This window comes from Triturus cristatus, chromosome 5_2 (assembly GCF_964204655.1).
Source record: "Triturus cristatus chromosome 5_2, aTriCri1.1, whole genome shotgun sequence".
NCBI classification, from domain to species: domain Eukaryota; kingdom Metazoa; phylum Chordata; class Amphibia; order Caudata; family Salamandridae; genus Triturus; species Triturus cristatus.
Window position 1 is genome coordinate 906858002 of NC_140588.1, and position 72089 is coordinate 906930090.

Below are 72089 nucleotides of genomic sequence, written 5' to 3' on the forward strand. Positions count from 1 at the left end.
GGAGGGATGGCCATTTTGCTTGATCTGTTTTGCAAGATTTTTTGGTCTAGTCAGGTGGACACCCTCCTCCGGGTCAGGTACGGTTTGGGTATGCTATTCAAAAGGTGAGGAATCCAGAGGCAGAAGTATCCATCAGAAGAAACAGTTACTTACCTTCGGCAACGCTTTTTCTGGTGGGTACAGTATCTGCCTGTGGATTCCTCACTGTCCCACCCGCCTCCCCGTTGTCCACCTGTTTCTACCAAAAAGATGCTATTACTGTTTGGCATGACTGTTTTTAATATATCTTAATCATGCGTATGTTTTAATAGTGAGAAATGCTTGATCTGTTGCCTTTATTGGTTATGCATTTGTATATATATATATTCACTGAAAAAACCATAGGTTTCACACACATTATAGTTAGGAATTAGCATTTAAAAAACCTTGCAAATTCACTGAAAAAACCATAGGTTTCACACACGTTATAGTTAGCTGGACATTTCACTCGTAAAAAAACAATGAAATTCCCCCGTTATAGTTAGTACAGCTAACTATAATTTGCGCGACCGCAATCCACTGCTGATGACGTCACATATTACATCACTCATGACATGGTCAGTGACATCACTCATGACATCACTGATGACATCTCAAATGACATCACTGATGACGTCACTGATGATGTCATCCAGTGAACGTTTAATTTGCAAACATTTTTATAAATATAGGGAAAGGCCTGCTAAAGAATGAGTGGGTGTACAAGTGTGTAAAGGGATGATTTTCTGTGTTGTGTAACTGACTCGACAAGTGAGTCCCTTAACTGCATCTTACTTCAGACTAGTGCATAAACTGTATAAATGTTTTGTATGTGTCTGTGTGTTGGTGTATAAGTGGTGGCATGGTTTTGTGAATAGCTATATAAGTGTCTAGATGGGTTATTGATTGCTTGTCTCAGTATCTGTATGAATTCCTGCGTGTTTGTGTGGGTAAAGTGTGTGTGAGTGTGCATAGATGAGTGAGTGTGTGATTCTATGACTGGATGTTATTAAAAGTGCATCTCTGAAGGACTGTATGGTTGAGTGAGTGTATGTATGTCGGTGTTTTATGGTTTGAATGTATATCTCAGTGGTACATTTGTGACTAACTAAATATGTAAAATACATTATATGTGTGTAAGAGTATATAAGTGGCTAGATGTGAGAGTGTGTGATTGTGACAGTGACTGTATGGATGAATGTGTGCTTGTGTCAATGATTCTAATTGAGCATAAGAATATGATACTATTTTTGTGAGTGAGTGAACTTGAGTGTGTATAACTGCATAGATGAGTAAATGGCAGTGTGATTATTTGTATGAATGACTAGGTGTGAGAGTACCTCTATGGATGATTGTTAGTGTGTGTGTGTGTATATAGATGTATGTATAAATTCATATGATACTTTTTTATGGACTGAATGTAACTATGAGTGACTGTACAGGTGAGTGTGTGGAGGTGAATGAAGACCTTAAAGTTATTTTTTGGGTATGCAGTTATTAGTATTGCATTTTTTATGGATTTGAGAATGGTACTGTGTAATTTTCAGTTAGTATATCAAATGTTTTATAAGGGTGTGAGAAGATGTGGTAATTTATCACATTGATGTCTTCAACAGTGACATCATCAGTGATGTCATTTGAGATGTCATCAGTGATGTCATGAGTGATGTCACTGACCATGTCATGAGTGATGTAATATGTGACGTCATCAGCAGTGGATTGCGTTCGCGCAAGTTATAGTTAGCTGTACTAACTATAACGGGGGAATTTCATTGGTTTTTTACGAGTGAAATGTCCAGCTAACTATAACGTGTGTGAAACCTATGGTTTTTTCAGTGAATTTGCAAGGTTTTTTAAATGCTAATTCCTAACTATAACGTGTGAGAAACCTATCGTTTTTTCAGTGAATTTGTATGGTTTTTTAAATGCTAATTTTTTAATTATTAAATTATATATTTAAAAAAAAAAAAAAAAATCCTATGTATTCATTTATATATTATCTGTATCCTTTTATTTGTTTTGGCTCTTTTTTTTTTACTTTCAATTAGGATAAAGTTGAACAGTTTATTTAATTTTTGCAATTTATTTTTCTCCATTTTTTTTTTTTATATATAAATTCTTGGGGTGCGCGCTCAGAGCGCGCACCTAGTACGTTGTCGTAAGTTTTTTATGAATACCGTCGTACGTTATTTACGTACGCATACATACGTATTAGTGCGCGCTGGGAGCGCGCACCCAGTACGCATGCGTACGTACGTACGCATGCGTGTGTCGTACGCGCTCCACGCGGTTCACTTCCGCATACGCTTAAATTATGCGCTTTTTCGTTCGCGTATACGCGTGTGCAACGTATGCGCGTTACGTACGCGCATATGACGTATGCACATGCGCTGCTACGCGTTCGCACATGCGTATTCACAAGGTGCGCGCTCGGAGCTTGCGCAGTGCGCGCACCTCGGGTTATGTGCTTAATAAAACAACACTTCTAATTGGTTATCATTACTTTCAGTTTCTGATTGTTTCAACACCACACCCAATCCCCTCATGGCAAGTCATGTGATCAAGAATCATCACTTTTGATTGGTTTGAAGTACTTTCAGTTCCAGATTCTTCCCAAACCACACCTACTCCCCTCATTATTAGTTCTGATTCACTTGGAGAAGGAGCTATTCTGTTGTTGAGAGACATTGGCTGAACAGCAACCATCTTCAGACAGTGACCAGGACAATCTTGAGAGACAGAGGAACAGGAAGCAGAAAGACAGCTTTATATGGCAGTTTTTCACTTTTCCAGAGGGACAAAAAAAGGTAAATGCACCTAAAGTTACTTGTGTACTTTGTCAAAAAGTCTTGTCACGTGGGAATCCTAACAAGAAGTATTCTTTTAGCATTCACACTATGTTAAGGCATGTTGACAAAAAGCAATCCAGTGACTTTTCGTCGAGCTTCTAGAGCAAACCCTCCACCTGCTCAGCCGACGACATCTGCAGCAGCTCAGCCGAGCACATCTTCGGCAGCTCAGGCTAGCACTTCTACTGCAATGGTGCCTTCACCTTTTTCTACACCTCTTGTTGGACCACCTTGTTTGGCGAGGTTGTCCACACGCTGCACTGATTGCGGTCGACTTATTTCTGTGGGTGAGACCAGTCTTGATCTCATTCAGAGAAAATTTGATGTGCATGAGTGCAGTAGGCCATAGATGTTTTTTCTTTTTTTTCGTTTTTCTCTTCCTCTTTCCCTACATTAACTCAAGGGCTCTTTTAAGAGCCACTTAAAAACTAAACCCCCAAAAATTTTTGGGGGATTTATTTATTTTATTTTTTTTGGGGGGTGCGCGCACCCTGCGCGCACCCTAGGATGTTTTTAAATAAATTTAATGTACAAAGAGAGGTGAAGAAATGGAAGCAGGAAAAGGGAGGATTGAGAAATACAAATATTTTTCACTTATTTTTATAAAAAAATAACTTAAGAAAATGAAAATTTTTAGTAATTTGCAAGGGAACACAATTTCATTTTTTAATTTTTCTTTCTAGTTCTGCAAAAAAAGAAAAAAAGTATTACTATACAATCAAACATTTTAAAAAGCATTACATGTTTTTACATATTTAACAAAGCAATTTTTTGCCCTTTTTTTGCTGTTTTCAGAATTTTTTAATTTTCACTTAAAATAGTGAAAACAATTGTATTCATCATTTAACAGCGGGCAAACAAAAAACAATCTGAAAGATTGTTTAAAAAAAGCCCCAAAACTATCCTCACTAAAATATACCTTGTTAGAAATATTACATATATATTACAAATACTTTTCTAGATGAATAAAATTTTTCTAGATAAACCGTCTTTAAACCTTGTTGCAAAAGCACACATGCCAAAATAATTTCTGTCAAAGGAGTCCACAATTGTTTTTATTACTTTTCCTTTAGGCCAAATAGTAATTTCAAAATCCTTTTTAAGTGATATCTTCAATTATAATCCTTTTAAATTACAAAAAATGCTTTCTTCAGATGCAGTTTTTACTTTTCAAAATTTAGGTTTCAGAAAAATTAAGTAAGAATTGGGTAAATCATAAGGCAAACGTTGCTTGAAAATCAATTGGGAATCATTACACAGTGTCCAGCCTTTTTCACATTTAAGATAAACTGTGTAATGTCCAGAAGTTACAGTAGGTCCTTCATGAAAAATGATTGCAACTGTAACGAAAGTTTTTCCAGAAATTGATAATTGTTGTCCTATAAACTTCTTTATTAAAGTATCCAATTTTGAACCATCAGCTCTACAACGTTGCATCATTAAAATTACATACTGACCATATTTCTGTAAAAATAACGTGGAAAACATGTCAGATTAACATTCAGAACATTCCATGTTGTGATTGGCATCTTTAACTAATTTACTAAAAGTCACTGATTTACTTTGTGGTAATGGTAAAAATATGAACCTTTCTGATTCAACATTACTACTGCATGTGTTCATACAGTTTTCACAGCAATGTTCCCATTTGTAAGAGACACCAAATAAGTTTTCTACTTCTACTCCTTCATCTTCAAGTACGCTCAGTACATATATTAAGAATTCCTGTGCATCTTGCTGGACATTTTCTTTAAACTGTGTAGATCCAGAACATACATCTAAAAGATTTCTAACATCAGAAGCACTTTCTATTTTAGTTTTATCATTACTTAGCTTCTCATAAAGGAGACTCACCAGAGAACCTTTTTCCATGATTTACTATTATCTGTTCTTGCAACTTTTCAAGATAAAATACAACATTCAGCACTACATTTGCATAGCAGTTGACACCAGAGCTATTTTCAAAATGGCAACCAACAACCTCTTCAACACTGTCTTTTTTCTTTTTCCTTGCTATCACATCACTGTCCTTTTTTTTTTGTTCTGTTCATCCACATTACAGATATTTTCAATTCTCCTTTTCCGAGAAACAACATGTTTTTCAATCACAGGATACTGACCTAAATGAGGAGCATAGGTTCTTCTTAATCTATTATACTCCTTTACACAGTTTGTATCAGCACTAACTTTTGAGTCATCAAAGTCTATCATAAATAAACCAAATAATGTTTTTACTCGTGACAGAGCAACATATGCCATACCTTCTTTGAACACAGTAGAACCAATGTTTACAAAAGCACTATCTACAGTCAATCCTTGAGACTTGTGAATAGTTACAGCATATGCTAGAGAAAATGGAAACTGCTTTCTACGCACATATAAGTCTTTCACAAGCATGAAACGAACTGAACAACGACAAATGTCTTTAACTTCTTCTATCTGATCAAATTTTATTTTTAAACATTCAATTCCAACTTTTTTCTGGTAATTAATAAAACCCACAACTCTTCCCATAGCTCCATTCACTAAACCTTTTTCTACATCCAAATTTCTCCTTAAAATCACTCGACAATTCATGCAAACATATAGATTTTTTCTAATCCAGCTGTTTTGGAAATGTTCTTCTCTAGTGAATCCAATTTATTTTTCAGTTTGCCTGTTAATGTAATACTAATTCTTTCATGCTGAATTTTGTCCTCTGCTTCCATTTTCTTAATCTCTTCCTTTTCCAATTTCAAAAGTTCCTCATTGAATATTGAGCACTCACGTAGTGTTGGCATTAAGCAGATTACAGTATTTTTTTCAGCAATGTTCTTGTATATTTTCTCTGCAACTATTTCTTCATTTGGAAATAAATTATGTAGCATCCTACTCTGTAATGCTTTTTTGCCAACTTCTGTGAGTAGTCCAATTCTGATATCTTTCAGAATACTTGCATAATCTTCATCGTTTGCTTGCCTCATATTGGTAGTGAGTTCTTTGTACTCAAAGAACGACCAAATATTCGCATTACCAATGCTTCCTAATGACTTCTTCGTGTCTTCATGTGTGACAGTATTAAACACGGGTTGTCCTTTAACTGGAGTGAGCTGTAAAAGATCTCCAAAAACTATGACGTGTTTACCTCCAAATAACACGTCATAGTCTCTCTTAAGAATTTGTTGCATTCTTAAATGCACAAAGGCAAGCATTAAGTTTGATACCATGCTCACCTCATCAATAATGAGAACTTGCATCTTCTTCAACACTCTTGAAACTTCGAAGCATGCTTCTCCAGTTAGCTTGTGGTATTCTATTTTGTTCTCATGCTCCACTGGTAACATTAGCAAGCGATGTAAGGTAATTCCTTTTATGTTATAGGCTGCTAACCCAGTTGGAGCAGTTACCACACAAGACAAATTTGAAGCTGTTTTTTGCTGTAGGTAGCTTCTGATGACTTTTATTAAGAAACTTTTACCAGTTCCAGCTTGTCCACTCACATACATCCTGATTGGTTCAAATGATGTGCATGAGCACTGGTTTTTTTCATGTAGTAATCCATGATCAATTTTTTTGGTGACTTCTTCATAAATTTGTTTTTGTTCTTCATTCAGTTGTTGTTCCAGATTTAGTAAGTCTATTGAATCTTCCTGTGCTTGATTCATAGCCGTTTCTACTTCAGTCATGGCTACTGCAGCTTCATTTTCTACGATTGGTTGTCCTAGGGGATCTTGACTAAGTATTCCAGAACTTTGGCTGTCTTGAGAAGTGTCTCTAGCTACTTCAGCTGCAATTTTTGCTTCCTGTTCATTTTCTTCATTTAACATTTGGACATAAGTTGTGAAAGTACTGCATTCTATGCTGTCTTTACATGCATTAAATGAATCCTCATAGCTTTGAAATTCTCCCAGTAGTTCGTCCTCTGAACGCCATGGTTTAAACAGCTGTAAAAGTGCCAAGTAGTAAAATTCCTTTTTGTCAGTAGTGTCGCAACTCAGCTTCCTGTGATTTATCAAACTTCCTTTTGTTTGCTTCACCAAACATCCTTCCTCACCAATGACTTTATATTTTCCATTGTTGATGTCTTCTGTGGCTTTCCGTGAAAAAATGTAGTTCTGCAGCACTTCATAGAGACACATGTTCTCAAGATGATGACTTCTTTTTGGGTAATATGTGTCCAACATGTTTGTTTTCAAAATATCTGTACTTTCTGGGTCATTCTCGGCCAAATATTCAATTTCTCCAACAGATTTCAGTACCCGATTTTGCATTCCTGCAAGGCCTAAACTGACCCAAATTATTCTTCTGGATTTCGAGTAAAGACTTGCAGATGATAACCTATCTGAGCATTCGTAGGATCCAATTTCTCGATGCGATAACATCTTTAAACTGAAACTGTACAGCTTCTTACTGACAGTCTTCTCGTGAGAAATCTCTTCCCACATTTCCTTCAATTCTGTTTTCTCAGATTTAGTGATGTAAGATGTGACATACCGAGCAACAGCAATAGAATTGTCTGCCACATACTGAATATCCATGTTAGCATTCCACATGGTTAAAATGACTGGGTTGTAGTCATTTATAAATTTTGACTCTTCTTTTCTTCTTAGGTTGTATGTATTTTTGGGAGATTTTCTGGTTATAGTATGTCGCACAGCTGACATAAAACTGTTGACTCTTCCTTTTGAAAGAACAGGTCTAGGAAATCCAAATCGACACTTTGTGTAGAATTTATCTTTGGTCTTGTACTTCCGTCGACAGTATTTTCCACACCGATGACTTTGGAAACGTAAAACTTGCTCTTTTAACTTTTTCTCTTCTGTGCTTTTAGGTATAGCACATTCTTCAATGAAAGATAACACTGCTTCATCAGCATCTGTTCCAAATTTTGGGGCATCCTTGATCCACAACAGCATATGAATATGAGGAGCACCTCTTGCTTGGTACTCTTTTCTCCAAAAGAAATCCACTACTTCTCCAAGAGGTGAATTTTTTTTATTGCAGATGAAGGACATCATGGCCTCAAATCTATGATTGAAATATCTGCAAACATTAACCGGATCCAATGAGCACAGTTCTCCTGCTGTCTTGTATTCAATGTTTTTAATGTTTGAATTTGCCTCTCGTAGAAAATCCAGTAAATCATCCCAAGCGTACTCGGCACAGCTTAGGGTTACGAACCATGTAGGAGTTCCTAAATTCCGTAACATGCATTTTAATTCTCCATGGCGTCGGTACCAATATTCATTTGTCCCACGCTGACAAGCCATCAGATTGATCAATTGTGTTTCCAAATGATCATCTCGGTGCTGCACTTTCTCCATAAAATCCTTAGCAGACACATTTTGTAGATGTACTCCACTTTTTAAAATGTGATTTACTGCATAAGATAATGCAGACAAGTCGCTTTCAAATAAAAGATTAAACAAATAAGGAATACTTTGACGAAATCTTGAATCTTCAGCATATAGTCTCGTAGTCCGATACTCAGAAGCTGGAATCTGTTCTGGGCGTTCATCGTATCGTCCACCTTTTCCTGTAGGAAACAGCTGAGGAAAACATCGAGCTTCCAAGCTCTTCTCCCATACACTCACGGGAGTTCCTTTTGCTTTCTTCATCTGAAACAGATCAATAGTGTCTCCCATAACTTCTTTTGAATGAAGAGGATGTATGCTAAAATGTTCATAAATTTCTTCTTCTTTTGACTTGTCCACTTTTTCAATTTGTCCAGTTGGTGTTTCTGTGTCTTCTTGTAAATCTTCTTCTTCTTCATCTATATAAATTGATTCATACCATTTATTATTCCTTTTCAAATATAAATTTGCTCTTTGTACTTTCCGTACATCTACCAGCTCCTGCCAAATCTTCTTATTCTTTGTAGGTACACCATTAACCAGAATAACTAATGGTTCAGTTTCCAAAGTATCTGCATCAATAGTTTCCATATTTTTTTTCAAATCCAATGGCAAATACACCACTCTTACTTTTAAACTTCTCAGTAAATCTGAAGGAGGTAATTTACCAGTTTTGGCCTCCATACGTACTATGGTCTGGAACGGATAAACACATTGAATGAGTATAGACTCATATGTATTTAAATCAGAAAGTTCGGCAGGAATAGCATCCAATTCTAAATTATTATGTACAGCTCTGGTAGGCATTCTATTTTCTTCTAACTTATTATAACAGTATTTACAAATACGCTGATCTTCACCCAATTCAAAACAATTTTCCAGAAATATATATGTTGCAAAATCCTTCCACTTATAATTATCTTCATTTTCACTTTTTTTATACAGATCAACATTCCTGGTTTGAATTTTATAATGGCTTCTGCGGCAACAAATACAAGTAATATTTGGTCTTTCATTAGAGATGATAGTAAATTTTGTCATTTCATCCTCAAAATATTTAGTAATAATGAGTTCTACATTCTGTTCCTCATTTTCCTCATTAACTGTGCCCTTTTCTGCACTTTCTTGTTCTGGACCAAAGTAACGAAACTGAATCTCATCGCTAATCTTCACTACATCTGATACAGATCCACGGAACAGAGCATTATTTAACTCATTTAACTTTACTGCTGGACTTTTAGCAAAATACAATGTTCTCACAAACTTTCTCATTTCAGTATGATGAACAGCCAGCATCCTAACATGATGAAAAACACTTTTACACACTTTTCTAGAAAGACAAGCCAGAGAATGTCCTTGCAAACCAGTATTCTCTCTCACTCTGCATGGATCTAGTGTTTGAAGCACCTTCATCTTCTGTTTTACACTCTTTTTACTATATTCTCTTAGAAAGTCACGTAATTTATCAACAGATTCCTGACGCACAGTACAAATACTACTACAGTTCCAAGTGTACACTGGGGCTTTTGGACGTCTCCCCATAGCCTCTGCAGCCATTACTTCTTCCTCATTTCTTGGGACCATTTTCTCTTTTTCCATCACACAACCATCCTTAACTTCATATGCTCTACCATTGGTGTCAACTGCATGCAACAAACTATTACTTTGAAGATAACTCTCTTCATTAAAAAATGGTTCAGTACTTGAACTGTGCTTCCATTCTCCCAAGAACACTTTACAAAAGTTACTTTTTCACTTATCTTTTCCTTTTGCTTTGTGACTTCATTGCATTGACTAATTTATCTAATCTACGCATCCTATTCAAAATTAGAATAAAAAGTTTTCTTTTTATTTCCAAAGCCTTACTTACAATATTTTCTATAAAAAAAAATTCTTAATAAATTTTGATTTTTTCTTATATTTTTTCACATCCTTTAGCAAATTTAACATCACTCTTCTCTGAAACATTTTTCGACGAATGTTTTTAAAATCTAATTTTCGTGTTAAATCAGTTTTACTTACTTCTGATTGTACATTAGCTTTTGTTTTTTGCTGTTGACTCTGTTGTTGCTTTGTACATAAAACACTGTTGTTTTACATTTATTTTTGCCATTTTCTGTTTTTTTTAAGATATTTTTAAAGAAAACTTTAGTTTTCTTACCAGTAGAGTTTTTCTTTTTTCCATCACAAGCTTTTCCTCCTATTTTTTTTCCCCAGTTTTGTCCAGATATACTTGTTGTTGCTTTTCTTTCCTCTTTCTTGTCCTTAAAGGCATTTTTTTATTTGTTCACTGTTGCTCAGCAATACCTGCAAGAAACTTAAAAAAAATTCCTTTTTGTAATTATAATTCATTAAAATATTTTTTAAGCTTTTCATTAATTTCAAATGTTTTATCATTTGCCTCTCATTTGTGATTTACTGATTTGTGCAGAGTGCTAACCACCACAGTTGAAAAAAACAAGCTGACCCTTTCCTGCAAGTGCAAGTCTTTCAGAACAACTGCAACACACTTTAAATCTCTGCCCACAATTCCTGTGCGCACACAGCCTCCTGGTGTGATTCTAGGCAGAAAACAATATTTGATTGGCAATTTAAATGCACATTTACTACTGTGGTAGAGCAAGTGATAATTGCTGTTACAGCCTGAAACATTTTCCTTATAGATTACAGAGACAGAAAAGAGCACATTTCCTAACAGTTTCTTCATACCATGAGCATGTGTAACCTGGGTGAGTTATTAGACTAGAGCAAAGAACATGAGGCCTTGATGATGTTTTTATGTGTTTGCGTTACACGGTGCTATCTGAAACATCACACAGAGCTGAGTACTACGCATGGGAGTGTTGGAGAAGCTGCTGCATATGTGCCAAGAGTGTGTTTCTGGAGACTGTGTATTCTCTGGTGCAAGAGAGATGAGCAAGGAGACTTCCAGAACTGCATGAAGACTGCAGGGATGTATGTAACAGTGCATGTGTGCTAAGGGATAATTTGAGTTTAGAAAACAGGCTGCCCCTTTCCTGGGACTGCAATTCTTTCAGAACAACAACTTCACAAATTAAATCTCTGCCCACAATTCCTGTGCGCACACAGACTCATGCCGTCATTTTAGGCACATAACACAGGCTGCCCCTTTCCTGGGACTGCAATTCTTTCAGAACAACAACTTCACAAATTAAATCTCTGCCCACAATTCCTGTATACACACAGACTCATGCTGTGATTTTAGGCACAAAACAGTGTTCCTGGATAGTACCAAATTACTGTTACAGCCTGACACATTTTCCTTATCATTTAGAGACACAGAAAAGAGCACATTTCCTAACAGCTACTTCATACCATGAGCATCTGCAATCTGGGTGAGTGACTACACTAGAGCAAAGGAAATGAGCCTTGGTGACGTTGAATGTGTTTGCGTTACACAGTGCTATCTGAAACATCACACAGAGCTGAGTACTACGCATGGGAGTGTTGGAGAAGCTGCTGTGTGTGTACCAAGAGTGTGTTTCTAGAGACTGTGTATTGGCTGGTGCAAGACAGATGAGCAAAGAGACTTCCAAAACTGCATGAAGACTGCTAGGATGTATGTAACAGTGCATGTGTGCTAAGGGTTATTTTCAGTTTTGAACATATGGCAACTAACAGTGCCTTTGCTATTTTGAAAGGAAAATCTACCCTGTTGGTTTCAAATGTTTTAGCTTTTGCCTCTCATTTGCGATATAGTGATTTCTGCTGACTGCTAACCACCACATTTGAAGAAAAAAAGCTGTCCCTTTCCTGCAAGTGCATGTTTTACAGAACAACTGCAACACAAATTACATCTCTGGCCACAATTCCTGTGCGCACACAGCCTCATGGTGTGCTTCTAAGCAGAAAACAGAATTTGATTGGCAATTTCAAAGCACATTTACTACTGTGGTAGAGCAAGTGATAATTACTGTTACAGCCTGACACATTTTCCTTGTAGATCACAGAGGCAGAAAAGAGCACATGTCCTAACAGCTACTTCATACCATGAGCATGTGCAATCTGGGTGAGTGACTACACTAGAGCAAAGGAAATGTGCCTTGGTGACGTTGAATGTGTTTGCGTTACACAGTGCTATCTGAAACAGCACACAGAGCTGAGTACTACACATGGGAGTGTTGGAGAAGCTGCTGCGTGTGTGCCAAGAGTGTGTTTCTGGAGACTGTGTATTGTCTGGTGCAAGACAGATGAGCAAAGAGACTTCCAAAACTGCATGAAGACTGCTGGGATGTATGTAACAGTGCATGTGTGCTAAGGGTTATTTTCAGTTTTGAACATATGGCAACTACCTGTGCCTTTGCTATTTTGAAAGGAAAATCTACCCTGTTGGTTTCAAATGTTTTAGCTTTTGCCTCTCATTTGCGATTTAGTGATTTCTGCTGACTGCTAACCACCACATTTGAAGAAAACAAGCTGTCCCTTTCCTGCAAGTGCATGTTTTACAGAACAACTGCAACACAAATTACATCTCTGGCCACAATTCCTGTGCGCACACAGCCTCATGGTGTGCTTCTAAGCAGAAAAAAAATTTGATTGGCAATTTCAAAGCACATTTACTACTGTGTTAGAGCAAGTGATAATTACTGTTACTGCCTGACACATTTTCCTTGTAGATCACAGAGGCAGAAAAGAGCACATGTCCTATCAGCTACTTCATACCATGAGCATGTGCAATCTGGGTGAGTGACTACACTAGAGCAAAGGAAATGTGCCTTGGTGACGTTGAATGTGTTTGCGTTACACAGTGCTATCTGAAACAGCACACAGAGCTGAGTACTACACATGGGAGTGTTGGAGAAGCTGCTGCGTGTGTGCCAAGAGTGTGTTTCTGGAGACTGTGTATTGTCTGGTGCAAGACAGATGAGCAAAGAGACTTCCAAAACTGCATGAAGACTGCTGGGATGTATGTAACAGTGCATGTGTGCTAAGGGTTATTTTCAGTTTTGAACATATGGCAACTACCTGTGCCTTTGATATTTTGAAAGGAAAATCTACCCTGTTGGTTTCAAATGTTTTAGCTTTTGCCTCTCATTTGCGATTTAGTGATTTCTGCTGACTGCTAACCACCACATTTGAAGAAAACAAGCTGTCCCTTTCCTGCAAGTGCATGTTTTACAGAACAACTGCAACACAAATTACATCTCTGGCCACATTTCCTGTGCGCACACAGCCTCATGGTGTGCTTCTAAGCAGAAAACAGAATTTGATTGGCAATTTCAAAGCACATTTACTACTGTGGTAGAGCAAGTGATAATTACTATTACTGCCTGACACATTTTCCTTGTAGATCACAGAGGCAGAAAAGAGCACATGTCCTAACAGCTACTTCATACCATGAGCATGTGCAATCTGGGTGAGTGACTACACTAGAGCAAAGGAAATGTGCCTTGGTGACGTTGAATGTGTTTGCATTACACAGTGCTATCTGAAACAGCACACAGAGACTGTTTATTGTCTGGTGCAAGAGAAATGCATGAAGACTGCTGGGATGTATGTAACAGTGCATAGTTTCAGCACACCTTTGATTCTGGGGAAGACATACTCCAAAATAGCTAACATGTTCAAGACAGATACATATCTTCCACAACATAAAATGTAATTCACAACTTTTAATGTAGAACGAAAATCTACCATGCTAATTTCAAATGTGTTGGCATTTGCCTCTTATTTCTTTCAAAGTGATTTCTGCTAAATCCTAACCATCACAGTTAAAAAAAAGCTTTCCTTTTCTTTCAGGTGCAAGTCTTACTTTTCAACAGCAACACAAATCAAATCTCTGTCAACAATTCCTCTCTGCACACAAACTCATGGTTTGATAGTAGGCACACAATATTATTCCTCATTGTTACCAGTACACCTTAACTTATAGTGAAAACATGCTCCATAATATTTTACATATTCAAGACAGTTAATTATCTCCCAAAACACAAAATGTAAATCAGAACTTTAAACAAATAATCACAATTTTTTTTTATATCTAAATTATCCACAAACACTCCCTCTCAAACTCATAACTCACCTTTAAAATTAGTTAGTTGTGAAAGAAATGTGGCAGTCACACAGCAGTTTATCAGACCAGAATCCCTGAGCTGAACACCTCTCTCCTCTCAGCAGAACCAGTTAATGGCACAGTTTCCCTCTCTTTTTTCACACATATACATGTTAACTCCAAATCACATTCCTTCCCACATTTTTACAAATGGAATCACACTTTTTTATTGGTTGTCATTTTCAACCCTTTTCCAACTGAACCCTTCCCCCAACATGACTTCTGCCTGCTGCCATAGCAACAGGTCATGGAACACTGGTGTGTGCAGAGAGGTCAAAAGTTCAGCACACAATGTTTCAAAACCAAAGAGCAAGAGTGCTTGACCTGTCAAACCTCTCAGCAAATCCAAAGTAATGTTCAGTTGCAACACATTTTTCATAACCAATACAAAACATGCTTCTAAAAATGTATACAGACAGCCTAGGTTTAACTGTAAAATAGTTTGAATCAGCCAATCAGTTCTTTTTATTAAAAAAAGTATGTTAGCCTCCATTTTACAACTGTCTTTCATTTCATATTGCCTTTCTACTGAAAGACACCTCCCGAGTGCATCCAGATCTCCTTGAAAGATGTTCACAGTGTGGATTGTAGGTCACAGCTATGTCTTCTGGAGTGAAAAGTATGCAGTAAAAAGAGGTATGATGAGAGACCTTGCTTTGCCAAATGTAGACATTAAATGGATTGGTCAGAGAGGGTTAAAGTGACACCAATTAATGCCTTTGGTGAAAACCTTTCTACATCTCCCACAGCCTAACCTTATTATTGTGCACTGTGGTGGAAATGACCTAGGCACTTTAACTGGGGTAGGTCTGGAAATGCTTGTTAAGTACACCTTTGTGCAATTGATGTCACTTTTTCCACAAACTGCCTTTGTATATTCTAATATATGCCAAAGGCAAAAGTGGAACTGGTCCAACCAACATTGTCCGCAGATTGACAAAGCAAGGAAGCACGTCAACAAATCTATTTCTGCTTTCCTCAGAGACTATGGTATGGGTTCTATATACCACAACAACTTGCGTTACAACATGCAAGACATTTATAGAGGAGATGGTGTACACTTCACTGATGAAGGCAACAGAGTCTTCCTCTTGAACTTAAGACTCTGCATCGGTACTTACTTGTAGGTACTACCAAAAAAAGCACTCAATGAACACAAGGGCTCTTTTTAGAGCCACCTAATATCTAAACACTTTACTGTGATTTTTTTTTCTTTTTTTTGTGAAAAGTTTTTTTCGGGTGCGCGCTGGGTGCGCGCACTCGGCGATATTTTTAAAAAAAATATAATTCTTTTTTTTTGCCCTACAAGGTCCTACTGTGACCCCCTGCCAATGCCTAGTGGGTCAATATCTCCCCACTCTGTCCCCTTTACACGTTCTCCCCCTTTGTTTTTTACTGCCTCAGACTGCGAGAGACAAAACGGCGGCCGCCGCTTCCTGATTTCCACCGATTCGAATGTTTACTGACATGTAACAACCAATCAGAAGTGCGCTCGTGCACGGCAAGGTGCGCGCACAGGGCTTGCTCAGTGCGCGCACGCTGCGCGCGTATAGATATATATATTGATTTAAATGCTATTTTCTCATGAAATACTGAACAGATTTACACCAAACCTGCAAAAGGCACTTCATGGACCTTATGGCTACCTCTCTGCCAAATTTCACATAATTCTGTTCAGCCGTTCGGGCTGTAGCTGCGACTAAAGTCCCTATGGAAAAATCCATGGGGAAAACGTGTTTTGGGACCCCCCCTTTTTCTCAGCCCCCACTTGACGAATCACCCCGAGACTTTCAGGGTAGGAGCTGAGCGGAGCGCCCCATTAGTTTTGAAAATTTTGCGAGGATTCGTCAACCGGCGCCAAAGTTATTCAAAATAGAATTTTGAGATTTCCTATGGAAACACGGTCCTAACTATAACTACCTACTGGCGACCGCCAGTAGGTAATATATATATATACATATATATATATATATATATATGTATATATATAGTATACTATGTATACATGTGAAAATGTCTTGGTCCGCCTGTTTGCCTCGGTGGCACGTAAAAAATGGGTGGAACTGATGTCAGCACGCCGATGAGGTCCTGTTATGGCCAGGGGCGGTGCCTCGGGGGCGTTGCCCCACTTCTATTTTGGCCCCCAAATTCAATTAAGTGTAATACTGCAAAAACCGCTTTGAATTACATTGAAGACCTGCTGGCCCATGGCCGGTTACAGCATCGAGGGCTGAGGCAGGGCCTGGAGAAGCCAGTGTAAATCTCAGGAGGGGGCGGGGCTTAACACTATTAACAGACTGACTAGCAGAGACCAAGTGTGTATGTGGGATTGGACTGCTGCAGCTCTCCGGCCTACCTGACATTCCCACTAGAAGCCTCTCAGTGTCTCTTAACCAGTGTATTCTGGAGCCGGGGGTGACTCACAGCGCCGCAGCCCCGGGCTCAGTATGAGCGGTGAGGTTGTCTGCCCCAGCCAATCCAGGCTCTCCTGTAACAGGAGGAGGAGTGTCTGGATAGGCTGAGAGATGCGGTACAAGTGTGTGCATGTGACGTCACACAGCGGTGGGAGAAGGCTGTGTTTCTGTCTCCTCGGTGCGGCATGAGATAGACAGGCAGCACGTAGGCATTGCTTGCTTTGAAAAAGAACGCGTACTTTGATCGTCATCGTGCTTCCACTCCAAACACAGGTAAGTCAGTGAGCTGTTTGGTGACCATCTTCACATTTATGATTTACGTAACTGTTTGGCTTTTAAATATGGGATGTGGGAACAGCTCTGGCTCAAAGGACTGAATAACATGCTGGTATGGTGGTGCTTGGGCATTCCGGAGTCCGTCTGCTTCGGCCGAGTCAAATTAGCGGGCGGACTTGTTAGTGCCTGTTATCACATTAAGGGCTTGGCTTTGGCTTGTAAATCTGTGATGTGGGTCCGGGTTGCTGAGCAGACCGTATAACACCCTAGTGCCTGCCTGGGCATTCCGGAGTGCAGGCATCTGCTTCGGCCGAGTCATACGTAAACAGTAATAATTCACCAAAGTACGTGAGAACCAGAAGATGAACAAAAAAGCAATAGGAGCTGCGTCATGTTGAGGCCACACTCCATAACATCACACATCTCAATTTCCCTGGGGTTTTCTGTCCTTCTTCCGGTGCGTGAACTACACAGGGCCAATCTAGTGCTCTGGGAATGAATGGAGGGCTGAAGCGAAGCCATGTGGTGTGAGAGAAGTAGGCCCCACAGACACACTCCCTCAAAAGAACGTGAGGAACTTTGCTATTCCACTGCCTAAAATTGTATTAATACTTAGCTGCGGTTAGGCCGTGAAATAGCAAAGCTGCTCACAGTCCTTTAGTGAATAATTACATTTGACTCACCCAAACCATAGGGCTTATTTAGTGCCTGTCTTCACATTTACGATTTGGCTTTGGCTTGTAAATCTGGGATGTGCGCCCAGGTGGCTCAGTGTGGGCATCTGTTTCGACCGACTTGACAATAAACGTCGGAAAATTTAGTTCTGGGGGCATCTGGAAGATGACGGGGTTGATCTTGATGCTTAACGTTAAACTATGCAATCTCTCAGTAGTGGAAAACGAGCAGAGCAGAGAAAAAAATGAAATGAGGGAAAACTGCAGGGAGGAGGCAGGGCCGACTTCAGAGCAGGTGTTTTCAGAGGGAGCAGTGGCTGTCAACAACCAGCATAAGCCCTCACAAGTCATTTAGCAGACGGCCTTGCTTTCTCCAAAGATGCATTTTATCTGCAGTTTCTCCCCTTGCTGGCTGCCCCCTCCAAAACAGCTTATATTTGTGTACTACTTGCTCTGTGTGTATTAAATGGTTGCTTTTCTACCAACGTGATTAAAGGCTTTCTTGCATTTTGACACAACAGCTACATGTAAAAAGTTATAAAGCATAGTTACACAAGGACACACGAATAACACAGCCTTATTTTAATTTGCAAGTGTTTCTTACGCCTAAGTCAGGAGTAAACATATACTTTCACTATATACATTTATCATGCACCAGACCACATATTTTCATGGTCACCACTGCCTTGAGCTTATCCATTTCAATTGTACATCAGGACATGATACTGGCTCAGCCTTTTTCAGGACGACACCTTGACTGGCTGTCACAAAAGGTCTTGGCAGGGTGCTTTGTTTTTTGATGTTGCTGACTTGTGTTTATTTGTTATATTGTTGAAGTATTATTTCCTGTTGCCTCCAAGTGTCCTGATTTGTATGCAATAATGTCTTGCTATTAGTATTTACTTTCTATTACAGTCGCGCCTGCCATTCAGGAACAGTGCCTGTCCCTATTACTCCCCGACCGCTCTCTATTGTTCTTTTCTTACTTATCCTAAGTCTGAAATTCTCCAATCTGTATGTTTCTTGGTGTCATGTTTGTCACCGCGAGATCAGGTTAACCCAAGGCATCAGCCAAGACAGTTTTCTGTTGCCAATGGCCCGAGCTGATCCTAACATTTCTTCATCCCCTGAGTGAGACTTACAGTGCCTTGTAGGGTGCCCTACTGCCTTTTTATATTTATTCCTTCCTGTCTCTTTGTGTGCAGTCCGACAAAGCACAATAACTTGTATTTCCTCAGTAGGTTTCATTTGTAAAGGTATATCAATAACCACATAAATCTGTGAGATACTCAGCGTAGTTATCTCAAAGTCTGTTTTGAAGTTCTGTGGTTATACTGAATAAGCAGCTACACTTTTACAATTGCCTTATTAACCTTCTTGCTTTCTCAGCTTTGCTTGAAAATGCACCATTTGCCCACTCTTTTTTTCAAAATGTACTTGGGTGGAGAACCCCTCTTATAATGGTTAGGCTCGCTTTGGTGGGCTAGTTGGCCCCTAGGGGACCTCTGGATTGAAGAGGAATTAATTCCCCAACTTAAAACGCGCCACAGGGCGTGTTTGCACACATATCACCTCAGGCCCCGCCCCCTACCTTCACCACTGTGCAAACGCGCGCCGTGGCGTGTTTTAAGTTGGGGGATTAAGTCCCCTTGAATCCTGAGTTCCCCTGGCGGCCAACTTGCCCACCAGGTACCTCCAGTATGCGCCAGGGAGCTGCGTTGCAGAGAGCTGTTCAGAGGCCACACCCCTTTTTACAACACTCTGCAACGCAGCTCCGTGGCGCTTACTGCAGGTACCTGGTGGGCTATTTGGCCCCTAGGGGACCTCTCGATTGAAGAGGAATGAATTCCCCAACTTAAAACGCACCACAGTGCGTGTTTGCACAGTATCACCTCAGGCCCCGCCCCCTACCTTCACCACTGTGCAAACGCGCCCCGTGGCGCGTTTTAAGTTGGGGGATTAAGTCCCCTTGAATCCTAAGGTTCCCTAGCGGCCAACTAGGCCACCAGGTACCTCCAGTAAGCGCCACGGAGCTGCGTTGCAGAGAGGTGTAAAAAGGGGCGTGGCCTCATTACACCTCTCTGCAACGCAGCCCTCTGGCGCATACTGGAGGTTCCTGGTGGGCTAGTTGGCCCCCAGGGACCCCCAGTATTCAAGGGGAATTAGTTCCCCCTCTCCAAACGCGCCAGGGGGTGCGTTTGCAGAGTGGTGTAAGGAGGGGGTGAGGCCTCCATTTTTTTTTTCTTCATTTTTTTAGAAGGGGGGCCTGTGTAGCCCCCCTTCTTTTTCTATTTTTTTGGCCCTGGGGACCCCATCTCTCAGGGCCTGACCCTAATTTTTATATATGAAAAAAAAAATCGGGAAGGGGGCCGTGTGGCCCCCCCTTCCGAGGCCATAATTTGCCCCGGGGACCCCATCCCCCGCAGCATGGGCCTTTTTAAAAAAAAAAAATTATGGAGGGGGCTGCGTAGCCCCCCTCATCTGGCCACTTTAAGGCCCCGGGGACCCCATCCCCCGGGGCCGGCCATTGTTTTTTTAATGTATTTATTTATTTTTTATTTAATGGGGGCCTGGCCTCTCGTTGGAGACCGTGGGGGCGTCCGCAATCCCCCCACTGTCCCAGCCGGCTCCTCGCATCCTGCGGGAGCCGGCATTGCTTTTCCACATGGGGAGCAGCTAACATGCTGCTCCCCATGTGGAAAAGCAATCTGCTTTGCTTCATTGAAGCGAGAGCAGGTTTCCCTGCTCTCGCTTCAATGAAGCAAAGCAGTTTGCAATGGCAGGGTGGGAGCCGCGAGGCTCCCGCCCTGCCATTGCAAACAGCAGTGTCCCGGGGGTGGGCAGCCCGGGACACTGCAGGAGCCGGCCCTGGGGGGTGGCAGTCCCCAGGGCCAATACAAGGCTCCAGGAGGGGGGCCGCATGGCCCCCCTCCCACACGTACAAGTTGCCCCGGGGGTGGCGGTCCCCAGGGCTGGGGGGGCCTGAGAGCCCCCCCACATCAAATTGTTTTAAGCCCCGGGGGGTGGCGGTCCCCGGGGCTGGGGGTGCTGCGAGCCCCCCCACCTATGTTAACGAAGCCCCGGGGGGTGGAGGACCCCGGGGCTGCAGGTGGCAGTGAGCCCCCCGCATATACAATCTTCGAGCCCCGTGGGGTGGCGGTCCCCGGGGCAGTGTGGGGGGGGATTGGGACCCCCCCACACTTTTTTTTTTTATTATGCCCCCGGGATTTGGGATAATGGGGGCCTGGCCTCTCGTTGGAGACCGTGGGGGTGTCCGCAATCCCCCCACGGTCCCAGCCGGCTCCTCGCATCCTGCGGGAGCCGGCATTGCTTTTCCACATGGGGAGCAGCTAACATGCTGCTCCCCATGTGGAAAAGCAATCTGCTTTGCTTCATTGAAGCGAGAGCAGGTTTCCCTGCTCTCGCTTCAATGAAGCAAAGCAGTTTGCAATGGCAGGGTGGGAGCCGCGAGGCTCCCGCCCTGCCATTGCAAACAGCAGTGTCCCGGGGGTGGGCAGCCCGGGACACTGCAGGAGCCGGCCCTGGGGGGTGGCAGTCCCCAGGGCCAATACAAGGCTCCAGGAGGGGGGCCGCATGGCCCCCCTCCCACACGTACAAGTTGCCCCGGGGGTGGCGGTCCCCAGGGCTGGGGGGGCCTGAGAGCCCCCCCACATCAAATTGTTTTAAGCCCCGGGGGGTGGCGGTCCCCGGGGCTGGGGGTGCTGCGAGCTCCCCCACCTATGTTAACGAAGCCCCGGGGGGTGGAGGACCCCGGGGCTGCGGGTGGCAGTGAGCCCCCCGCATATACAATCTTCGAGCCCCGTGGGGTGGCGGTCCCCGGGGCAGTGTGGGGGGGGATTGGGACCCCCCCACACTTTTTTTTTTTATTATGCCCCCGGGATTTGGCCCCGGGGGCAAATTAGAATATTCAGCACAGAAGTCCGCGCTGAATTATTTTTTTTTTATTTCGGCCGAAATTCGTGTTGGGTGATCGAATCTCGACGATTTTTCTTTTTTTTTTAAATGCTTTTTTTGGCCTTGGGGGTCCTTGTGGGACCCCCCGAGCAGGCCTAGGGGGTCAGCGTGTTTCTACCCTGCCCCCTTTTTGTGTTTTTCGCAATTTTTGAAAGTTTCTTGTGCCTCGGTAGAACTTTGGGGCTGCAGTGCACGCAACGAAATTCGTTTTATTAATTTATATGTTAACTTACCTGTAAACCTCCGTAATCCATAGTTTACTACGCCCCACCCTGCCCCTCCCCCTCCCCACGTCACCGCCCTGCAGTTACTCCTACTACCGACCGCGGCTGCTGAGGACTACCTCTTTGCCAAATTTGGTGTAATTCCGTTCAGCAGTTCGGGCTGTAGCTGCGTCAACAGGTCCTATGGGAAAATGCATGGGGAAAACGTGTTTTGGGACCCCCTTTTTTCTTGGCCCTCGCTTGACGAATCACCGTAAAATTTTCAGGATAGGAGCGGACCGGAGCTGGCCAAAAGTTTGGAAAATTTCACGAAGATTCGTCAATCGGCGCCAACGTTATTCCAAATAGAATGTTGCGGATTTCCTATGGAAAATAGGTCCTAACTATATCTACCTACTGGCTACTGCCAGTAGGTAATATATATAAATATACACACACACATGACTGATGAATTATTAATAATGCACTTGAAACAAAATGATTGTTTGATTTAGGAGTGTCATTAACAATGGTATATAGCTATGTCACATGTTCGCATGAGACACCATTTATTTTAAAATGGATGCCATTTGTGATCTTGCTCCTTTCTCTTCCCTACCCAATCAGTGACCCACTGCAATTCACCTCTGCCCACAGTTTCAGCAAAGCATAGAAATGTTGTGATGCAAAAGAGGACAATTGAATAGCAAGCATGAATGGTGAATGAAGATTCCCATCCTGTACAAAGTATATAATTTTGAAGGGTTTCCGCTGGAAGCTCTGATGAAGGTGTGCAAAAGAACATAACTCTTTGGGCTATTGTTTGAGAAATGTTTCAGATTATGTTGTACATCTCTGGAGTGCAGTTGCTGAGGAAGCAAGTGGAAGATTTTTTTTACATTAAGAAAAGCATTATTGTTAAGAACTTTATTATTTATGTAGTTGTTTTTGTTTTGCCAATGCGACCTAACCAGGATCATGCCATGCTGAATTTGGGGTTAAATTACTATGCATAAATTGTGCATTAAACCCCCTGGTTTTGAGAGTTCGTGGGTGATTTTCCATTTTCCTTCGGAGACTCTGTCTAATTATTTGATATTTTTTTCCTCTCTTAGGCTGTTGTCAGTACTCTTCATGAGTTTGACAATTAGAATCTTTTTAGATTCACTTGCCTAAACATGGATTATTGTTATGCTTTGTGATTCTGTATTTTCTGTCTCGGAGCCTTGAGGGCAGTCTTTTGCAATATTTTCTATCATTGCTATTAATAATTCTGTAATAAATGTATTTTCCCCAATTCTGATCTAGAACGGAGTTATTTAGAAATCTAAGTTTTATTTTGACTTTAGCTCTGCTAAATTAATGCTTCATTGATCAGGAATGCAGTCCCACACTGTTAAATCAATGAGAGAACTGGAACCAAATTGCCCTAGGTAAAGAGTGGGGTACATAAATTATTGGGTTTCAGTTTATTATTGGGATTTGGCTGCCACACATTTTGGTAGCATATGATGTTTAGCATAGAGCAGGGAGGAGTGTGTATGTTTTGAGCCCTAAATGCTGAAAACAAAGGAGAAGAGAGTTTTTCAGAATTTGCCAACATTCCTGTGCCTCCAGAGAAGTGACTGGCTGTACTAGATGTGCGTTTCTGAATTTGGAGTACAAGTATGAATAGGGAGAAAGTGATCTTGTGAATGTGAAGTATGGCCTTGTGTCAGTGGATTTCTGTTTCTGTGTGGAGTTACTTGGGTATGTGATGATCACGAGTTCCATTGGTGGATTAACTACGGTTGTGTTGATGTATTATTCAGATTTGTAAACCCATTTGTCCTTGAATTTGAGTTGGTTATTGGATTCGTCGAGCATCCAAGATCTTGAGATATTAATTATTTGTCTATATTGTGGTATGTAGAGCAAAGTGCAGCTGACACATCTATAGGGAGTCCCGATTTGGAAGCTTAATCTGAGTTCATGAAGTCGAGTACATTGTCTTAGAGGTAGATATTTGCTGGTCAGAGTTTGCCTATCATGAGTTTTGTATTTCTGTCTTTCGTTTCCGTTCCAATTTTTGATTTCTTAACTCATTTGTATTTTAATTTCTATGATTTGCAGGTTGAGAATTCTACTTGAAATACTGACCTTTATTTCCTTTCTAGGGTAAGCAGACAAAATATTTTATTGAATGAAGTAGTTAATGTGGTTTTGTGATTTTCCTGTTCATGTAGAAATCGTGCAGCGATTGGTTGCTTAGTCAGGGACCAGTACTAGGATTGGTGAGACGTCACCAGGAAGATGCCGACGACCGCGGCCCCCGCAGGGGGCCACTAGGCGGTCGGCGCCCTAGTGCCGCCGGGGCACAGGTCACCCCTCCCCGCCCCCCTCCCAGGGGGCGGGGACGCCGGCCGGTGTCTCCCTCCCCTCTCTCTCGCCTGGAAGTGACGCACAAGCGCGTCACTTCCGGGCTCCTGTGGAGAAGGGGAGGCTATTTAGCCTTCCCCCACCCTCCTGGCGACCTCTTTGTTCGCCTAGACGCCGCAGACGCCGCATAAAGGGTCGTCGGGCCCACGCGCCGAGGGTCGTTTCGTGTGATTTAGCCGGAAGCTACGGTGAGTTTCGATGCACCCCACCCCCGCCCCGGCCCTGTCCCTGGGCAGTACCAGGTGGACGGGGCCCTGTGGCACGGATGGCCACGGGCGGGGGGGGGGGCTCGAGCGTCATGGACCCGTGGGAGGCAAACGCGCGAATGGTGCCCGGGCTAGCTGGCCCGTCCGGCTGCCCAGGGTGGAACCCGCATGAGAGTCAGGGCGTGAGGTGGTCGGTCGGGCTGGGGAGAGGCTGCGGTGGGCGGCAACACGGCTGCCAACTGTTGTAGCCGCGGTCCCCCCGACTCCCCCCCTCGTTATGCGAAAGCAGCACAAGCTTGTGCTGCGTGAGAGGCGAAGGGGCGATCTAACAGCCAGAGCGGCCGAGTCTGAGCAAGGGTTCGGTCCCGGCTTCGGCTCAACGGCCTGTTACTCCTAGCAAGTCGCGTAATGACCCGGCGGGTAACTAAGTGTTCCTCACCTGGCCTGCTCGGCCACGCTGTCGAGAGAGCCTCATGGTCGCATCCAAGGGGGACGATCGCGCTCCCCCCCCCAAACAAGGTGTGGGGTGCTCACGGGCCAAGCACCGCGGCTCCTACACCTCCGGGTCGAGCTTGCGTGCCAGGCATGGGGGTAAAATCATTGGCGGTTCCGGGGAGCCATTTGAATAAGAAAAGGAGCCCACTGCTCAGCCGCACCAACTCCTTCGGGCCGAGCGTGCGCAGGGGGTGGGGTAGTTTGTAATTAACACGAGGAAGCGAAGTGGGCTGCAAGTAGGCACGCATCTGGGCGGGGAGGGGCTGCGGTCTGTAGACTGCATCCCCCCGTTTAAATGGTGGTAAACACGGTGTCCGTGCAAAGGGCGGAAACACCTCAGCCTGCTCGCGCCATGTAAATATTATATGCTTCATCTCCCGGTTTAAATTGTGGTAAATACGGTGTCGGTGCAAAGGGTGGGAACACCTGCGGCTTGCTTCGCGCCGTGTAAATATTAAGCACACGAGTCCCCTGCCAGAAGTAGTGAATTCGCCCCGATCGGCCTTGCGAGGGTACAGATCCGGGGATTCTGGGCAGAATACGGCACCCCCCCAGTAATTATAATGTGAGGGGGATGCGGTGCCGATGGGCCACGCCTGGAGCTGAGTTCGCGTTTGCAATAGGCGAAGGATTATGCACAAGGGATAGCCTCTTCGCGAGGGTGTTGCGTGCACTGTCAGCGTGGTGCAGTACCTTGTCGCAGGGGGGACTGCGGTTGCTACCGATAAATTTCCGACTGTCGTGCAGGAATTCAGGGTTCGAGCTTTGAGGCGCGCTTCATCTCCAAGTCGCGCGATATATAAATATGTAAAAGTGTAAGCACACGTCTCTCTGGCCAAAAGTATTGAAAGCGCCCAGACCGGCCTTGTGAGGGGCCACCGCCGGCGCAGTAGGTCTACAAGGGTGAGCTTTACGGTGGCAGACATGGCGGTCCGGAGTAAACACGCCCCCTCCCACAACCCCCCCCGCGTGACTGAGCTCGTAAATGCCAATGACACCGATGCGCAGCTGCCCCAACACCTTCGGCGGGCGCGCGCAAGTGAATTGGAAGGGGGGGTGGTGTAAATGTCCCGTGGGAGGCGTTCTGCAAAGTAGACATTTTGGGGAAAAGTGTAGCGGTGCGGCCAGGGCGACTTGAGGCCGCTAGGGCTCACGGTTCGATCCCCGGCACTGGTGGCAGGTCAGCCCAGCACCACGTGCCTCTGGGCAATAGATTGTGGAATCTTCTTGAGAAGCTGCCAGCGTGGGATGCCTTCGTGAACTGTGGTCGCTTTACAATACTAGATTTACTCTCGCGAGGCAGACGCTTTGGAGAAATCACTGTAAACCTCGGGGGCAGCATCTCCCATTTGGGGAGATCACGCAACACAGTGGGCGGCCCAGCGGGCGGCCCACATCCTCGCCCGCCGGACCGCCCGCCCGAGCGGAGGACCGCACCCAGGGCACGCACACCGCCCCATCCCCCAGTCGGTACACCGCTGGCCCAGAGCAGAGGGATGCGGCTGCCATAGTCCTCCAGGAGCCGCCTGTTGGGCGTAAAACCACTCACCGCGGCCGACGGGAGCTCCGGGTGGCAAGATCGAGGTGGGCCGGGGGAGGGGACAACATGGGAGGAGGGCAAGCGCTGCGACCGGGGCCCCACTGCCAGATCACGGCAGCAGTGGTGATTGTGAAAACTGGGGTAAGGTCTTTGCAGCGACATACTCGAAGTGCTATGGCACTCCGTCTCTGTCGGTACTGCCCTCCGTTATAAAACGTGTTCAGGAGAATCATGGTGCGGAGGCTGCTATTGAATTAGGTATGCGGCTTGTCGGTGTCTTTGATGTGGTTGCTACCATGATATTGGGCAACCTCAAAGGAGATGCTATGCAGTTCCAAGTGCTTAATAAATTAGACGCGGTGGACGAAGACGACAAGCCGAGGGAATTCGCAAAAATTATTGCGATGGCCTATCAACAGGTTGGTCGTAGCGCTTTAGGGGTTAAGCCACCTGTGAAAAATCCTGATTCTCAGCAGACAAAGGCAAACTCGTCTGGTAAGGAAGAGCGCCCTAACTTTCCTAAACAAAGTTGGAGGGCGAAAAAACAGGAAAAACAGCAACAGAAACAGGGGTCTCGTCCTGCCTCTCTCGTTCAGTCAAGTAGTGAACGCACTTATGATTTGCGCGATCGTGCTACTATTAAGTCACCTGATAGATTTCAGGTTTCTGAACAACGCTCTCCTCGTTCTTCACAGGAAACATCGGCTTTCCAATCCGGTGGCGGAGGCGCTGGAAAAAGTCGGGGTGCACCGCAAGCACGTGAGCAATCCAGACAGACTGACTGCAAAGGCAAGCAAGAAGACTCTGCACGTCAAAGACCCCCGTTTCAGAAGAAGAAAGTTGCTGCTCTGACAGCGAGGTATGCCTCAGATGGTACGGACACAGCTTCAGAACCTAACATGGGCGCTAACGCTGCTGGACAGCGCGGCGGAAGTTACAGTAGTGCGACAAGCACTGCGTCCATATCTGGTGGCGACAGCAACTGATATATTCGTGAATATTGAAACTGCTGACACTCGTGTGTCTCCCCCTGATAGGCTATATAATATAGTTCTTCACATTGAAGGTGACATACAACGTACAATTCAAGGGGTTTTTTGGGATAATCTGACCACTACCTATGATATTTTGTTGGCGGAGGCAGATTGGCACCCGGCTTTCGTTTTGGCTGCTCCTAGAGGGGAGGAGGTAATCCTCCCGTCCTTTGTGCACACTGTACCTAAGGTCCTAGCTGATAAGTATGCCGGGGAATGGGCTCAGGTGCAAGCGCCTGCGTTATATCGGACTCAGGTGGGCTGGGATAAATTTTCCCCCGGCCATGAGATTCAGTTACGGACTACGCCCCAGCCACAAGCCCAATACCCCATGCGTCGTGAAGCTAGATCTCACGTAGCATCTATCCTTGAACAATTGGAATATCAGGGAGTAATCGAAACATGTGTGTCACCTATGAATAATCCCTTGTTTACTGTGACGAAGCCTGACGGGTCGTACCGCCTAGTTTTGGATTACCGGCACCTTAATTCTCATTGCCGGACCTGTGCAGTACAGAACACCCACAGTTCGGCTCTCGTCGATAGTCTCGTGAGAAAAAGGTTTAAAACCACACTTGACATTTCCAATGGCTTTTACAGCCATAACCTGTCCTCTCTTAGCAGTGAGTGGACGGCTTTCACCTCTGGTGGCAAACAAAAACAATTCAAAAGATTGCCAATGGGCTATAAAAACAGCCTGGAAGTCTTTGCCGCTCGCGTGGTCTCCCTCTTAGAGGATGTAGACCCAGATGCGTACTCGTACGTGGATGACTTTTATCTCACGGATGACGAGTTAGACCCGCATCTTCGGCGCGTTGATCGCATTATTGTTTGGTTTGCAGACTTCGGTTACAAATTCAATTTTGCGAAGTCGCACATTGCAGAGTATACAGTGTTGTTCTTGGGGTCGAACTCAACAATGAAGGTCGAGGATTGGCTCCGTACTTTCTAGAAAATGCCTCCGTGCTCCTACTTCACTGAAAAAATTACAATCCCTGCTGGGTTTTCTGAATTTCGGTCGAACTTATATCCCGGATTATGCCCAGCGTATCAAGTCGCTTTACGCCTTGGTACAACTTACTTTTTCCAAATCCTGTTGGCTGCCTGAGCATTCAGCTATATTGCAGTTATTGCAAGCTGATCTTCTTGCTTCTAAGTACTTACTGACAAGTGATAATCACACTAACCTGGTCATAAGAATAGTGCCCGGCGCAGTTGGTTTCACATACTTAACGTTCAATGAGGGCGACACCGTCCCCATTGCTTACAAATCTCACTTGTACACTTCAGCTGAACTGCGTTTTTCCGCTCTCGAGAAAGTTCTGACAGCAGTGCAGATGGCGATTCTGAAAGAACGAGCGCTGTCGCAAGGGAAACGCATGTTGGTGGTTACACCTTATCCCGCCCTAGAGGCGGTGACGAAAGCAAGTGTACCGAATTCTAAAGCTTTGCATCCAAGGTGGATACAATGGGCCACTTCCTTGACCTCGCCGGACGTCACCTTTATATTTGACGCGGCACTTCAGACTCAGGAGTTTTTGCAGTACGAATTCGTTCATCCAGCTCCTCTGTCCTTGCGCCCGCTCGAGGATTACCATTGTGTCATATACACTGACGGGTCTGCGCAACCCGCAACTGGATCAAAGCACGCCTATTCAGCGGCTTGCGCAATTGTAGTTGGTACTTTCGTGAATGGTGAATTCATGTCCGATGTAGTGCACACGCAGTCATTGGGTGATTGTACCGCTCAGTTGGCGGAGCTACGTGCCCTGGTGCTCGCACTGGAGTTTGCTGATCCCCGAGTCACTACACTTATAGTGAGTGACTCCTTTTATTGTGTTCAATCTTACAACGACAATCTACACTTTTGGTCTCAGAATGACTACCATGATTCCAAAGGTAGCACTATAAAGCATAAACTGCTTTGGGTTCGAGTGGCAGATCTTAAAGACCGTCTGCCTCTCGTGAATGTAATTCACACTCTTGGTCACCAACACGTTGGCGTCCATGCTGTCGGCAACAGCTTAGCTGACGAGGCAGCAAAAACAGCAGTGGCAACAAACTTAGTAGCAGCAGTTACAAGATCCAAAAGTAAGATCGATGATGACATCTTGGCAGCTATTGCTGCTACAGAGCAAGGCACGAAGCCACCGAAAGGTTTCCCTGCTCGTTACCATTATCGCTTAAGTCCTGATAAAGTCCCTTTAGTGAGGATTAATGACGTTGGTGACAGATTGATTCCCAACGCGGACTGCAGACCTTCTTTGATATTAGCGGCCCACGAGGGCATCGCGTCCGCGCATGCCAGCGTTGCGGCTACTATATCTTTGTTACAACAACGTTACTGGTGGTGCGGTTTGTACAAACAGGCCAGGGCTTATGTTCTTAATTGTGATATTTGCCAGCAGATTAAACCTTCTTCTGCGGCACGCCCGCCACAAACTCAGTTGTACATATCTAGTAAACCATTGGGTTGTGTTTATTTGGATCACTGCGGTCCTTTTACCTCTGATACTGCTTTCAAATACATCTTGGTTGCAGTGGATTCGTGCACACGTTTTCTGTGGGTGTGGCCACAAAGGAGTGCTGATTCTCGCACTGTCATTAAGGATTTGCGTGTCTTTGTTGGGAGTTTTGCGTGTGGTACCTTTCATTCTGATCAGGGCCCGGCGTTCGCCTCTAAGGCGTACAAAGAGGCCATGAGAAATTTGGGGGTCCAAGTCAAATTTCCGTCTCCCTACCGGCCAGAGGGCAATAGTGTAGTGGAGCGAATGAACCGTGACTTAAAGCAATCTTTGACAGCCCGAGTTTTGGGTACTGGCCGGAACTGGCTTGCCCACTTGTATGATGTGCAACGTGCACTTAATAATCTCCCTAGAAGGTCTCTGGGTGGGCGGACCCCATACATGATGCTCTTTGGTGTTCGAATGTTTGTTCCAGACCCTGATGGTCTAGACATGACGGAGTCAGCCGCACCCTTTGACGTAGATGAACACTGTGCTGTATTGCAGACTCTACAAGAAGCCAGAAACAGTCTAGCGAAGGAACACGTACCCTCCTCATCTGAAGCTGAGGTTCAGATTCCGGTAGTCGGCTGGCTACCCCGAGTTGGTGATCTGGTCCGTGAGAAGGTGGAGAACAAGAAGGAGTTTGGCCCCTCTTATCGTGCACCGGTTCCAGTGCTTGGAGTGCAGGGTACAAGAACTGTCATTTTACCTCCTCTTCCTGGTCGAAAGGAGAACAGGTTCATTTCGATTGACAATGTCAAACTACAACGAGTAGACGATTCTTCTTAGTATGACTCCGGCAGTATCATGCCCTTCGATGCTGAGGAATTCTGTTATGGCCCGAGCTTCTGACATAGTGCCTGATGTTGCCGTCGAGATGCATGCCGTTACTGGTCCCTTGTTGCCACAAACACCTAGTGGCGTGCTTGAGGAAATTGAGTATGCTTATCCTGCGGATGTCACCTTGCCTGTTTTACAATCCACCACAGTTGCCCTCTCACAAGACACTTTTGATTCTCGTTCAGTGACTTCCAGTGCCCCGTCCAAGGTTTCGATTTTTGTGGCTTGGTTCAAGAGACATTTTTTGATACCCCCTTGGACTTACATTTGGCTGGTGCTCATATGTGTTTTTTTATTTATGTCCATTGGCTTTGTGGTGGTGTTTTTTAGACTTATCAATGGACACTACCTGAATGAACGCTCTACGATTCGACTAATTAATGGCACTTTGGCCCCCCACTCCTCATCACACATAATGAAGAGGGACCAGACTTTAGTGAACATTACTGCCTGGCCTGTACGTGATGGGATCGCTTGGGATGCTGTTAAATTCCAAATCCATGGCCCCACTGAAGTGATTAATGTGCCAAATGTATTTCGTGCTTCTATGGGTGATGTCGTTAAACAGAACATTCACTCGGATGATTGGGATGTTCAAGCCATAGAAGCACTGTTTTCTGATTTGAAATATTATGCTGCGTTTGATGCTGAGGATTTGTATTTAGATATTGCTAATTATGATTAACAATTTTGTTATCAACATTATGGCACACATTTCCTGCACAAGGCAAATACGTTTAGAAATTTTGTAAATTTTACACAATGGGAACACTGCCCCGCCCCTAGGATGGGCAGCTCTACCACGCTAGTGGGAAAGTTCACTTATTTTTCTGATTTTAGTGTAGCCCATCCAGCGTCCTTTTATTTTAAGGTTGCGCCTGAGGCTGCTTCTAAAATTAGACTGACACACACCAAATTATTGTATTCCAAGTCCTTTATGGACGAGTTGGCAATTGGCGGGTATGATCTGTGGAAAGCTACAGTCGATCTTAAATCGGTTTGGGGTTCCAAATGATGGCAAGTACAGGGAACAGAGGCTTTGCATCGTGCCTGTCTCATCCCGAATCATATGTTGTTTTTAAATTCCTCCATTTTTCAGACGACCTGTTTTGGATTGGCTACCTCTAAAAAATTAAATTCTCCCTCCATGCCAGATCTGGGTGCTTATCCAAATTGGGGTAACCATACGGGTCTGTCCCTTGGTATGTTGCAGACACAGGTTTCCAACACTTCCTTCAATATTTCTACATTGAACCCGAAGGGGTGGTTGGTGTGGCAAACAAGTGCGGACTCTTGTCAACATAGGTTTTTGGATTTGAAGCAGGGGTATACACAGGTTCGTGTGGACCCCCGTTTTGAATCCTCTCACACTGGAACTACCTACTCAGTAGGGAAGTTATGCCTGTCTTGGCTGCAACATTCCACTTTCGCGTCTGTTAAGCTCCATTTAGCGCGATTAAATGACAAAATAGATTTGAATGATTTTGTTAAGGGTCCTGCTGTTGGCAGACCCAAGAGATGGGTGTATGCTGTTTATAACGAAGTTTGGAAATTGTCACAAATTGAGGCTGCTTCCAGATTGCGTGCTATTGATCAGGCCAATATGGAAAAAGTTCTGGCTGTTATAGATAATAGCATTAACACCCTGTCTTCCAGAATCTATACTTTAGATAACATTGTTTCATCAGTAGTAGACATTGTGCAGGATGATTTATCTGTATTGTATCATGGTCAGAACCAATTGCGCTCCATTATGCAGTTTGCATGGACATTGCAAACATTGAAGGCAGGGAAAGTCCCTTGGGATTACATGAATACTTCATCTTTATTCCTTCCCTTTAATTTGACTGCGAAACAGCAATTCATGTCCATGAAGGATGCTACATATTCATTGCTGCACATTGAAAAGCTAGAACCTTTGCCTTTCTCTATTGCCGAACTGAATTCGGCCGTGTGGCTTGTACATGGGTTGATCACTCTACCGTTTCCCTTGTTCAAGTTTAGTTTGTGCATGAAACATTATGCCTTGGGCAGGTACGAACAATTGGGTACTGCTTTCTTACATGAAGTCTGGTCGCTCCCTTTCACATACAGATGTGTGAGGGACGGCAAGGAGGTTTACTTGAAAGGTGAAGAGTGCACTTCTGCACCGGATCACTCTGTTGTATGTAGGCACATTTAATTGCATGGTGCATGTAATGTACAGGCCCCTAATTTAGCTTGCGTCCTGAAAGGGATCCCTGTCCCTGTTATAACCCCATCTTTTACGCTGCTTGCTAACGGTAGTTATTTGCTGTTAAATAATGAAGCTTGCTGTGGTATGCTTGTGGGAATTCCCTACATCGTAACTGTCTCACAGAGGGTGGTTTGCTGTAATAACGTCCTTTTCCCGCCCCCGCATGGCCGGCTCGATGTATCCATATGGCCTTCAATTCCAACCTTGAAAGCAGAGTTCAATAAGATGAGCAGAATAAGGGCTCTCTTGTCTCAGAAAGAGGTCGCTTTGACTTCATCCCGGGAAACATTTGTCCTTCACGTAGCAAACACGCGCACTGAGGTGCAAGCGCTTTTGAATACTGATCTTCCCCTTCATTTTGGGACCTTGATACAGACTATCTTTAATGCCTCTTCCACAAGTGGCATAGCTAATTTTTTTAACATCGTGGGCTCCGGCCTCGTGACCTCTTTTCAAACTATTTTTGGAGTGATCCCGGCCTTTTTTCATTCTATTTTTTCCAGTGTCTTCGGAGGTCTCCCTTTACTTCTTGCCCTCGTAGCTGGAATACTATTGTTGATCTGTGCCTTGCGCTATGGATGCACAACTTGCGTGGCACAACAACATGTCCCGGCTGCACCATCTTCGTAACCAGATGATTGAATTCTATGGCGCCTTACCACCGGCGACTCTGAGCGTAGCCTATGGATTGTCCTTCCGGTTTGCCTACTTTACTTGTGTGCAGCCTGTCTTTCATTGCCTAGATTGTCCGTTCCAATGGGCTCTGGATTTGTGTCTGTCGAACCCGGTGTCTCCTGATCCGGATTATGATCGATTTATGAGCCCCCTAGTGGCCCACGAGTCGGACTGTTCTGGTGTCGGGATTATGGCCTGTGCTGCAGCGCATGGAGTTCTTGGTAATTGGGACATCGGAAATGCAGCGATTGACTTCTTGACGAACAGTTATGTTGAGATGCCCACCGGTTGTCCTCGCCAGGTGCTGGAGGCTCCGGTGGTTGAAGAGCACATCTGTTCTTTCCCCGTCCTGAACTGGATGGCCGATACTTTTGCGGAACGTTCCAATGATTTCCTCTTGGAAGCAGTAGCAACGTATTGTGCTTACACTTTGATGGATTGACTTTTGTACTTTCGTTCGGTCCTCAGTCCTTGATTGTTTTTTTTTTGTGGTGTGTGATTTTTTCACCTCCGTTCTACGTTTTTACTCTTTCCATTGAAATTGTTTTTCTCGTACTTTTTCACTTCCCTTATGTGGACTTCTAGTTCATGCCCTTGGTTCCGTTCTATCGAACTTGAACTCTGCGTTCTTGCTAGTGCACCCCTAGTGGTTACTGGTCCGATCATGGGGGGATGTAGTGATGATCGTTATCTACCTATGTGCAACGCTAAGTTAGCATAACTGCGTTTAAATGTTAGAAAGCCATCTTGCCGCTTTTGCTGCTTTTGCACACGACACTGCAGTCACATGTTATTAGAATTGAGAAATGCTTGCTCGACTTTGCTTCACATGAGAACTGTCTGTTGTTAACATCTTGAACAGTGAATAGCGACCTTGGTCTGTACACAGTGTAACAGAAACAGTCTGGATCGCTAGACGGTGCATGTTGTTGAGTTCAGGTTGATCGGCCCACTAGTTTAGCCATAACACGCACGCAGCTGCAAATACCTGAAAGTCGAATGCTTTTAATATTGCAGTGCTACATGTTTTCAACACATTCTGAAGAAGAGCGTTCCTAGGAGCGGAGCATAGCTGATCCTGTGATGTGAACTCTCTGAGCTGATCTATACGGTATGGGGTTCCCCATTCAAGCCTAGAGACCTTTTATTAGTCTAATAATACTATTAGTGTGTTAGAGAAAGGAAGGTGGCCTAGAGCCACTGTCATTTTAGTATGATTGCTCCTTTCATTTTCTATGGTATTGTAACTATGCTGATGGTTTTAATTTTTATCGTTTGTCTGCTAATGTTAGCCAAACTGCTGCATCTTAGGACATGAGGTTTATAAAATAAACTCTTTAAACTTTTCCTGTGTCTCTGTTTATTCTGTTGTGGACTGGTACGAGAAAAATTACGAAAAGGTGTTTCTGATTCCCACCATTCCTGAGAAATATAAGTTGCTTGTTCTGGGTTGTCTATACATTGGGACCGCCGAGCTAAATCTCGGATAACGAATGGGACACTGATGCTGGCCGGATAGGGGTTTTGGGTTCTGAGGTGAGTTTTTGGTACACCGCAATTCACTGAGGGCCTGGGTTCCTGCGCATAGTTCTGCGCATAAGCAGAATCCCTGCAACAGCCCCACAGTCAAGGATTTTCCGGCGGAGCAACCGCTGGCGAGGGGCAGAGCCGCTCGCCCCAGGGCCGCAACCCCCCTCCAGGCCCCCCTGGCTTTGTGCGCCAGACCGTCTCCAGCACCTTCCAGCTGCCCTAACCAGGTGGCATTCGCAACATCAGAAGACCTCGGTAAGCTCTCGGACACTTTGAGAAGCTTCATGGCGGAGGTCAGAACGGGCCTAATGCTGGCCAGGCCGCCCACGGGGCCGTGCCCGCTGCCCCTGCACCACCTGGCGGTGCCACGGTGCCGGGGGCATTTACAGAGTTTAGGGGGAGGGGGGCAGTCCATCCAGCGCCACCGGGACTGAGGTGGGAGGACCGGCACCTTCCATCCCTCCGCCCGTGGGAGGTCTGCACACTGCGGCGGGGGTCCCCCACCGACGACCACCCCTGCAACAGACATAGCGTCAGACCTAGCAACAAGCATACTAAACCTACCTAAGGCGGTCCCACCGACGGGGCCCCCAGCGGCGCTTACCCCTGCAGTGGTGCCTAAGCCTTTGGTAACCACTGCACCACTAGTATCTGGCCGCTGCTCCCTGGGGTGGCAAGTTCCCCTGGTGGCCAAGGAGGGTATCTGGCGTAGGAAGTTTATTGACATTTTCACCCTGCTCATGCATGGGGCTGAGGGGGTGGATACTAGGAAGATGGGCGCCAAGGAGGAGGACAGGAAGGTGCGCTTCCAAGCTTGGCCTGAGAAGAGCATTGTCACTTGGGGCCAGGCATTCGCCATAATGGCAGCGGTTATAATGGAAAAATTCCCAAAGGAAGGTCCAGGGCTATTTCAGTATGCGAGTGTCATCACGGAGGAGGCCGCCAAGAGCGGGGGCATGGGATGGTACCGATACGATTGCGACTTTAGAAAGAAGAGGGCTATTTGTCCTGAATTAGAGTGGGATCAGCTGGAGGTCAGGTTATGGGTCATGCATATGGGGAAGCATGCAGTAGAAGCGACAGCAAAGCCAGGCAATCCCAACAGTGAAAAGAACAAAGAGACCAAGCAGGAAGGGAGGGCACAGACTAGGAAACCCTTTCGAGGCGGCCGGGGGGAGGGGGAGGGCCACAAGCCGGGTTTTAGAGCACAGTCCAATGGCACCTGCAGGCTGTTCAACGCAGGGTCATGTTCATGGGGCAAGGCGTGTCGGTTGGCCCATAATTGCAGCTGTGGGGCTCCCCATACTGCGACCTCATGCTCCAAGCGTGACAGCCCGGGCCAATCCACTGCCAAACAGGACAAGTAAGCCCCAGCAGGCCCAGGCCCCCCCACCCCTCCGACCCTCTGCCCCCCCCGGTTGCCCATTGAGGACGCAAACCCCAGTGTGTTGGCCCCCGATCCGCCCGACCGGAAAAAAGGCCCTTCCCCCATCAGCATAGCCAACCTCCTTCCTATCCTCCATGGGTACCACAATAGCAAAGACAGTACCCTCATTGCGGAGGGCTTCGTGGAAGGTTTCCGCATTCCATACCAGGGTCCCCTCGTGAGCAGGGATGCGGAGAACCTTAAATCTGCAAGGGACCACCCGGAGATAGTACGGTCCAAGATAGCAAAGGAGGTTACCCTGGGCATGGTGGCGGGCCCGTTTGCCAACCCTCCCCTGCCGCACTTGGTAATCTCCCCCGTGGGGGTGGTGCCAAAGAAAGAACCTGGGGCATTCAGGCTGATGCAGCACTTGTCGTACCCGGAGGGGGATTCAGTAAACTTTTGGCTAGATGAGGGGAGGTGTTCGGTGTCCTACTGCTCTCTAGACCTAGCGGTTGACATGATCAGAAGAGCAGGTAAGGGAGCGTGGTTGGCCAAGTCAGACATAGAGTCGGCATTCAGACTGCTGCCTGTCCACCCAGATAGCCAACACCTCTTGGGCTTCAAGTGGGAGGACAAAGTTTTCTATGACAGATGTACGCCCATGGGTTGCTCAGTGTCATGCGCTTACTTTGAGGCTTTCAGCTCCTTCCTCCAGTGGGCCCTAATGAGCAGGTACGGGGTAGAGGGAGTGACCCACTACCTGAATGATTTCCTGTTCATCGGGGGAGCTGACACGCAGGAGTGCGCAAGAGCACTGCAATGTTTCCCGGATTTGTCAGGACACTTGGGTGTGCCTTTAGCTCCGGGCAAGACGGAGGGTCCGGCGCAGGTCTTGGTATTCTTGGGCATCGAGTTGGACACAGTCAAGGGTGAGTCCAGACTCCCTGCGGATAAGGTACAGCCCCTGCGTCAGGATATTCACAGTTTGCTCGGTAGGGACAAGACTACCCTGGGTGAAATCCAATGCTTGTTAGGAAAACTTAACTTTGCAGCCAGGGTCCTCCCCATGGGGAGGGTTTTCGCTCGAAGACTAGCAAGGGCCACAGCGGGGGTGAAAAAGAAGCACCATTGGGTCAAGCTAGGTTCAGGTTTAAAGCAGGACCTTGCTGTGTGGGACGACTTCCTTTCCCGGTTTAATGGAGCAGTGATATGGCGGCAACCGTGGGTGGGCAGTCAGGAGCTGTGCTTATTTACGGATGCCTCTGGTAGGGAGGGCTTTGGGGCGATCCTTGGCGAAGACTGGTGTGCTCAGGAATGGCCCAACGTTTGGCACAGGCGCAAGATCACAAAAAACATCACGGTACTTGAGCTCTTCCCCATTGTAGTTGCTTTGCACCTATGGCCTGAAACGTTGTCGGACAGAAAGGTCCTATTCTGGTCTGACAACATGGCGGTCATTCAGGCCATCAACGGTCAGACAGCCAGGTGCCATTTGGTACTATGCCTGTTGAGGGAATTGGTTAGGGTCTGCTTGCGCGCCAATGTGGAGTTTAGGGCCAGGCACATTGAAGGTGTAAAAAACGTGGCAGCTGATGCTCTTTCTCGTTTTCAGTGGCTCCGCTTCAGGGAGGCCTGGCCGCGGGCGAGAGCTCAGATGACCCCATTCCCGGAGCACCTTTGGAGGATCCTGCAGTGGGACGGCAGCTGAAATCGATGGGGGAGAGAGCACTGGCCCCAGGTACCAGGAAACGTTATGGTACACACTTGGCAACCTTTAGGGCGGTGTCCCTGGTGCTGGGCACTTCAGGGGCAACAATGGAGATCAAAGTCAGAGCATTTGTGGTATGGGCAAGGGGGCAGGGGAAAATCCACTCTTGGGTTGGTAGCCACTTAGCGGCAGTGAGTAACGACACCAGGTTATCCGGGGGGGCAGACCCAACCAATTCTTTTGCCATACGGACTGCCATGAGGGGTTGGGCAAGGGACGAGCCCAGGGTGCCGGACAGCCGAGCCCCCATTGACTTTCACATACTGAGGGGCATGCTGGGCGTGCTTGAGGCGGTCACCTATTCACCATACGAGGCCACGCTATTCTCTGCTGCCTTTTGCTTAGCATTTTTCGGCGCATTCCGAATCAGCAAGCTGGTGGCCAGGTCCAAGAACGACAACTCGGGGGATGCTCTAGCTATCTCAGATGTGTCCGTCACCGACTCCTTGACCATCCGCCTCTGGAGGTCAAAGACCGATCAGGCGGGGCGGGGGATTGACGTGGTTCTCTGGCCCCTTGGGGACCCCAGGTTTTGCCCAGTCCACTGGGTGAAGGTGCTCCTGGGGTGCCACCCCGGGTTACTTGCTTGTACACAGGGACCAGGCCCCGGTGACCAGATACCAGATACCAGATAGAGCGAATGATCAGGGCCAGCTTGTCCAGGGCGGGTCTGAACCAGCCAGAGAAGAGATACTCCAGCCACTCTTTTAGGATTGGAGCAACCACGGCGGCCCACCTAGCAGGTCTAGCGCCTGCCAAGGTGAAAAAAGTGGGGCGGTGGGAGTCAGACTGTTACAAACGGTATGTTTGCCCCTGAAGTAGTGTCCAACCCCCTTCTGTGTGCCGTGATTTGTAGTGGTTTTGTTATTATGTGGATAATCTACTGTTTGATTAAATAACCAGGAGGGTGAACCATGTCTCTTGTTTTACTAGGGCGACTGGTGTGGGTGATCGGGCATTCATTTATCTCCAGGGCGGCCCGATGGGCGTTGCACCGGAATTGGATGCGGCACTTTCCACAGACACATGTTGAGTGGATGGGTTTCCCCGGCATGAGATGGTTTGAGCTCTGGAACAAGTTGGAGCAGAGGCTGGTCTCGCAGGGCTCCACCCTCCCCCACACTTTGGTGATTCACCTTGGGGGGAATGATCTCATCACCCTAGGAAGGAGGCTGTTGCTGCTAGCCATGAAAAGAGACCTGGGGGAGCTATGCAAGCGCTTAGAGCAGTGCGAAGTCATCTGGTCAGAGATTATCCCACGCAGAACCTGGCGGGGGGCCAAATCAGCAGAGGCAGTAGAGCATTCTAGGAGACGTATCAACGAGGCAATGCGGAAGTTCACGGAGCAAAGAGGCTTAGGTTTTATACGACATGAGATGATCAAGGGGAGCGTGAAGGGGTATTTTGATATAGATGGGGTGCACCTGTCGCAAGTGGGCATGGATCTATTTCTCCTAGACTTGAGCGAGGCGTTAGAGATGAGGGGTTGCAGGTAGAGCAAGGTGTGGTGGGGGGCCCTGGCGGCGACGGTGAGCCACCTCCAGGGCTGTGGCGGAGTTACAGGGCGATCTAGAAGCAGGCCGGTACCAAGGGTACCTCTGCGCTGCACCATAGGGGGTGCCTGAGCCAAATCCGAGGAGCCTCAGGGGAGGGTCCCGGATGCCGTGTCGGCGCCCCGCTAGTCCTGCGGGCGGTTGTGGGTCAGAACAACCGGGGGGTTGCTATGCAACGCTCCGCCCCGAGAGGGGGGGCGTGAGTAGAAGTTACCAACGGCACGTGATCCTGGAAAAGAATCACCTGGACGGCAGCAAAGGCGGTGTTCGCTCCAGCGCTGCCCGGCTCTTCAGGCGGGCAGGCGGCCCAGTTTGTTGCCTGCCCTTGGATCGCCCGTAAGATAACCCACCCACTACATATTGGAATATGTAATAAACCTGCAGCAAACTTTACCCAACTCAACAGTCTGTGTGTGTGTTATTTGGGTATGTATTCTGGGGGAGGGGTGACTGAGGGGTGCCCATGGCGGTACTATGTGCTTTGATTGGTTGGTTTCTTAAATAGTCGCAAAATGACAGATTGGCCTTTGGCAGAACTGTGCTGCTATTGGTTGTTGTTCGCTAAGTGAGCGTATAGCGGTTTATTGTGACTTTTAGGTTGTTTTGAGTTTGTTTTGGTGTAAGCATGGGTGGTATATTTACAAAACCCAAACCTAAGAAAGATATACTTAGAGAGGGTCAGAAATTGCAGAGTGAAGGAACGGCAGCAAATGAAATGATGGTAGACAACGGGTATTATAATGCACCTGGATCTCTGATTGGAATAAATACACAGCACATAATGAAGCTTTACATCTGCAGGGGTTATTTGGTTGCGTTATCAAACAATTATATAGATTGGGAGAAGATTTTGAGAACACAGGAACCTAAAGAGTCAGTGTGTTCCTATTGTAAGAGGTAATGCAGGTTTTTGGGAAACACAGCAGATTTGAAAACCCAGAGAAAGATGGCATAGTCAGGTTTGTTTTTGCCTTGAGTGAATTCCGATGAGAGATTAGCAATCCTATTCTACAGAGTGAACTGTGTGGGTCAACAAAAGTTATTGATGAGATCATAATGTTGTTAAAAAATAGCAGTAACTGCATATTTATATAGCGCGAACTCGACCCGAAGGTATTGGAGCGCTTTACATAGCACCGTATTTACATTCCACATTCAGGGACGGGAGATTAAGTGATCTGCCCAGAATCACTGGATTTGGACGCGACCTCGAGGCTCGAACCCTGGTTTCCTGCACCAGAGGCGGCAGCGCAGCCGACGGACCACATCCTCCTGAGAAAAGGCAGAAGAAGCTAAAGGAGAAGTTAATGATTGCTCAGACAAACCAGTCGGAGAAAAGATAGCAGAATCACATGGGTTCAAATATGACTTTTGTGAAAAATTGGATGAATGGAATGAATGAAGTACTGCAAGGTAAGAGAGCAGGTGGAGTGAATGCAAATGTTGAAAAAGAATACGGTATGCTATTTTTTTTACTCAAATTCTGTTTATTGTATATCTAATCAACAGTACATACTTAGCACGTTGCCAACTTTACTGTAGACAAGCAATAGTCAGTTCTGACTGGATTTCAGAAGAACATGAAAAATGTCCGCACTAGCATGTGCCTTTGAATAATGTTTCATCAGACATGCATGAAACATAGCTGGCCACAATGAGATAGCGTCTGAGAAATGTATAATAATTTGTGCGCAGCATCGCATGACTGTGTACACAAATAGAAAATGAGAAATACAGGATTAAACATTCTCTTGTAACTTTGAAAGAGAACCATACACAAACATTAAAGGAACATGTCGAGGTTTGCAGTAGGGCGGGGCAAGGGAAGGGGCGATGGTTTCACGTGCGAAGCATGGATGGGACAGAGCGCCCCTCTCTACCGGGTCAGTCATCTCAGCAAAGAGGGGTATGAGTGTTAATCTTAATCAAAAAGCTTGAGCATTCGGAGCTTCACTGGGCTAAAGCAGGTGAACTCTATGTGCATAAGGTATTGAATTAAAGCCCCCCAAAAGCATTGGAACTTCTTCTCAGTTTTTGCCAAATTGTGTGATTTCTGTTTCATGGCTAAAATATGCCTAACCCCGGTAAACCGGTGCGCTAGGGAGGGGGGCTGTCTGTTTCCACATGAGTGCTATAAGCTGCCGCGCCACTAGGAGCAGGTAGCTGATAAGCTTCCAGTCTGCACGAGTCATAGCCTGCAGATCTGGGGGTGTAAAGCCCAAAATAACCATGGGGTACGAGAACAGGAGCGGGTAGCCTATGACACCCTTAATGTGGCCCAGTTTCTCTTTCCAGTAAGTCGTTAAGACTTTGCATGACCGCCAGATATATTGGAAGTCTCCTTCTTCTTCCCCACAGTGCCAGCAAAGGGAGGATGTTCCCGGGTAAATTACGGAGAGTACGGGTTGGTCTGTGGTACCATGGAATCATCAAATTGGGAGCTGTTTCCCTGAAAGAGAGACTGGGGTAAGTTTTATAGAATCTCCTATTGCTTGGGTGATTTGTCTACCTGTGTGGTGGCCTGCCATGTTGACTGGCAGGTATGGGTACGGATTGGTGTAGAGTGTTGGAGCACCTGGTAGGTGTTGGATATGAGGCCCTTTGAGCCAGTATAAGTGCGGACATTTTTCTCAAAGAAGGTGTAGGGGCGAATGACCACTGGATATACCGATGGGTGTAAGGCCCAATGTTGCAGTTGGCAATACTGCAGCTGTGAGACATTTGTGAGCTGATAATCCACTTTGCACTGATCGAAGGACTTCATGTCGTCCCCCATGAATAAGTCTCGGAGTGTCCGACATTTCTCATCACTCCAGTGAGGGGATGTAAGAGGTGAAAGCACTGGGGGGAGGTCGGAGTTGCATGCGATTGGTGTGTTTGGGGTGGGGAAGGTAGCCAGACCATTTTTAAGAGCCAATGTGTACTGGCCGAGTCGGGGTGGGTATGTACACTCTACGCGGGAGTGCATGTTTGGGCAGCCATGCCAAGTCCCACAGTGGTTGACACGCTAACGATCAGTCCATGTGGAACAATGCTTCTCACTCTCTCGGACCACCCACTCGGAGATATAAAGCAAGTGGGCAGCCCAATAATACTCAAACATATTGGGACATGCCAGACCTCCCCTATCCCGTGGAAGCATCAAAAGCGTGTTTGCTTTCCGGTGGCACTTTCAGTTCCAGATAAAGGTTTGGATGTCGCATTGGAAGCGCAGGATGCCAGCCTGTGGAATCGACGTAGGCAGAGTCTGAAATAGATAGAGATTTTCACTACATTCACGCACCCTATCCAGGAGATGTGTAAGGGTTTCAATCACTGAAAATCTGCCAAGATGGAGCGGCGGTGATGGGGCCAGTTAGCTTGAGATCAGGAGGAGTGTGTAGGGGTAATATTGAAACCCAAGTATTTTACGGCCGCCTGGGACCACTGAATGGTACTAGGCATTGCAGGGCCAGGAGGCCCAAGCAGAAATGTTCAAGTTGAGCACTGAGGACTTGGTCTTATTGATCTGAAAGCCCGATATTGCCTCATAGGCGTGGAGTCAAGTCACAGGACCTGGGAGGGAGATTTCAGGCTGAGAGGGTGTAAGGAGTAGATCATCCACAAAGAGACTAATCTTGTGGGGTTGGCCCCCAAAGGAAATACCTCTCACTGCATCCGTGTTGCAAATCATAATGGCGAAATAAGGGTGATAGCGGGCACCCCGTGGTGTGCCACGCAGGATAGTAACAGGTTTTGTGAGTTGCCCATTAACCCACACCTTGGCCACCGGCGCCACACACAATGCCCTTATCTTGGAAAGCAAACCTGGTCCCAGCCCAATCCTTACCAGCACGGTGAGGAGGAAGGACCAGTTGACCCTGTCAAAGGCCTTCTCTGCATCCAAAGAGAGGAGACATGCGGGTATGTTGTGGCGGTGCGTCTTTTCATCCAGGTGAGCTATGGGGCAAATGTTGTGCCACCCTGTCTATGGCAGATAAAGCCAAATTGATCTGGGTTGATGAGGTCTCGAGGGCAGGGTTCCAGCCTCTGGGCCAGTATTTTAGTAAAGAGTTCTGCGTCCGTGTTGAGCAAGACCATAGGACAGTGAGAGGAGCATAAGGCTGGGTCTTTACCTGCCTTGTGTATGAGAGATTTCAGCCAAAGCCATTGTAGGCATGAGTCCAGTCTCATAAGAGAAGGAGTTAAATAGCCATAGTAGGTGGTCTTGCAGCTCAGGTTAAAAGAGCAGATAACAAGAACCTGGAGGCCGTCAAGCACTGGAGTTTTACCCTGGGTAAGGGCCCTGACCGCCACCTGGAGCTCGTCAAGAGTAAACGGCTCGTCAAGGAGATCTGCTTGACGTGGATGCAGAGGCTCCAAGTCACAGGCATCAAGGTAGGATTTGATCATCCCTAGGGGCAGCTCTTCCCGAGTTTATAGCATTTGCTAATAATCGTTGAAAATCTGGACTTTGTCTCGTTTGGATGTCGCCCAACCCCCGTCATCTGACCGCAGTTTGGGAATATGGGTCTTAGCATGCACTTGGTGGAGCCTGCGGGCCAAGAGTCTTCCCACCTTGTCACCTACCTCATAGTAGCGCTGTTTCAATGCCAGGAGAGCTCACTAAGCCCTTCCTGTCTGATGGGTGTGAAGTTGACCCCGCAGCACAAAAGCTGTCGTTTAGTACAGCGTGAGAGTTTAGCTTTGTCCAGTTGCTATAATTGCTTGATTTTGGTTGTGAAGATGGATTCCACTAGGCTGGATTCTCGCCTTTGAGCAATTGCGATAGATGTGATCATGCCCTGAATGGTAGCTTTAAAGTCATCCCAGAGAGTATGCAGTGAGGTTTCAGGAAGAGCATTAAGGGAGAAATATTCAGTGATGCCTTTTTGGATGTCAGACAGATCTACTGGGTCTCGCAGGAGGTGTGGGAGCAAGCACCAGGGCAGTAGGGTCCTCGTGGGATGGCTACTACCCTCCCTTGTCAGCTCTAACTGTGCATGGTCAGAGATAGAGATGTCCGACAGCTCTATGGTGTCTCTTCTTGCAACCTGACCCCAGAGGAGCTGGCAGAAAGGAGAGAGAAGAGAAAGTGGAGGCTGGAGATTGCCAAGCTCAGGATAAAGGAGAAGAGACTGGCCATGGAAGAGAAACTAGCTTTAGAGCGTTTGGCTCATGAAAGGAGCCTTAGGGACCTGGAACTGAAAGAAAGGCAGGCAGATTCCAGCAACAATGGTAGCAGCATACCTGCACTGTCTGAAGGAGATAAAGTCTGCATCCCCAAGGATCTGGTGCCCGGTTATGTGGTGGGAGATGATGTCCACAAATGGTTTTCTGCCTATGAGGTAGCCCTGAGGGTTCACAAGATCCTAGAAGAGCAGGACACGCTTCTTAATTTTGAGGTTAGGGACCAAACAAGGGACTCCCCCATGAAAGCCACTGTTAAGTTTGGGTTGACCCCTTAGAAGTACCACCAGTGGTTCAGGGACAGCCAGAAACATTCCAACCAGTCCTGGGTGGATTTTGTGGACTACTCCAGCAAGGCATGGAATGGTTGGGTGCGGAGCTGCAAAGTCAATGACTACAGCGGGTTGTACAGTCTAGTTATGAGAGAGCACTTGCTCAGTATTTCTCCTGAGCTGTGCCAGCATTCAGTAGACAGTATGCTAATTGACCCCAGGAAGCTTGCTGAGGAGGCAGACCTTTGGGCAGGACCAGAGTGTCCAAAAAGGTTATCGGGGGGGAGACTCCCACAAGGGTTGTCATGGGTCTCACCTCAAGAAAGAGGGGGAGAACAACTTCAAAATAAGGAGTTCTCAAAAGGCCCCCAAAATAATTCCCAAGGGAGCAGTGGTAACCAGTCCCAGTCTAAGCCTAAAAAGAAGGGGTTCTTTAATAAGAAGACAAGAAGGTTTGTGCCCCATTGCGCAAGTATGTGCACTCAAAGTATGACTCCAAATGTCCCAAGAGGTCACAGCTCCCACTGGGGGGCAGGCACCTGGATTGGCAAATGTAGCGCTCTGGTAGGAGGTAGTGCCAGTTATCTTTGGGAGCCGACAAAGGTGATTCTATTTTCCCTGGGGAATAAGGAGATGGTGCCAAAAGCCCATATGCCTGCAAATACATCTAAGTACAGTCGGTGGGTCACTATGAATGGGCAACAGGCGTAGGCTCTGAGGCAAAAACCAAAGAAAATGATGGACGGAGTGTTGAACATTGCAAGCACTCACCCCCAGTCAACTGATCTGGGTTTAATCCATCACCGTTCTTTAGCCCACTCTGCCACCCCAGTTCAGACATGGCCATATGCAAATCAGTCTGACCCTGTGCCTCATGGGAACAGTCCAGCCCGAACTGCCAAGCCATGTCTTCCCTGGACCGGAAACAAGCTTCCTAGGACCGGTTTCTGGCATCTCAGCCGTCTTCAGCCAGGCTTGCTTGAATCCAGTGGCAAAGTGAGCAAGGGACTCACGTCTGAGCATACCCTGCCAACTTATGGCGAACAAAGCAAAAACCAAAGAAAATGATGGACGGAGTGTTGAACATTGCAAGCACTCACTCCCAGTCAACTGATCTGGGTTTAATCCATCACCGTTCTTTAGCCCACTCTGCCACCCCAGTTCAGACATGGCCATATGCAAATCAGTCTGACCCTGTGCCTCATGGGAACAGTCCAGCCCGAACTGCCAAGCCATGTGTTCCCTGGACCGGAAACAAGCTTTCTAGGACCGGTTTCTGGCATTTCAGCCGTCTTCAGCCAGGCTTGCTTGAATCCAGTGGCAAAGTGAGCAAGGGACTCACGTCTGAGCATACCCTGCCAACTTATGGCGAACAAAGCAAAAACCAAAGAAAATGATGGACGGAGTGTTGAACATTGCAAGCACTCACCCCCAGTCAACTGATCTGGGTTTAATCCATCACCGTTCTTTAGCCCACTCTGCCACCCCAGTTCAGACATGGCCATATGCAAATCAGTCTGACCCTGTGCCTCATGGGAACAGTCCAGCCCGAACTGCCAAGCCATGTCTTCCCTGGACCGGAAACAAGCTTCCTAGGACCGGTTTCTGGCATTTCAGCCGTCTTCAGCCAGGCTTGCTTGAATCCAGTGGCAAAGTGAGCAAGGGACTCACGTCTGAGCATACCCTGCCAACTTATGGCGAACAAAGCAAAAACCAAAGAAAATGATGGACGGAGTGTTGAACATTGCAAGCACTCACCCCCAGTCAACTGATCTGGGTTTAATCCATCACCGTTCTTTAGCCCACTCTGCCACCCCAGTTCAGGCATGGCCATATGCAAATCAGTCTGACCCTGTGCCTCATGGGAACAGTCCAGCCCGAACTGCCAAGCCATGTCTTCCCTGGACCGGAAACAAGCTTCCTAGGACCGGTTTCTGGCATTTCAGCCATCTTCAGCCAGGCTTGCTTGAATCCAGTGGCAAAGTGAGCAAGGGACTCACGTCTGAGCATACACTGCCAACTTATGGCGAACAAAGCAAGGCTCTTAGGGACACATGGGCCGGCATCACTACTGTGAGATATCAGCTGGTGTCCTCAGAGCAGGTGCCCCCTAACACATTCCACCAAGTTACAGTCGCTGACAATCATGAGTCGTATAAAGGTGGCTCTGGTTCCCTTTCAGTGTGGTTTTCTCAGGCTCTCTAAAAGTAGTTGTGAGCCCTGCCATGCCTGTAGATTGTCTGTTGAGCAACAACCTAGAGCGCACTATCTGGAGGGGGGTAGAACACAGGTCACACTTGGATATGTTGGGATTGCTTGAATGGGTCTGTGTGACCACAAGGTCCACAGCTGCCTGGCAAGCAAGCCAAGGACATCTGGAGCTGGATCAATAGTGGGGCATGAGAGAGGGGCTAGGGGTACCAGCCCCTGAAGTTCCCACGGTCGAGGTTGACAGGGCATTTGAGGAGGATGCGACTGAGTTAACTGGAAAGTACACTGCTGCCCTGAGTGATCTGCCTGAGCTTGCTGGTTGGCAAGTTGAGGGTGGGCCCATGAGGGAGGAATTCTGCAAAGAGCAGAAAGAGTGCCCCACTCTAGAGAGCTTGAGGTGACAAGCTGAGGCCCAGGCAGCAGGTGGCATCTCTAGAGATCACCTGATCTATTGTGAGAATGACCTCTTATATAGCGATCTTAAGGCTCCTGGATCCAGGCAGCCCATGTGCCGATGACCTCCTACCCCCCCAAGTGTTGTTTGACTACCTACTGGGTTTGGCATATGACATACCCCTGGCAGGACACCTTGTGCAAGACGAGACATTTGCTAGGCTTGCTGCCCAATTCTAGTGGACCGGATGAGGATAGCCTCAGATGCCTTCTGTAGGTCCTGTCCCACCTGTCAGGTCAGTGGGAAGGCAAGGAAAAAAACTCAAGACTCGATTGACCCCATTACTTATCGCTGGCACTCCATTTGAGAGGGTAGGCATTGACATTGTTGGACCCTTGGACCCCAAGACCGCTTTAGGCAACAGGTTAATTCTGATCTTGGTGGACCACACCACTCCCTACCCAGAGGCCATCCCTCTGAGGTTGGTGACTGCACCTGCAGTGGTCAGGGCCCTGATGGGGATTGTTACCCATGTGGAGTTCCCCAAGAAGTAGTGTCTAACAGCGGCAATAACTTCATGTCAGCATATTTATTTATTTGGTCATTTGATATCTCGTACAACTCACTCTTGGAGGAGTATCGCAGTGCTACGCTGCATGAGAAGAGAAATTAAGGGAATCAGAAGTTTTAAGCCCCGTCTGAAAGGATAGGACATCTGGGCAAGAGCGAAGGCTAAGCGGGAGTTTATTCCAGTGATAAAGGGCTGTTAAGAAAAAGATCTGCCCCGATATCTTGAGATACGGATACAAGGGATCTTCATTAGCGCCTTGTCCGAAGATCTCAGTTATCTTGAAGGAAGGTAGAGATTTAGTCGACAAGACAAATAAGCTCACCAAGACTTGTGAAGTGCTTGTGTGTCAAGCAACGGAGTTTAAAGATGACACGCTTCCTAATCGGCAGCCAATGAAGCTTTCTAAAGATCGGGGAGGACGGTGAGCGAGAGGGAAGATTACAAATTAGCTGAGAGGTAGGGTTCTGGACCACCCACAGTTTGAACAGCAGAGTGTCATTTACTGAGGTCAGCAGGGCGTTGCCGTAGTCCAGGCGACTGGTGATGAGAGCCTGGACAATAGTCTTCCTAGCAGTATCTGGAAGCCACAGAAGGGCTTCTTTTTAAAGCCTTTTGGTAGCAAAGCAGATGCCATAGTGGCGCTAACTTGATCTTATACGGAAAGAGATTGATCCAACCTCACGCCATGATTTTTTACTCCCTGCTTAGGTGCAGGAGCCAAGCTGAGTTGTGTGAGCCACCAATCAGCAGACCATATCTCAGTCGCTTTGCCATATAGCATGATCTCAGTCTTGTCGCTGTTTAATTGGAGACCGTTGTTGCTAATCCAAACAGCGACTTTCATCATGCAGTTTGCAAATTTACTCCTCCCCTTGTCAGCACAAGTTAACTTCTCCACACAGCTCACCCCAAACCAATGGTCATGTAGAAAGATTTAACAAGACCATGAAAGGCATTATAATGGGCATACCTGAGTACATGAGGCATAAGTGGGACGTCCTCCTGCCATGCCTTCTCTTTGCCTACTGGGAGGTACGCAGAAAGGGTTGGATTTAACCCCTTTGACCTTCTCTATGGCCACCGTGTTAGGGGACACCTTTGCCTTGTGAGAGAGGGGTGCGAACAAGCTCCCTGGAATCCCCCTTGGGATGTGGTCAGCTACATACTCTCCCTCTGCAACCAGATACACCGCTTCTTGAAAAAGGCAATTAGTAATCTTGAGGAAGCTATGAAACTGGGATATGACCTGAATGCCAGCCTGGTGGAGTTTCAACCTGACCAGAAGGTGTAGGTTATGAAGCCTATGGAGCTCCGAGCTCACCAGGATAGGTAGACAGGCTCATATGAGGTAAAGGAGCGGAAGGGGGAGTCTACTTATTTAGTGGATTTGGTGGATCCCAAAACCCCTAGAAAACCCTTAAGGTTGCTACACTTAAACCACCTCAAACCACACCGTGAGAGGTTCAAAATGAGCATGCTCCTGGTGACAGATGGACTGGAAGAGGAGCGTGAGCCTCTCCCTGACCTCCTTTCAACCGCTCCCCTACTCTGACCCCAGAACAGCAGAATGAATGTCACCAGTTCACCTCCCTGTCCTCTCCAAAATTAGATTTACAGGTTGTCAGACAAGGTGATGGCCGGTATCATTGAGGAAGCCTCCAAGATGCTGATGTTAGGGGTGATTGAGCCATCCAACAGTTCCTGGTCCAGCCCCATGGTGCTGGTGCTCAAGGCTGCCCCACTGGGTGCCACTCCAGGTTCTGCGTTGACTATAAGGGTCTTAATTCTGTCCAAAGACTGATGCACACCCCATCGCCTTAGCTGATGAGCTCATAGATAGACTTGGCGCAGCCAAATTTCTCAGTACTTAAGTCACTACATTCTATAGAGACTATAGTAATGAAGGGATTGGCATTGGCACGCCGGCAGAGGGGTTGTGTGGACCCTGCTGGCATTGCGTCCGGGGGCGGCAGTGCTGCGGAGTCATTCAGCGCCCTCTGCCGTACTGTGCAGACGTGCTGTGGGAGGAGGTTTCTGAGTCCAGTCTGGCGGCTAGGGAGAATTCTGGGGTGGGGAATCTGCAGCTGGATCCTGACTCTACCAGATACAACATTACTGATGGTAGGTAACTCGTTCATTTGAATGATCAACGGGCTGATTGCATTGAACCTTTTTTTATCTCAGACTATCAAGATCGTGTTTTCATATGGACAACATACAGGTGGGGTAACCATTTTTTCTGGGTAAAACAGGAGTTGGGGCGTGTAGGTGTGCCGCTCGTAGAACAGCATCCTGATCCCTATAATTCATGAGATGTACTATAATTGGTTGTGGTTCAGGTTTTAGCTGAATGCATAATGGTAGGCACCCTATGTGCCGATTCTACAACTTAGTGTGTGGAAAGATTCCCAGGTTTCCTACTAGTAAGCATGAAGTTCTCAATTAAGTGTTCCATATTGGAGCCTTCAACTTTTTCGCGGAAGCCTACCACTCTTCTATTGCCATGTTTGGATCTACCCTCTGCGTCTTCTGCCCTGGCATGCAATCGCTGTGTTGTACCTTTCAGTTGTCTGACCTCTGACTGCAGCCATGGCTCTGTATGTACTATGCCAAAGTAAGGTATAGTGTGCACAGAGTCCAGTGAATTCCCAAATGTGTACAGAGGCTCAAGTGGATAATACTAAAAGCTCTATTTGTGGTAGTGTGATCGAGCAGTTAGGCTTATCAGAGGGTGGTGTTAAGCATTTATTGTACACTCTCAGGCAAGAAATGATAGCACACACTCAAAGACTGAATCCAGATCAGTTGTTCTGTAGAAAAAGGTATTTGGTTATTTTATTTCTAGAACCAAGAAATACTCAGTTGCAGGTAAGTAAGAGTTTTCAAAGCAGTAATACTTTCAAAAATGCAGTATGGTATATTTTGCAAGGCAGGAGAAATAATTTACAGTCTTAGAAATGCTTTTGATTTGTCAGTCAGAAACAGTAGCACTTGGCAATGTGAAAGATCAATAGTTGTATGCAATAGGTAAAACACAATGCAATCCTATGGGAGGAAAACAGTGTTAAGCATTAGTAGGTTTGTACTTGACTTACAATTCAGTTCTTCAGGGGTTTTGGCCAACACTGGGCACGTTTAATTTCAGGTAGGTACTGCACCACCAGCAGCACTGGGGCGGCTTGGTGCAGAAGTCACTGGACCCAATGTAAAGCAATTGAGACTGGGGGCACCTCGAAGAGGCACGGTGCAGGTAAGTACTCGTGGTTTCAGGGCACAGGCCCAGGGGTTTAAGATCAGCACAGGAGGCTACCAAGCAGCATCAAAGCTGCACCACCAGTGGCACAGGGGCAGCCGGGTGCAAAAGAAGCTTTGGGTGCCCAATGCATTTCAATGGGGAATCTTGGTCGCACAAAGAGGCTGCAGGCTCGCACCAGGAAAAAGCTAAAGGTGGTCACTGGCTGGGCAGTTAACTTGGAGGGCTGGGAGAGGTTGAGGCACCTTTAAGCGACCTCACCAAGGCCGGAGAGCTGAGGATGCATGGGTACCTTTTGGTGTTGAACCTTCTTGATCGGAGCCGGTCGCGGTCAGGGAGGATCCCTTCATGTAGAGGCTGCAGGCGACTCCGTGTGGTCCAGGAGAGGTCAGCCACCAATGTAGATGGGTTCAGGATCACTGGGGAGACTTCGCAGGACAGATGAGCCACTTGAACTAGAGCAGTGGGTGTAGAGTAGGCAGAGGTTGCGGATCAACCTGGATCCGGAGTCCTTGAAGATGGAGTTTTTCTGGGCAGGGCCGCTGTCCTCAGGAGATCTGGTCTTTACAGAAGAGTGGCATCTGGGATTCTTGGAAGTCGCAGGCCATGGGACAGGAGTAGTCTTCTTCGCAGGCTTGAGTAGCGGAGACAGGCCGGTAGAGCTGGGGCTAAGGCAGGAGCTGTCTTCTTGCTTTGCTGCATCTGTATTCTTCTTAGGTTGCAGGAATCTGAGGATCAAGGTTCAGGGGTGCCACTAAATACTGAATTTAGAGGTGATACAGGTCCTGGAAGCTGGTAGCCAATGGGCACTTGCCTTTTAGGGTGACTTTACCCTTTGTATGTCCCCTCCCTTTGGGGAGGGGGCATCCCCTAACCTTATTGGGTAGAATCCTTCCGTTCAAGATGGGGGATTTTCTAAGGAGTGTGTCACCTCGGTCCAGGTCACCTTAGGGGTGGTTCTGGCTGAGAGGGGACACACCTTTCCTGACTACCAATTTTCCAGCTGACCTTGCTGCCAAAAGTGTGGCTTGGTCAGGAGTGCGGGCATCTCCACTATCACAAGAGGCCCCAGTTAGCATATTGAAGGGCAGGGAGTGTTTCAGGCTCACCGCCCTGAATGCTATACCTGCTTGGGGATCGGTGAGAAGCACCTTCACCCCAATAAGGCTTTATTCCTGACCCACAAGAACTCCCATCTCAGGTGGTCAGAAACATGTTTGTGTGTGGCAGGCTGATGCAGACCGGCCAGTTACACACTAGAGAGCTGGTTGTTTTTCAGGGGCATCTCTAAGATGCCCTCTGAATGCATTTTGTAATAAAGCCAACACTGGCATGAGTGTTGGTTTATTATGCTGAGCATTCTGATACCAAACTCCTTGGTAGTCAGTAAAGCCATCATGGAGCTGTGGAGTTCGTAATGACAAACTACCAGCCCATGTACTCGAAATGGCTTCACTGCACTTACAATGGCTGTGAATGGGCCCAGCCACTGTAGGGGCATATTGCTCGTGCAGCTATGCTCTCACTTGTGGTATAGTACATCCTGCCTTAGGGCTGTGAGGCCTGCTAGCGGGGTAACGTTCCTATGCTACAGGCAGTTGTTTGTGGGCATGATGCACAGGGATGTGTGCCATGTCGACTCTTCAGTTTGTTCTGCACCAAAACACACAGTCTGCAATGGCAGTGTGTAAGTGTTAGGTGAGGGGTCTCTGAGGGTGGCACAATACATGCTGCAGCCGTTGGAAACTCTCTCTGGTCACAAGGCCTTTGGTACCAGTGGTACCTCTTATAAGGCCAGTTGTGGAGAAAGGACACAGGCTCTGGGAGCCTGCTTGGCAGGGACGCAGGGCACATTCAGTCAAAGTGCATCAGAAATCTGGCAAAAAGTGAGGGGGTTACTGCAACAGACACCCTAGTTGAGATTGTCTGAATGTCAGCTTGAGTCAAGGTGCTGCCAACTGCCGGAGTAACTATTTTATGCTCTAGAGCTGATGGAGTATCTTGGATGGCCACCAACAGTTCTTTCAGTGAGGGTTCAGGGCGCTCCCTACCCCCTCACCTTGGTCTCTGGCCCGGTAGGTGTAGTCCTTCATTGCCCTACTTCGAAATGCATATTTGTCCATTTTGTTAGACTACCGGTCTGGGAGTGCAACATTGGAAAGAGGTCAGTGCAGCATTCCCATTCTCGCTGTTCGTGCTTGTTCTGTCCTATGCCACCCCCCAGATGCAGTGCATTAGTTCGAGCTGGTCTTGGTCACACCTCCAGTCCGAATTGCAGCACCGCCTTCTCCACTATGTTGCCTGTTCTCACTCTGCCACTTGTGCCGCCGGGGACAGGCCGGAAGGTCTATCTGGCTCCAATCCTCAATTTCCTTGTCTTCGCTGCTGATTTTTTCAGGGATTCCTCCTATCTCCATTGTGGCTTCAAGCAGGCACACATGTTCATATGGAGATGCTGGACGCCATCTAGCATGTCTCCATATCGTGCCAGGACTCTGGGTTTCTCAGCAATCAGGATAAAATATGGCATCCCATCATCCCCCAAACCATTAGAATCTACCCCTACCTCTTGGGTACTACTTCCAGAACTCGGTGTTCAGTGGGGCCCCAGAAAAGTGCTGGTCTGATTTTCACCGGCCAGAGCCCACTAATCACCTGCCATCCTTCCTCAGCCCTTCCCAGAACACTGTATGCTTTTTTCAATTTCTGATTTTTTAGGTTTCTCTTCTCTTACTGTGAAGCAATCCCAATTACAGCTTTCATTCTATCCCACTGAAAATGTATGAGAGTTCTATGGGTGCTGAACTCAATGAGCTCAGCCTTACGTACATATTTTCTACATAAGCAGAATCCTGCAGTTGAGGCCTTGTGGGTCCACCATGGCGCATAGACAGACAAGCTGCAATTATGGACATCATCTGTCAAATCAAGTGCAGTACTTTTTGGCTTTGCCGTAATTTTAGCTTCAATAACTTTCCATTTTGTTTTAAATATTTTTTATTAAAAGTGAAACATTAACAGGTCCATTACAGGTTGTGCACATGCCACCGAGGCTCCATGTTAGTATTGAACAGTGATGCAACCCCACATGGTTGACATGTCCGATGGTGGGCAAGGGACGCAGGGTGGTCTCTGTATCCTGAGTTGGAATGTACGAGGGGTCCTGGACAAGATCAAGCGGGGGGCAATACTCTACCACGCAAAGAGGGCGAAGGCCGATATTCTTATGTTACAGGAGACCCGCCTCATGGGCACAAAGGCCCTTTGCTTGCAGCGCTATGGGTTCCAACAGGTCTTTCATGCTGGCTTTATGAGAGGGTCTCGTGGCGTGGCTATCCTTATACATCGCAGGCCCCCTACACGCATGAACAGCAGTGGATTGATGGGCAGGGTCGCTACTTGTTTATCCGGGGTAGGGTCGGGGAGGATCCCCTGATTTTAGGTAGTGTGTATGCCCCTCCCCCGTTGCAGTGGAATCTAAATGAGCGGCTACAATCTTTGTGGGCCGACATGCCGGATGTAATGTCTGTGGTGGGCGGGGACTGGAATGACGTTATGAACATGAATTCGGACAGGACAGGGGGTGTGGAGGGTCGTGGGAGAGATCTCCCTACAAAACTACATTCTCTGGTGACGGGACTGGACTGGGTGGACACATGGCGGCGTGCTCATGGCGCGGTTTGGGAGTACATCTCTTGGTGCGCAGCGGCTCGCAGGCAGCATAGGGAGAAACTGACCCGCGCTAAGGCGAACATTAAGATACTCGAGCGACAGAACCAAGAGTTGGGGAGTGCTCTGGGAGTTCAGCAGTTGCTGTTGGCCCAACAGAAGTGCGCAGCTCTGCTGATGGATGAGGCACGGCAAGTCTGGCTGGCAACGCGCAGCAGAGTGTACCAATGGAGGTACAAGTCAAGCAAGATGTTGCATCGCCTTTGTCAGGGCACCTTTCATGCTCAAGCCCTGCCGGGAATTTTAGACACCGCAGGGAACCCGATTACCGATCCTCCAGCTATTGCAGAGAGCTTTGCTACATTATTTATGCCCCCCAGGAGTGTCTGTCGGCCGTTACAATTGAGAAATGTATTACAGATCTGCCTCCCAGGGCGCTATCAGACGAGCTGCGGGATAAGCTGGAGACCCCCTGGTCAGACGAGGAACTGGGAGCGGCCCTGAGGGAACTCAACCCTGGGAAAGCGCCTGGACCTAATGGGTTTCCGAGTGAGTTTTTTCGTCGGTACAATGTGCAATTGGCCCAACATTACCACGCGGTAGTGGAGGAGGCTCGGGACAGGGGCTTGCTTCCCCCGGACTGGAGACACGCAGAAGTGGTGGTGTTCCATAAGCCCGGGCGTCCCCCGGAACATCACATCTCTTACCGCCCCATATCCCTCTTAAACGTGGAGGCCAAAGTCCCGGTGAAGGCGCTTGCCAATCGACTATTGCCTCATATCCCGTCACTCGTGCACCCCGATCAGGCGGGGTTAATGCCTCAGCGGGCCACCCAGCACAATATTAGAAGGGCACAGGTGGCGATTGCGGCGATCCAGCAGTTGGGGGAACCGGCGGCAATACCTTTGGCGGACATGGACAGGGCGTTCGATTCCTTGAGCTGGGTCTTCCTGTTTGCTCTGCTTCCTAGACTCAATCTGGGTCCACGCTTTCTTTCCTACGTGAAACTCCTGTACACGGGGTTGACGGCGTCGGTGCAGGTAGCGGGCGCCACCCCCTCCTCCTTTGCTATACAGAGGGGAACGTGGCAGGGATATCCCCTTTCGCCGTATCTGTTTGCTCTCGCCATGGAGCCCTTGGCGGCCTGGGTGCGTGTGGACGCCCAGGTACGGGGATTTGAATGGGCCACGGGCCTGTCCGATAGACTAGCGTTATATGTGGACGACGTCCTCTTTTTCCTGACGGCAAACGACAGGACGGGGCCACAGCTTCTGCAGATATAGCGGATCTTCGGGGAAACGTCGGGTCTGTATATGAATCCCCACAAATCCACATTGTGGGTGTTGGGGGGTCAGACGGGGCTGGGCTCGTGGGCGACCGAGGTCCAGTTGGCTGCAGGTGGCTTGAAATATCTGGGGGTGGTAATTTCGGATGTACTGGCTGTGGCCTGGGAGCGTAACCTGACACCTGTGTGGGATCGGGTTCGGGCGGACCTTAAGTCCTGGTCCCGCATGCCCCTGACACTGTTTGGCAGATCGGCAATCTTCAAGATGGTGGCGCTCCCCCGACTTCTCTATCAGCTACAGAATCACCCATATCCGATTCCGCCTAGATGGTTCCGACTGGTGAACTCTCTATTGGGACAGTTTCTGTGGGAAGGAGGGACGGTGCGAGTGGCCATACGAACATGCTTTTTATCTACCTATAGTGGGGGACTGGCATCCCCGGATCTCCTCTCGTACTATCAGGCCTCGCACCTGCTGGTCTTTAACGAGTAGTGGTATGGGGAGAGGGGGGACCCGGCGTACGCACTGGAACGCTATCTTATGGGGAATCACACACTGCATACAATTTTATACTCGGCGCGGTTGCGGAGCGCGCTGCCGCCAGCTACTCGGGTGGTGTTCATGGTTTGGAGGCAGGCATTGCGGTGCATGGGCTGGTGGAACGTCCTAACCCGGGAGACTCCTTTGTGGGATAATGGGTGTCTGCCCCAATTGGCGCCCCTTCCGGGGGTTCGGGGATGGGACGCCATCGGTATCTCCACCCTGGGTGATGTCCTGAGGGGCACGACACTAAAATCCTTTCGTGATCTCCAAGAGGAGTTCCATATGCCTCAGGCTCAATTTTATCGTTATCTGCAGCTGCACCACGCATTGTCCCCTAGTCTGCAGGGCCTGGAGTCCATACCTGAATTTAGTCCTGTTGAAGCGAAAGTTTTTATGGGGGGCCTACAAGACAAAAGAATTTCGCGTATTTATCGGTCTCTGGTCACGCATTGCTCCCCTACACTACAGAAACTCCGGGGGGACTGGGAGGCAGATGTGGAGGAGGAGGATTGGACGGAGGCCCTGGCAGCCCCGCGGGGGACGGCCATAGTGATACGATTATGCCTAGTCCAATTCAAATACATTCACAGAGTCTACTTTACCAGGTCACGATTGTGGTGGGCGGGAATGATCGCATCCCCGGAATGTCTTTGCCGTGGTCGGGCGGAGGATACGTTTATACACACGGTTTGGCAATGCACATAATTAGACCGCTTCTGGAGGGGGGGTCTTTGCCCGTCTCTCAGCGGTCCTAGGATGGGAGCTTATCCGCATACCAAAGTTGGCACTGTTACATGTTATGGAGGGGGTTGGGGGCAATGTCATCGGTAGGCCTGACTTTTTGCGAAACAAGATATTGCTAAGGGCTGGAAGGCGACGAGGGCTCCCTCCGTGGCGGCCTGGAAAAATGGCCTGGACTTTTGCATGGGTCTGGAGCAGCCCATCTTTGTGGCCGGGAGGTGCCCATGCAAACACTATAAAATATGGAAGCGATGGGCGGTGTACCAGGGCCTCTGGCCGGAACCTCCAGCAATGGAGGAGCCTTCGATATTGGTTTAAGTCCGGGGTCCAGCATAGGGGGAGGGGAGGGAAGGAGCAAGGCGGGTGGCGAGTCTGGATTAGGACCTGTTGATCTACTTTCCAGTGTTACAGATGAAAGGGGATGGACCAGTGCGATTTTTTTTGGGGGGGGGGGGAGTGGGAGGTGGGAGTTGGGGGTGTGGTGCAATATTGTCAAATGCTCCTATGTATTGTATTGTTGTTCATGGGGGGGAGAGAAAAGTCATTTGCTGTAATGCTTGTCTTTGGTTCCCTTTGGCAGATGACTCTGTAGTGCAGAGCCCTGCGCAATATATGCAAATTGACCAATAAAATATGTTTTAAAATAAAAACGTGAAACATTAGCAGTTGAGAATCATACTGGGTTATTCAAGCCACATATAAAACAATCTGCTCTGTATCAAGACAAGAGCAACTTGGTGCAAAAAGGGTGAAATGAAAAAGGAGACAAAGTCACACTTGCAATAGCTCAACAACTGAACATTAAAATCCATCAACATTTATGCATCACTCAGGTGGTGATGCCATAAATACGTCTCAGGATACAGATTCATTCAGGTCTGAATCGTTCATCATTATAACGGACAGAAGATACAAGGGATCAAATGTGTAGATCCCTCAAGGCTTTCCCAAGGAAAAAGGTTGAAATAAAGAAATATTAAAAATGAGAAACCCATCTATTTCTGAAAGGGGCGCAAGATATGGATTTTAGGAGCAGACGTTATTTCTACATCTCTGTATTTGTGAGTACACGTACTGGAGTAGGATTTAGAGGGTATTTTTCTAAACATAATTGTTTTTAGACACCTACTTACATTTGAAAAGCATAAATGGGGCAAAAGCAACTGGTATTAACAAATGTTCTACTATCCTATGCTCCCCAAAGTCTTCCGATAAATATTGTACCTCACTTCTGTGGGTATGGCTAGTGGTCGCGACAGGAAACATCCCTAAATGCAACAAGGGCAAATCGCATTTTTCCACCGAAAACAGACCATTTTTTTCCATTGTGTGTAGCTCTAGATTTTGGACCTTCGCTCAGGGAAACTTAGCCAATCTGTACATTTTTGAAAACTAAAAACCTAGGGGTATCCAGGGTGTGCTGACTTGTGTGGCGCTCACCACGTTTTTTTTTACCCAGAATCCTTTGCAAACCTCAAACTTTGACTAAAAAAACACATTTTCCTCACATTTCTGGATTCTGCGGGGAGCCACAAACTTCCATCTCCCTGGTATTCCCCAAAGTCTCCCAATACCAATGGTACCTCATTTCTGTGTGTAGGCAAAATGGCCGCGACAGGAAACGGTCCAAAACACAACATGGACACATCGCATTTTTCCACCAAAAACTGACACTTTTTTCCAATGTGGGTGGCTCCAGATTTTGGAACCTAGCACGTCTGGCACCGAAGGAAAACTAGCCAACATGTACATTTCTCAAAACTAGACACCCAGAAGATTCCAGAGAGGTGTGGCTTGTGTTGATTCCCCAATGTTTTCATACTCATAATCCTCTGCAAACCTCAAATTTAGCTAAAACAAAATCACATTTTCCTCCCATTTCTGTTATGGAACGTTCTGGAATATGTAGGGAGCCACTAACTTCCATCCACCTGGCGTTCCTTATAAGTCTCCCGATAAAAATGGTGCCTCACTTGTGTGGGTGGGTCAAGTGTCTGTTACAGGGAAAGGCTCAAAACGTATTGTGGAGACATCAGAATTATTTTACGCAAAACAAACTGTTTTTGCAAGCGGGTTACCTGCGTTTTTTTGTACCGGGCTCGGCAGCAACATAGGGAAACTTACCAAACCCAGATATTTTTGAAAATAGACACCGGGAAAGTCCATGAAGGTGCTGTTTGCTTAGATCAAATTTAGATAAAAAAAATCACATTTTCCTCACATTACTGCATGTGATTGCCACACCTTCACAAATTCCCCTCGGTCTCCTGATTGAAAAGATACCTCGCCTGTGTGGGTGGGCGAAGTGCCTGCGACTGTGAAGGGACAGACAAAAACGTGTAGAGATTAAAGAGGAACCAAAGCGGGTCCAAGAGGGCCGTTTTTGAAATACGTTGTTTCAACACCCACCCAAGTGGGGCGGTATTTTGGTCAGGAGGCAGATGCTGGATGGAAGGAGATGTATCCTTTGTCCAGTTTTGCGCCAGAGTGGGAGCCAAGGGCTCCCAGAACTGACTCAAGCCGGAGTATACAAAGCGGGCACCAAATGTACCCTTAAAAGCAGTCTGGTGGTGCTGGCAAGCACCCCCACCCCAGCCCAATACAGTAAGTCCTGTCTGGGAGGTGGTGAGAATAGCAAAAAAAAAACTAACGTACTTATAATTTAAAATACGGTGGGATAACCACAAACTCAGGAAAGTTTTAAATCTTTATCTACATTTCAAATGCATGTGGACCATTTCAAAATACAGTGCAGTCATCAACATTCATAGGAGAGAAAAATGTGATTAATAACAACATGCATTTGCATTGGACTCATACAAATTCAGTACTCAGAAAAGGAGAGGACAGAGAGAAAAGAACATTTGCCAATAACGAAAAATATATTTACCAAGGATGGTGTGGAAGACCAACCCTCTGGCCAAAAGGCTGGTAAGGGTCCCCTTAGATAGGACAGGAGACAAAGACTTCAGGACAGGAATCAGGACAGGATAGTCGACCTCTCTAGAATACCGACGGTTGCGCCACACCCCTCTCTCAATCAATCACTCAATCTCTGACACTCTCTTCCTCCTCGAGATTCTTCCGCAGTCTTCTGATCTAACCCAATTAAATTAGGACAGAAAGTTCTGCTTCAGACTCTGCAATCAGCTCCCTCCACCCAGCTCTACGATTCTTCAGCTCTCAATCAGCATCTTGTTCTCCCGAACTGCATTCAGCAAATCTCCATCTGACTAACTAACTACAGCTATCTTACCCTTCGTTCTGTATGTTCCACCCATTAATGTTTCAATATCAGGATAATACGAAATTTGATTGGTCAGGCAGACGGGGGGTCTTCATCACACCATGCTTGCATGTCACAAGATTCAGTCAAACCATTGTTCGTAACCTAACCCCTTACTTTTGAATTCATAAATTTTATTCCCATGTGCTTAATGTAACGATTTTGCTACAATTATAATGGATGTCCTCATTGTTGAACTCTACATCGTTCCGTTCTCACATCGTAGCATTCGATTTTGGCTCCCTTTCAACTGCATTGTCATGACCTTCATGGATTCCCTCAGTGGACATGCACGGACTTCGCGTCATTCAGCTCATTCTGTTATGCGAGAAAGGCCCAAATACGCACTAATGATAAAAGTCAGAAAACAAATATTAATTTCTCAAACAAAGTGATTATACTGTATACCACCCACCTCTACTCTATCCCATTATATTTATTAATACTTTTTCCCGCATTAGCATTAGTAAAATAGCTTGTTTTCATTTCAGCCAAGCAGGTGCCATGCATGTGAGCCTCCAAGACTCCATTTTTAAAGCTACTGCTCATGCGCAAGAATTTCCCTCCAAGCGTTATTACGTCATCCTACGTCGATGTAGCTGACGAATGTGTAAAACAGATTTCCCGTTTAAAGCAGTATTAGTCCTTCCTCAATGTTATCCACGTTAGTATATTAATACACAAGCTTCACTTACCTGCGTGTTCATGTGGTGCGTATTAGTTTTTCACAAAGTGTCATTAATAACTTGTTAGTGAGTTAAACGAGTGGATTGCTTCCGAGCAAGTCTCTTTTCCATGAGTCCTTGCTCCATTAGCAGCATGAGGGCAGAATCGTGTCTGTGATCGGAAGCAGCACTAGCTTGCTGGCAGACCCTGAAAGGTTGTTACCAGGAGTACTGGGGGCTTCCGGGAGGTGCCCCCCAGTGCATGGAATCATTCCCCAAACACTAGTAACTGTGTTGGGGTATCATTCCAACATGTCTGATACCAAACATGCCCAGGTTTGGCACAGCCACTACACATTTAGCCATTGCGTAGTGACGGATGGCCACTACATGTTTCCATGCGCCTAAGACTGAAGTGAACCAAGGACCAGGAGGTGGCAAGTAGACTGTCTCTTTCCTGAAATTTAAAAAGCCATTTTCGTCTAACCGTGATTGAATCATTTTCACCTCCTTTGCTTGTGGTTGTTAAAGTTTTTTTACCTGTCAGTGATAGCATCATTTTCCTTTTGTTTTGTTCAGAAATTTGAAGTTTTTACAGCCTGTGACTGTAAAAACAGACTGGTCCAAAATCTGTTGTTTTTTCACATTGTCCGTGACTACCTGATTTTCCCTCCTAATTTCTCCCTTGCTGTGTGCTCAGACCTGTGGGTTAAGCAATCCACCCTAGTTCCCATTTTGTGTTAGCAAGTAAGTGAAACCAGATTACACCCCCCCCCCTTCATGATATTATACATCAAATACTGAACAGAGGGTGCTCTGAGACAGCAGTAATCTGCTGTTAGCTGTTTAAGCTGTGCTTATAAAGTTATAAATTCATTTTTTGGCAAGGAGATGGAGTAAACGTTTGTACAAACAGTATTGTTAGAGGGCAAAGTTTATGAGGCCCTTACTGACAGAACTCCAAAGTGTGGCTTGAGCCGGTCAGTCTCCTAGGTTATTCTGAATTGAGGAGCAGCTTCCAGCCCCCCTGGGTAGCAGCCTAAGCCTGCTGATTGGCTCCCTAGCTCCAAAGCAACTCTGAGCCCTCCTCTCACACCTGCCCACGCCTCTTAAGGGTTGGTTCGGTGAACCCCAAAACATTCACCTCCATTGTGTGAGCTGCTGTTTCCCTGTGCCAAAGATTGCAGTGAACCAAGGACCAGGAGGTGGTAAGAAGGCAGACGTGTGCTGTCTCTTTCCTGAAATTTAAAAAGCCCTTTTCTCTACCCGTGAGTGCATCATTTTCACCGGTTTTGCTTGTCGTTGTTACAGTTTAGAAATTGAAGTTTTTTACCTGCCCGTGATAGCATCATTTTCCATCTGTTTTGTTTCGAAATTTGAGGTTTTTACTAGCCTGAGACTGTTTCATTATACCTGTTGAAATATGGGCTTTGCAGTCCAAAATCTGTTGTTAGGTCGAGCTTACAGCACTTGCGCTGTCTGCAAGACTGTTGTATCTCCTATTGTGGGCTTTTGGCACGCCCATGATTGCCATTGGTCATATGTTTTGGCATTCAGAAATTCTGCCTTTTTATTGGTGCATTTGTTGTAATTGTCCGTCCTTTGTGTAATAGTTCGCAGGGACGCCTTAGCTGAAGGAGATCAAGGGACAACCCTGGGACATGCGGTCGGGCTTCAACCGACTTCTGGGGGGGGCGAGGCAGGCCTAACTACTAATGGTGGAGCGGCAATAAGGGACGTCTACTCAGTTACTCCGTTTGTGCCGTCAGCCACGTACGCTGACGTCACCCTTTATTATATACTCCCTGGTCCGCTCCCGGCCCAGGGAGTTGACTGCGCTACAAAATATTACAGTGGCCAGGTGGCACACTACACTTTGGGTGTTGGTTTCCTCCCAGGCGATTCCACTCATCACAAAGCCATTCCTTCTGGACAGCCATCGTGTCGGCCATTGCTTCACAGATGTGCGTTTCGTGTTTGTTGAGTCTACAAAACAACTATGGTGTTATGACTATCCACACCATTATATCAAAGAGTGGGAAGATTCAGGCCATTTTCTATAGGTGAATCACCTCGGCATAACAGTTGGGTCTTCCCTGTGTTGTGGTTATTACCGTCAGCTGGTGCCGTTTGTTATGGTTTCTGTATGGTACCCCGGACAGAGGGAGGCTGCAGAATAGCTCTGAGAGGACTTTAACAAATTGAAGTGGAGCTGTAGAGAGGATGAAGAGATCAAAGACTCGAGCATCAAAAGTGGCAAGTTGCTGTACTTCATTCCTTTGCCCTTCAACAGGAACAGAGAAGCAATTTATGAAACAGCATTGATTAAATCCTAAGGCAACAAAAGGCATATTAAGTGGCATAATGTGTCAAGTTCTTCTGTGGCAGTATCACTGTTTTGCCCACTTAAAAATGTTCATCTAATTGCTCTCAGTTTAGCGCCTAAGTACAGCAATCAGTAATTGAAAAGTGACAGTCAGCCTCGGCAAAGGGTCTACCACTGAACAAAAAACCAAATGTGGCTCTCGTGTTACTAACCTTTCTTCATTTTGAGCTAGAAATCTCTCTTCTTCACATCTACAAATTGAAAAGCAGATTGTGGATTGTGTGGCAAGTGATCTAAACCCATGCTGAAAACGTCCCAGCGCAGAATCACATATATCCAGCAGCCCTGCTTAGAATATTGGCGCATGCACTCGACTGTACATTTTGTGCATCTGGACAAATCGCGTAATGCCCTTACGTTTGTCTAAAAATGAAAATGTGTGTTCTATGTGTGTGTGAAACTTAAATGCAATTATAAATATGTGAATTGTAATGCCACGTGAAATTCAAATAAGTATATTTCCAACTTCTGCATAGGCTGGTTCGTGGAGTAAAACTTCCAGTAGGCACAAAACTCACTGCACCCGATCTAGCCGTGCAAACATCTGATTGGAAAGTATCTAAAGCAGAAAGCGGTTGGAAGCAGCCAGTTCAATTCGAAGCGCCCGGAGATCGAACTGAAAGGGGATCCAGCCTTCCACTGAAGCGCTCAAACAGAGGAGACTATTTTATGTGGTTGTTTCGGCCTGTGTGCACTGCAGGCCCTCGTGTCCTCAGGGGGCTCCGTGCTTGTCATCCATTATGGATTTAAGGTGTCCCAGATGTACAGTCGTGTGTGTGTCTAGTGGCTGAAGGGGCGGAGTATCCGGGAAGGGAGGAAAAGGAGGAGCGTGTGGGAGGACAGCAGTTAGAGTAGGGACGGGGAAGTGGAAGGTTGATAATAAAGGATTGACGAGATAGAACACGGCGTCTGTCGTTATTGAGATCGTATCGCGACACGACAGCTGGCGACGAGGGTGGGATGAGCGGTGTGCTCTCCTAAACCCCAACGTGTGACCTCATCTGCCCGAGCGCGAAACGCAGAAGAAGACGTCGGGAGCAGCGCTACGCGTGCAACCGTGTTCAGCGTCTGTCCGGGGAGCGCGGGGTGAAAGTGAGACCCTGGCCCCTGTTTGGTCCCTTCCGAGCGAGTGACCCGCCGTGTGAGAGCCCCCCCCCCCGGCAAGAAGCGGAAGACGAGTGGATCCGGTGAAAGCGGCAGCGCAGCTCACCTGCCTGACACCGACTGAGGCCTCGCGGAGCTGGTGAGTGAGGCTCCCAGAGCATGATGAGCAGCGAGTGAACAAAGGCTGAGACACGTGTGAAGCCCGGTGTGTGGAGCCGGCCCGGCGGCCATCTTGAAACCAGGCAGTTCTATAAGGACACCCCCATTAAATCGGATAGGCGGCCATCTTGAAGTCAGGCGCCCAGGAGCCATTAAAGGGGATTGAACAAGCACAAGCAAAGGCAAGAAAAAAAAAAAAGAAATAAATAAGCACGGGCAAAAGCAGGATAACCTTACAACAAACCCGAGCAAAGACAAGTAAAAGAGGTGAATGAGCGTGAGCAAGGGCGGCAAACACATCAAACAAGCCCAAGCAAAGACAAGTGAGCGGAGACAAGTCCACGTGCACGGAAACAAACAAGCACGAGCAAATGCAGAATAACCTTGCAAAAAGCAAGGACAAGTGAGCGGAGGCAAGTCCACGTGCACAGAAATAAACAAACACGAGCGAAAGCAGGATAACCTTGCAACAAGCCTAAGCAAAGACAAGCAAGCGGAGACAAATCCACGTGAGGCGCAATGTCAAATCAGGGATCACCCGTACACCAAGAGGCAAAACCCATCGTCATGGGACTGTCGCACCTGCGTCCTCCAGAGCCGTTGGCGCTTGTGGTCGGAGGCAGCATGGGCCCCCACTGGGAAGAGTGGATCGAAGACTTTGAAGACTACATCAAAGGCTCCAAAGTACTGGGGGATGAGGATCAACTGATTGCGCTTCGAAACCTCGTGGGGAAGGACATCAGCAAAATGATCAAGGAAATCCCAGCTGCGGATGCAGGGACGTATGCCAAGGTACGGGAAGCGTTGGACAAGAAGTTCGTACACAAAAAGAACGTAGACTACGAGCGGTATGTGTTCCAGCGGGCGCACCAAGAAAAAGATGAAGCGATGGGCACATACATTACTCGCCTAAGAAGGTTGGCACGCCACTGCAATTTTGAAGCATTCTCTACGGATGACGCCATACGGCTGCGCGTCATTGACGGCTGTCAATCTGAGACCCTCCGGAGAAAATTGCTAAAAAAAAGCCACACCTTAGACGAAATCGAAGAGCTGACGAGAGTGCATGACCAGACTGAGGAGCAGGCCAAGGCCATGGAAGCTGGGCGCACGGAACGCCGAGAACAGATATGTCAGGTGCGAACCGGCCGCTCTCGTCGAGGATCCAGGGAGCGAGGGCGGTACGTTCGGCCACCATCGCGCCAGCGCAACTCTGGGCATCGGCGACCGGACTCAGAGACGAAGAGCAGACGACATGATCACGTGAAGAAGGCGGCAGCACGGAGATGCTACAGATGCGGGTATGACTTCCCACACTCCGGTGCGTGCCCAGCCATGGGACAGCAGTGCCGCAAGTGCGGTCGGAGCAACCACTTTGAAGCCATGTGCGGAGAGTATCGACGCGAGAAAGAAAAGAATTAGCCTGCGGCGGCGCGGAGCGACACTCGCCGGCATCACGCGCGAGCGGTGCGTGATCGCCCAAAATCGTCATCCAGGTCGTCGCATTCCAGCAGGGAGTCGCGAGCATCGCGATGGTCGAGGAGATCACCCTCTCGAGACTCGAGATCGACTTCAGACGAACGTGAATACTCGGTGGAGTATGCGAACATGATTGCTGATCCAGATCAGCTAAAGAAATACCCCCGGCTAGACATCAGTGTCGGTGAGCACAATACAAAATTTGTAATGGACAGTGGGGTGTCGCTAAACTACATCCCAGTGACGGAATATAACAAAATGAACCCTCGTCCCCAACTGAGCCCGGCATATGTCCGTGTTTACACCTGGATGTCCAGGAAGCCACTTCCCTGCCTTGGGAAGTTTTCAACGACGCTGAGACACCAGACAACGTCCGTCCCCGCCGTGATTCATGTCATAGAAGGACCAGAGGCGGGCTGTCTCCTTAGTCTGCCGACGGCCGAACGACTCAGGCTGGTGGAAATCCTATACCGTGTCAGCAATAATAGCGACATCATTCACAAATTCCCGAAGTTATTCATGGGACTTGGCAAGATGATCAGAACCCGGATCCGCCTCCACATCAATGAACAGGTCCAGCCGGTTGCCCAGCACCCTCGGAAAGTGCCATTCCACCTCCAACAGGCTGTGGAAGACGAACTGCAAGAGTTGCTGACGGCTGATATCATCGAACGCACAGAGGGTCCCACCCCGTGTGTTTCGCCAGTGGTAATCGTCCCAAAGAAAGGAACTCCCGGAAAGGTCCGGTTGTGTGTGGACATGCGGATGCCCAACACCGCTATCGAGAGAGAGCGTCATCCAGGACCCCACCTGAGCGACATGATAGCGGCACTCAACGGTGCGCGAGTGTTCTCCAAGCTAGACCTTAACAAAGGGTACCACCAGCTGGAACTCCATGAGAGCTCTCGATATATCACAACCTTCGCGACGCACCTGGGGCTATTCAGGTATAAGAGGTTGAATTTCGGCATCTCATCAGCCGCTGAGATATTTCAAGAAGCCATTCGCCGAACTATCCATCACATCCCTCACACACTGAATTACAGTGATGACATTCTGGTGTATGGGGCGAACGTCCAGGAGCATGATACGGCCTTGGACCGAGTCTGCCACGCACTTCTGGAAGCAAATTTGACACTCAATAAAGAGAAATGCGAATTTCACCAGTCGAAGCTGAAATTCTTCGGGCACATCTTCTCGGGGGCCGGGATGAAGCCTGACCCTGATAAAGTGAGCACACTAAACGACACTAAGAGCCCACGAGATGTCAGCGATGTGCGATCATTCCTGGGTATGGCGAGTTACTGCTCGAGATATATTAGAGACTATGCCACGATCAGCCACCCACTCCGAGCACTGACAAAGCAAGGGCTGACCTTTGAGTGGACTTCCGAGTGTGAGCGAGCTTTCCAGGAAATTAAACACGCCGTGGAAGCAGCTGAAAGCCTGGCATACTTTAACCCGGACCGCAAGACAGAAATTACAGTCGACGCAAGCCCAGTCGGCCTAGGTGCTATCCTGGCCCAATATGACAATGACTCGGACCAGCGTCACATAATAGCACATGCCAGCCGAAGTCTCTCCGACACGGAAAAAGCCTACTCCCAACCTGAAAAGGAGAGCCTTGCAGTAGTATGGGCCTGTGAGCACTTTCACGTGTTTATTTATGGAAAGCACTTCACCATGGTGACAGATCACCAAGCGCTCGTCACTATCTTTGGGAATCCACGCTCGAAAATGCCGCCCCGCATTGAACGCTGGGGGTTGCGACTGCAGGAATACACATTCACCATTGTCCACAAGCCGGGGAAATCAGCCTACCCCGCAGACTATATGTCGCGGCACCCCGAGGCATCCCAACTCTCCACACCGTCTGTCGCTGATGAATACATTCACTTTGTGGTGGACCAGGCGCGGCCACCGGCGGTCCCCCTAGAGGTCATCCAACAAGCCACCTCGCAGGATGAGATGCTGCAAAGAGTGATCCGCAGGGTGCAGACACACCGATGGCGGCATGAAGAACCCCATGAAGAGAGCGACCCGACAATGCGCCAGGAACTGCAGGCATTCAGGAATGTGAGCGAGGAGCTGTCCCTCACTGCTGAGGGTCTGCTACTAAGAGACCACAGGATTGTAATTCCCCGACAATTGCGTCAAGGAGTAATCAACCTGGCTCACGAAAGCCACCGAGGGGTAGTTGCGACCAAGAGGGCCCCCGGTGAGCGCGTCTGGTTCCCGTTCCTAGACACGATGGTGGAACACACCCTGAAGGACTGCCCCCAGTGTCAGGTAGTGGAGCATGGTGACCCCCCGGCCCCCTTGCAAATGACGCCATTGCCCCCTGGAGTGTGGCATGAGTTAGCCATGGATTTCTACGGCCCGATGCAGTCGGGCAAATACGTTCTGGTAATCATCGATGAATATTCCCGATTCCCCATTGCTCAGTTTGTGCCGTCGACCGGTGCAGCTACTACCATCGCTGTGCTAGACGAAGTCTTCGCAGCCTGGGGTGTACCCAAGGAACTGAAAACTGACAATGGTCCTCCCTTCACCGGGCGGGAGTTCAGTGACTTCATGAAGCTAATGGACGTGCGACACCGGCGGATAACACCGTTATGGCCACAGGCCAATGGCGCTGCCGAAAGGTTCATGGCCACCCTCAAAAAGACATTCCAGCAGGCCATGCTTGACAAAAGAGACCCACAAACAGCCCTCAACGATGTGCTCCGATCCTACCGAACAACGCCTCATACCACCACGGGCAAGTGTCCGGCAACACTCATGCTGGGACGCCCTGTTCGAACACGGATACCTACATGGGAGGGAGCACTCCGACCTGTATCTCCAGGCCGCACGCATCAAGAAGTGATGGTGGCAGATAGAACCAGAAAAGAGAACATGAAAGAGTATGCGGACCGCAGGAGACGAGCCCGGTCTCTCTCTTTTCATGAAGGGGACTGTGTAGTGGTCAAGCAGGAGCAGAGCAAGAAGACGGACAGTCGGTTCAGAGCAGAACCTTTGACAGTCACTCGACAAAAGGGCACCATGTTGACTGCGGAATCGGACAGCAGACGCATCACGCGGAATGTGTCGCATTTTCAAAAATGCAGTCCTGCCCTGCAGGACGCCCTTGAGCTGCGGCTAACAACGCCGAGAACTGAACGAACTGGGAAACAAGCTGAGCGTACCGCTAGTCAGGAACAGGAAGATGGGGACAACCTTGGAGCGGTGGCAGAAGGCCGGTCCCTCAGACCACGGCACGAAATTCGACAACCCAAGCGGCTAATTGAAGAAATATAAACTCGTGTTCTTTCTTTTGTTAACAAAGGGGGAGATGTACAGTCGTGTGTGTGTCTAGTGGCTGAAGGGGCGGAGTATCCGGGAAGGGAGGAAAAGGAGGAGCGTGTGGGAGGACAGCAGTTAGAGTAGGGACGGGGAAGTGGAAGGTTGATAATAAAGGATTGACGAGATAGAACACGGTGTCTGTCGTTATTGAGATCGTATCGCGACACGACACCAGGTATTGTCTGAATAAGGTGACATTCCTGCTTGAGGGATCTGCAGAACAGCGGGCAGAGCGTGACGTGTTCTGAGGGCCTGGATAAATTTACTTTAATGTAATCACCAGCCTGCGCCATTACTTTTATACTGGCCTTCATATAAGGAGAACGGAACTTTCTGCTGGAAGATACATTAACTAATCTGACATCAGAGAGCTGGATTTCACCCCGTGCCGGATGCAGAGGTAATTAAGGAAAGACAACAACGTTTTCAACAGAGAACACATTGGGAGCGAGGCTAACAGTTGTAATCATAACACTGGACATTTATGTGGCACCCAACACACCCCGAATTGCGTCTTAGCTCTATAATAGTTGGTGGCTTTAAATCCGAACAGAAACCTTTCATAAAGCTGTACATGATAATTCCTCTAAACCCAAGCCCAGCCTTAATGCACCAGTTCAAGACCTCTTCACTCCATAAATGTGACCTTGATGTCAGCAACATTCAGGACATATCTTCCAGGGATGGAGCACGCGCAGTGGCGCTCTGGACCAGAGACCTGAGGTGCTCACTGAACCCTGACTAATGCTGGATTTCATAGTCCAAACAACAGCAAGGGGACCCCCTTCCTTTTGGGCACTAAGGCCCATGATACACTGCCTACACCACAGGCCCTTTTCCACAGGTGAAAGGACCCTTCGCCTCTTCGCCCCTGCTGCAATATACACGACACCCAATAACCTGCTCGCATTTTTCAGACTTTCAGAGACAAGGATTTTTCAGAGGTATTTAACTAAAATAGCTTCTTTATTCCGATTTCTCCTGCTGTGTTTGCTAATCTTTTACCTTCTATGTATGCCAAGCAGCTTGAAGCCTCTTCAGTGTACTGCGCCTTATAAACATCCAAAAATAAAAACACAACAAACCATGATTGCGGTAAACGCCCTTCTGAGAACATATTTAGCTAACTTTCCAACCTCTGCGACGTCATATAGGGGTAGGAAGCAAAAGACACACAATTGATGTAACCCTTGCTGTATTTTAAACCTTTTTACAACCTCATGACGACGCCACACATCCATCAGAGATGTGTATTCCTCTATGATGGGTCTAATTCAAAAACCTTTTTAAAGCACGTGCGCTGTCTGCAAGACTGTTGTATCTCTTCTGTGGGTTTTTGGTACACCCATGATTTTCATTGGTTATATGTTGTGGCATTCAGAAACGCAGCCATTTTGTTGGTTCTTTCGTTGTAATTGTCCCTCCTTTGAGTGTTGGTTCCCTCCCAGGCGATTTCACTCATTGTTCTTTTAGGTCAGAAATCACAACTCCAGGTTCATCTTAGTCGGCCATCGTGTCGGCCATCGCTTCACAGATGCGCGTTTCATGTTTGCTGAGTCCACAAAACAAC

At 47.2% G+C, this 72089-nt stretch overlaps 1 protein-coding gene across 1 annotated transcript; it reads left to right on the top strand.

Moving 5' to 3' along the window:
* Positions 1–28845: 28845 nt before the first annotated feature.
* LOC146829406 (uncharacterized) lies at positions 28846–49894 on the top strand. The gene is made up of 3 exons (XM_085606485.1): positions 28846–30071; positions 44977–45274; positions 49787–49894. Exons 1-3 carry the CDS (start codon positions 28846–28848, stop codon positions 49892–49894), a joined length of 1632 nt encoding a protein of 543 aa, XP_085462611.1.
* The last annotated feature ends 22195 nt before the right edge of the window (positions 49895–72089 follow it).

Excerpts from the sequence above, each read along its gene's own strand:
- LOC146829406 (XM_085606485.1), top strand. The coding sequence starts at position 28,846 with ATGGCGATTCTGAAAGAACGAGCGCTGTCGCAAGGGAAACGCATGTTG. Across the intron at positions 30,072-44,976 it reads GATTCGTGCACACGTTTTCT|AGATAGAGATGTCCGACAGC; the intron begins GTGGGTGTGGCC and ends GTGCATGGTCAG. Across the intron at positions 45,275-49,786 it reads ATCTGGTGCCCGGTTATGTG|ATACACCGCTTCTTGAAAAA; the intron begins GTGGGAGATGAT and ends CTCTGCAACCAG.